The sequence below is a fragment of the Camellia sinensis genome, chromosome 15 (assembly GCF_055761805.1).
Source record: "Camellia sinensis isolate YWXY chromosome 15, ASM5576180v1, whole genome shotgun sequence".
NCBI classification, from domain to species: Eukaryota; Viridiplantae; Streptophyta; class Magnoliopsida; order Ericales; family Theaceae; genus Camellia; species Camellia sinensis.
Genome location: NC_138975.1, coordinates 9,717,339 through 9,789,427, shown reverse-complemented (window position 1 = coordinate 9,789,427; position 72,089 = coordinate 9,717,339). Strand labels below are relative to the sequence as shown.

Here is a 72,089-nt window from a genome sequence, read left to right as displayed (position 1 = left end):
TCTCTTGAAGGAATATGCATTGGTGAATTCTCTGCAACACAAATAGTATGAATTTTGAGGTGGGGATTCCATTGTAGAGCTTCTTCATTGTGGGGTTTTAGGGTTATAACCAACTCAACTGTTTTAATGTGTTTATTTGATTGCTAAAAATGGTGGTAGTACTTGGAAGTGAAGAAGGAATGTGATGTTTTTCTTTTGAGTCTCATCTTTCTGCTATTCTTTTCTTGACAGTGAATCTTCAACTTCTTTTTCAAATTTTTATTTTTATTTATTTATTTATTTTATTATTATTTTTTTTTATCAATAAAAAATTGAGAGGAAAGGGATGACTTCTAATTGAGAATTCTTCCTGATTTTATAAATCCTTTCATGCCATGTACCAAAATCAATGGCAAAACTCGAACACATGACTCTTAATAAGGTACAAAGATTATGAATAAATTAACCCAAATGATTTGTACAGACCATAAATTAGGGTAAATTACATTTACCTCCTCTGAGGTTTCTAACAAATACAGGGACCTCCCGTGTGATTTGAATAATTACAATAACCTCCTCTGTTTTACCTGACAATGTCAAGATTCCCCCATTCTGTCAAATTGTTCCAAACGGTATTACTTTTTTTATAGTAAATTACCTTATTGTCCTTCCTTTTAAAATATTAAAAAATATTTTTGGATTGGAGGACAGGGTTGAAAGAAACAAACAGTGTTTGGAACAATATTTTTGGATTTATTTTTTTTAAATATTAAAAAATGTTTAAAACAAATTTATTTTGTTATTTTAAATATATAATTTTTATTTAAATATTTTTAAATATTTGATTTTATTTTTTAAAATTTTAATATTTTAAACTCAAAACACAACTTCACACTCAAATCATAACTAAACATATAACTCAAAACTCAATTAAAAAATTATTTTTAAATCTCATAACCAAACACATAATTCGACACTCCACACTACTTTCAAAATTCTACACTCAATTGTAACCAAACGCATAACAAAAAAATTAAAATATTTAAAAATATATTTGTAACGCCCTAAAAAAAAAGACATAAGTCATTCATTCATAAGATCCATAAAACATAGAAGAGGTATTATATTCCATACATCAGAGTGTTCTTCACAAAAGATGTTACATGTTAATCAGCAAAGTAAATGCCCTACGAGCTTACACATTTCCAAGCATAACTTGGTTACAACAAAGGAGAGTCAAAAGCCCTTAGCTTTGAAATGAAAAAATATAACATAAAACAAAACAACTAAAACAGAAGCTTCACCCTGAGACCTCTGAAGCTATTACCTTGGAGGCGGCATGTCATCTGTATCTGAAAATGGTGTCCCAAGTAGGGTGAGCCAAAACCCAGTAGAGATATGTTAAACAGAATATGATAATTAACTAAAACATTAACATCCGATAAATGTTTAACACAAGTAAAGATACATACATCCTCTCTATAACCAATTAATTCATTGACATAGTCCAATATTATCCAAACAGTTTAGAATGAGACTACAACTCATATATCAACACTTCAATAGCAAATATCATTTATCACTTCCATTCACTTGCCATTTTATAGAACTACGTTCGAGGGAACCAGCACCCAAATATATAAAAGATTTCGAAACTTTCACCATGGACACTCCGACCAACTTGATTATCCATGGAGTTCATTCCCTATCTCCTCCTACACAATATACATCTACAATGTATTTAAACACATAGTCATATACAATGACCCAACAGTTCACATATTCAATGTGTTAATTCCACCGTCACATTCAATGACATAATTCAATTGATTAGTTTCAATTTCCCCTAATCATCATGCAGTATCTACAACAATCAAGACTATCCTTCACCGATAGCCCAAAACAATTATTTCTAAACAGATAAATAAATCTATCAACAGATAATTTATTACATTTTCCATCGGTGAGTGATTTATCAATTCAACTACACCATTCAATCACAATTTCCCCCAATTTCAAGATTCTCAACCCAATTTCATGTTTCCACAATTTACTGAATTAATTATACAAAATAATTATTTAAATTCGATTAGGACATTAATCCCCCTTTCTTAATTATTGCACCTAAGGCCCAATTTCACCAATCATATACATATAATCCCTTTTTAAGACCTCACATATATAATGGAGCCCAAAGGTAGAAAACCCCTCTTTCAAACATTTCAAATCTCAAACCCTAACTTTTCAAGATTTCCAATTCACATCATTTATACAAAATAACTAACATTTATATTAAAACTCATAAAGATAAGTAGTTTATCCCTACCTCAAAAGGAGAAGCTCAAAGGAAAAGGAAGGGAAACTTGAAGATGCTCCAAACACGAGCATTGGGTGTTTGCTTCTTCGTTCGAACGAGGGTTTGTGCGCTTGAGCGCAAAAAACCTCACTCAAGCGAGGAAGGAAAAACCTGGACAGCAACCATATGTTTCAACTCACAACCAACCTGTTCCAAACTTACCTAACACTTCCAACAATTCAAATACAAAGAATTAAAGGATGGTAACAAGGTAAAGACAACAACATACAACCACTAGACCTGAGTTTGGAATACAATAAATGAAAGGGAAAAAAACGGGGATCGCTATCATATTTATAAAATAAAATAAAATATTTCAAATAAAAAAATATATTTAAAATAAAAAAATAAAAATTTTAAAATTTTTTAATATTTAAAATATTAAAAAAAATACAACACATAGATGCATGAAATATAATGCATATTAAAATAAATAAATAAATATTTAAAATATAAAATATTTACCCTAAAAAAATAAATTCAAAAAATTTTAAAATTTATAACCAAACATGATTCTAAAAATAATTTTAAAAAATAAAATATATATTTTTTGAATTTTTTTTCTTTTAAAATAGAGTTTTTGAAAAAGTTTGGTTTTGTGTTTTGAAAAGAGCGTTGAATTGAGCTTTAAGTTTGTGTTTGGTTATGAGTTTTGAAAATAATTTTTGAATTGAGTTTTAAATAAAAACATGTTTGGAAAAAAGTATTTTTTGAAAACATGTTTGGTTCTCTTTAAGAATCACAATTCCAATTAGAAATTTTCAAAAAACTTTTCAAAACTCATAGAGTCTTAACCAAATGTACAACTCAAAACTCAATTCAAAAATTATTTTCAAAACTCATAATTAAATACAAACTTAAAAAATACAAACTTATGTTAAATATATTTTTAAATATTAAAAAACTTTAAAAATTTTATTTTTTTATTTTAAATATATAATTTTTATTTTATAAATATATTTTTAAACATTTTAATTTTTTTGTTATGGGTTTGGGTACGATTTGAGTGTAAAGTTTTGAAAATAATGTGGAGTGTCGAGTTATGTGTTTGGTTATGAAGTTGGAAAATAATTTTTGAATTGAATTTTGAGTCATGTGTTTGGTTACGATTTGAGTGTGAAGTTGTGTTTTGAGTTTAAAATATTAAAATTAAAAAAAATAAAATATTGACAAAATAAAATAAAATATTTAAATAAAAATTATATATTTAAAATAAAAAATAATTTTTTAAAAACATTTTTTAATATTTAAAAAAAATAAATCCAAAAATACTGTTACAAACACTGTTTGTTTCTTCCAAACCTGTCCTCCAATCCAAAAATATTTTTAATAATTTAAAAGGAAGGGCAATAAGGTAATTTATTATAAAAAAGTAATACCGTTTGGAATAATTTGACAAAAGGGGGGAATTTTGACATTGTCAAGTAAAATAAGAGAGGTTACTGTAATTATTCAAATCATAAGAGAAGTGCCTGTATTTGTCAGAAACCTTAAAGGAGGTAAATGTAATTTACCCCCATAAATTATTATAATTGATCACAAGTAGACATTGTTTTCATTTCTAGCCATATTTAAGATATTTTTTCCCTAAATTTTTGACTTCCTATCTCAAAACTCACACAATTATTTGATCAATGAAAATTTCAAGATATATTAATCTCAAGAAACAATTCAATGAATATGAATGTTTTGAAATAGAGAATAAATAAAAAACTGTAGATAGCGAATCGGATGCCTCTAGCTTCTTACCCCCCCAAAAAAAAATTATTGATTGGAGTCATTGAAGTAGCTAATGGGTGACTTGTAAGTCCAATGATAGTTGCATGCAAAAGGTTAGCCCATCTACGGAGGCCCCTGATAGACCATTAGAGATGTTCTTTGAATTCATAAGAAGGCCTTCAATCCATACGGAATGATATAAATATCATATTATATTGTTTTTCCCTTGTGGCACATTTTAAAATTTTATTTTTTTAAAAACAATCACATTTTTTATTAACATACAAAGTTCTATACAAATTTAATTTTAATTATAATAACTGATTTTATATAGACTTTATTTGAGAAATATTTATTTTTTATATTGTATTCAGTTTTGTTGTTGTTAGATTTCTTTTATATAATTAATATTTTAATTTAATTATTATAATATTGGAAAAAAAATTTATCTCGATATACAAATAAGACAGAATGTGCTTAATTATGTGTATCGCACTGATCAAATTAATTTTTTTTGTATTGTATATTTTTTTCTATCTTATTAATGTCTTAATATCAATTTATATGTAATTTTTATTTAACATGAAATTATTTATTACAAAATATTTATATTTAATTTAGATTTTATATACCTATATACAATATGTATGAATAATTCGAAAAGAATATTAAAAAAAAAATCAATACTCTACATAATTAATTTATGTATTTTCTTCTTAATCCAATCACAACATATTTATATTTAATCTTTTAAATAAATTTTTTGTAGTTTTATTTTTACATATTTTATTTTCTAAATAAATATAAAAATAAAAATTAAACAAAATAATTAGAATCACTTTTATTTTTATATTACTATTTTTTTCTAATTTAATTATTATTTTTAATGTTAAAATGAGTGTTTATTTTACTATCTTATAATTTAATATATATCATATAAAATCATTATATGATAATTATATTTCTATAGCACAATAGAACTAGAATTATTAAAATAAATAGTTTAAATTAAAATTTTATTTTAAATTAACATTAAAATTTTATTTTGTAACACATATCTTAATATAATACACTATGACTTATAACCAAGCCATAATTTATACATTATAAAAATTTCAGTGGTTTTTATTTTCTTAATAAAAAAAATATTTTGATACAAGTGGAATTCATGATTTTTGGTAATTTTAATTAACACAAATGGAGATTTTTTTCTATAACTTTGAAAGAAATTATTTTTATGAACCTTTTATATAATAATGACAAAAATTTTCATCAACCATTAAAAAATCTGTTCGTATAAAACTTTCAATTATTAAAATTTTTTACAAATAAAATAATGAAACTCAAAATCAACTTTTCATTTTAAAAACTATTACCTACTAGTTAAAAAATATTATTGAAAACTCAAATACCTCCATGAAGGTTTATAGCCCTATCATTATTAAAAATAATATTTTTCTCATACTTAGATGGCATATTATAAAAGTTCATTTTTTTTTCGTAAAAGAACCACATTAGCATGTATTTTTTTAATTACATATAAAGTTCTACACAAACTTAATTTAAATTAGAGTAATGCTAGGGATTCCAAATATTTTACCAATACTAGCATTTACTAACTTTACTTATTTTATATGAACTCTATTTGATAAATATTTCTTTTTCCTATATTTTTCATCGTAAATTGAGATAATCTATAAATCCAATACCAATATTGCATTTCACTTCTTCTTTTTTTTTAATTCTTTCAAGGGTATTAGGATTTTTTTAATGCTAAATTGCCTCTTTTTTTGCCCTTATTTTTTTGTACATTATTCTATACCTAATACTAATTTTTTTTATTATTTTAGAGTATTGCTATTAGCACCTGCCTATATTCTTTGGTCCCCCCAATTTCTAATTTTTTTTTTTTTACAATTATACCCTGAAATAAAATTACATTAAAAGACATCATTTAATGGAACACCTATACACCAAATAAGAACTAACACTCTACAATATTATACACCCACCCCCATCTCCACCTCTGCCTCCAACTATATGTATTTCATCTTTCTAAACCCTAAACATGTTACTCTTCATAATCAACTAACATAAACCCTAAACTTGTTAGTCTTCATAACCATCTTAAACTCTTAATGTATCCTCTTCATCACCATCATAAACCCTCTTGAACCAGAAAGCTCTTTTCAAGTCTAACGTATTACTCTTTATTAGCTACTTTACCTTGTAGAGCAATGGAGGACGATAACGGCAATTCTGATGAGGCTGGCATTTCATTGGTAAGTTTATTTGTCTTGCATTAACATTCTTGGTCGTTTTCAATCGTTGTTGTTTTGTTCGAGCTATTCAGTACTGGTTTGCTGACTATTAAGATTATGTTCAGTAATATAGTACTGAACACAAAAATTTAGTTCAATATATGAATTCTAAACAGTAATATAGATAGTTGGTACTGGTGTGTCAAACGGTTCGATTTTTGTATTTTCAACACTAGATTGTGTATTTTGTGAGGGTTTGAAAGGAATTTCAGACGATTTTTCTGCAATGGTAGACATGAATTTCTGACGAGTTTTTCGACGTTATTTTTTGGATACCGTCAAGTCTATTCCTCTTTTCGTTGAGAGTTGAAAGGAATTTCAATGATGGACCTTTGACGGAATGTTTTTTACTGGGGCAATAGTGTTTATTGATGTAATGACCGTCGACATTCTTTTAAATAGAAGATGAATGGTCATCGAAAAGAGAACGAGGGAAAGTGTGCAAAATTAGGTCGGTGTGCCCTTGGGTGTGATAATATTATGAATAGGGGTAAATTTGGTATTAAGTGGAGTGTTTAAAAAAATCTTATTCAAATTTAGGGTTTAGGATGGAGGATGGGGGATCAAAGAAATGGAAGGTCCAAAAAATTTAGACATGTGCAAATAACAACCCTCTTATTTTATATTATGGATTTGTCGTTTAAATTTTGTAGTGATTCTATATATGAAATTATATTTCATTTCTTATATTATTTTATATAATTACAACTCTCATGAGGAAAAACCTGCACAATAATAATATTCTCGAGCAACCACTAAAGTTTGGATTTACTGCTTAAGTTACTTTTTCAATTGTTAAATAGTAAGTTTTTTTTTTATGTTTCAACATCATATTACAAATGATTAATTACTTTACACACTGAAATGTATTTATTGTGTGGATGTTTTCATTATTTTTTCTTTTTGGATTTAGATGTTGTTATGTGATTATTTCTTGGTTAGCCATTATTAAATTTCTTTTATATAGTTGATATTTTAATTTAATTAAGAGTTTTTATTTTATAATCTTATAATTTAGTATATATATATCATATAAAATTATTATATGATAATCCAACTACAACATATTTATATTTAATTTTTTCAATAAATTTTATATAATTTCTATTTCTACATTTTTTTTTCCAAATGAATATAAAAAGAAAATTAAATATTTAAAATTTCTTTTAATTTTATGTTACTAATTCTTCTTCTAATTTAACTATTATTTTTAATATCAAAATGAATATTTATTTTACTATTTTATAATTTAATATATATCATACAAAATTATTATATAATAATTACACTTTTATAATACGATAGAACTAAAATTATCAAAATATATAAATAATTTAACTAAAATTAATAAATATACGTTTTCAAGTAATAATTTTATCAGAATGGTAGAGCCAATATTATCAAGCTAAATAATTAAAATCATACTTTAATTTTAATTTTAAAATTATTCTTTTATAACACACATTGTGTCATTAAATATTTTTTTTATAAAAAATAACACGTGCATTGCACGAGTCAAGTGTTAGTTTAATAAAGTAATATTTTTAGACATGATAAAATAAAGAAAACAAATGTGAAAATACAAAAATTAGCAAATTTGAATACTAAAAAAAAAGAATAAGGTGTCCAAACAAACGGCATCAAATTTGAAAATTCCATGAATAAAAGAAAACTTTCCTAAAACCATAAAAAAACACAAATTTGACAATTAAAACAATGAAATTTGATTTTTTTTTTTAAAAAAACCGACTTATGCCAAGGTGCACATTAAATTTTGCTTATTACACCATTTTAGAAGTAAGTACCAATTTTGAAATGATTTCTAACTTTATATACAAATAATATATAATAAGGAAAATGCTAGTGTCCTGGGCATGTAAATCCAGATTTTTCAGGGTATTAGATTTGTATGGTAGAGATTAAAATGGTGTAGTATGAGATTTAAATATGAATAAATTTGAGTCATAAATTGATATTTTTGAATAAAATTCAACATAAAATTTTTAAGTTTATAGTATTAGTTGTATAATAAAGAGATAAAAAGGCCTAATTATAGAAGGGTGACGCCTGAGGTTAGACCTTAAGGAGCTGATGCCCTAGAGGTCACTCTTAGGTGGTGTTACATAGTAGCAATACCCAATCATATATTAGTAAGGCACGGAGTTGCACATAGGCCGAAATTCAAACTTACACTAGTACAATTTGTCCAAACTTAAAACATTCATCTTACTAACTGTATGTGTTATTGTCCAAATAACTAATCACAAAAAGAATAGATCTCAAAACTTATATTTTAAAATTTTATCAAGTTGCCACAACCCCTACAATTTATATAATAAAGAGAAGTAATCAGAAAAAATGGTCCCCTACACAAAATATATACTAAAAACGAACACCGACTGGCAGTGGCATCTAAAATTGTCCAGACTGCTCTGTAAAGTCACTGCCTGCCTTCCATCATTTTGAAAAACTTTAATATTACGAATCAAACATAATTATTCAGAAATTATTTAAAATTATTATTTTATAATTTAAATTTATTTTATATATAAATCTCATATTATATAAATTTAAATTTTATCACACAATAATTATTTAATTTAATCTCCATCCTAACTTATCATATATCCTATTTCGATAATTCAAATTACTAATTTTGTTAAATTCTTCGTATGTATCATTTATAAAAAAATTAATCAATTCAATATCATAACATTTGCAAAGAAAAACGCAATAAATTAAGTCATTGAATACAATAAATTAAAATATTACAAAAAAAAATTAAAATAAATAATTCAAATTATTAAAATAAAATTCATAAATAACTTATGAATCCAAACATAACCGTTGAGTTTAAATTTTGACAAAAACTCAACCTAACAATGAAATCAATCTATAAAAAAATTGTATTCAACCCACTCATAAAATTAGTGATGGCAATTTGAACCTGACCCGATGGGGACCCAACTCCCCGACCGTGATAAGAATGGTTTTTTTTTTTTTTTTTTTCGAAAAATGTCCCTGACAGGCCGGGGATGCTATTCGAAAATGAATCCCCAACAATTTTAGGGCCGGGGACGATGATAGGTTCCCCAGCCTGTCCTTGTTCCCGTTTTCGCCCCGAACCCCGAACTAAATTACTGTTATACCCCATATATATATATGTGTGTGTGTGTGTGTGTGTGTGTTTCTCTAGAAATTTTTTTGACTCATTTTAGGGTTTAGGTTCACAGAATCACATAATCGCATTCTCTTATTTCTTCTCTTTTCTATAATCTATGTCTGCGTCGTTCGTTCCTCCCTCACCGGCATCTCCCTTTTCCCTCACTGGCTTCTTCTTTCTCCCTCACCGGCTCTCTCTCTCTCTCTCATGGTTACGGCACCTTGCCTCTCTCTCACGGCTATTGTTCTTGTTGATCCTCCATTCTCTCTCTCTTACAGCGGATCGCCTCTCTCTCACAAAGAGAATCTTATCATCACGAGGCCCAGCCCAACGGTATGTGCTTATCTCTCTCTCTTTCTCCGGTCTCACTCTTCTTCATCCCTTTTTGTAGACACCATTTGATTTCTCACTTCCAGATCTACGCACTGAGCACTTTCAGGTACAGTTACTGTGTAATTGTTGTTGTTTTTCTTGGTTTTTACAGTATATATGTTGCGATTTTCTTAATTTTGTTTCGGATTTATGTATCTTGGTTGTTTCTGAGACATAATTGATTTGTTTAGCTATTCTGCTTTCAAATCTATATGTTTTTCTATGTCTCTAGGGGTGAGCATGGTCCGGATTGGACTGGATTGGGGTAAAACCAAGACCAATCCGTTATCTACGGTTCCTGAAAAATTGGAACCAATCCAATCCGTTAAAATCATGGAACCAATCCGAACCCATCCATTTAAATACAGATTGGATCGGTTTAGGACCACGGATTCACATAATTAAATAACATAAATATATATATATATATAACAATTTAATTTCATAAAAATATAAATATAGCGCTATATTAGTTCTACAATAGCAACATGTTTTTCTATAATAGCAACATACTGTTTTAGAATTTAAACAACCATAAGAAAACTGGTTTCACCATAAGTATTTAAACCATTACAAATTAAAACTAAAAACTAACAAACAAAAGTAATAACAGAAGATATTATATGGTTTTAGGTTTGAGTTTAGATTTTATATAGAATAAGAGAAGATATTATGGGGGAGGATGTATAATAAAAATATAGATTATTTGTATACGGTCCGGATCGGTTCTAATCCGGAACCGTGGGGTTCAATCTGGAACCAATCCGTGGACTACGGATTTTTAATTCTTCAATCCGGAACCGAACCGCGGATTCAAAAAACCAATCCAAACCTATCGGATTGGACTGGGCTGGATCGGATTACGGATTTGACGGATTCGTTGCTCAGCCCTATATGTCTCTGTTATAGATGATCTTCTTTGGCTTTTGGATTGTTTCAGATATATCATTGAACTGTTGGGTTTGTCCTGTAATTGATGTGGATATGTGTTAGTTTTTATGTAATGTTCTAATATGGTTCAAATGATTTGGGTTTGGGTTTAAATTTTGGCTATTGAACTTTATACTTTTGTTGTTCCATTTATATGCAAATTTTAATTTCTTATGTATTTATTTGATATTAGATTGCAGATAATGGATTTGTGTTGCCTATTCATGGTAAATTGGCTGTGGAATATGCATTTTCTTGTGAAGATTAGAATCCTTTCATTTACTATGTTTTGTTAACAACTACATAGATTACAGGGACTATCCTAATGATGCCTTTGTTGATTTATTTCATGTTATTTTTATAAAGGTCAAAAATGTCAGATGTTAACACTCAAATACCAATTAACTCTAAAGTACCAATTGAGAGCGAGGCCTCACAACAATGATCGCCAGATACCAACTCACCATCTCTAATCAAAATGTTATTGATTTAGAAGAAGAGTCTAATACTTGTGGAGAAACTATAAGAAAATCAAGTGTCGTGTGAGAACACTTTAAGAAACAACAAGTCAATGGGGTGTGGAAGGCAATATGTAATTATTGTAATAAACATCTTGGAGATGATTCAAAAAATGAAACTAGGCATTTGCATGATCACTATAAGAGTTGTACTAGGAAAAAAGTGACGGACATGATGCAAAAATTTTTAACAAACTACTTTAATAGAGATAGTCCAAAAATGAATTCTTATATTTTTTATCAAGATTTTGCTAGGAAAGAATTGTCACATACCATAATATTGCATGAATATCCCTTCTCTATTGTAGATCATGTTGGTTTTAAACGATATTCAGCGACAGTCCAACCATTGTTTAAAGTACCTTCTCAGAATACGATAAATAGTGATATTTTAAAGATTTATGATTTTGAGAAGGTGAAGACATTGAGTTTGGTGGAGAATAATAAAAATAGGTGGCAATCACAATTGATATGTGTAATACTAGTAATCAAAAGAAATTATTCATGGCTGTCATAGCACATTTTTTTGATAATTCATGGACATTGCAAAGTCGCATTTTGATGTATATATTTGTAAATTTGCAAATCATTTAAAATTTCTATCTTATTTAGTTCAATTTACATGTTATTAATAATTGTTTATGAATATTGTGTTGGTGAAAATACTAGAAAATTTATATTTTATTGATAAATAAGGCAAAGAAAATGATATACAAATAGATCAGGCTAAGGCACGAATATCTTGTTTTCTTTAAGGAGATCAAGCCCACTGCGGTAGGAAGAATCCAAATACCGATGCAGCAGTCACAAAACTATGACTTGTCCCCTCTAGGATACAACTACCTGTAATAACCCCGACCCCTAATTAACGTAATTCGTGCTTAATTTTGCCTAACAATAATTTAGGAAAGATTTGGATCTAATTTGCATGTGTGATTGCATGACTTGGTGTTTCTATCTGTTCGACGTAGAAATATCTGTTCTCGTTTGAACCTTGATCTGCAAAATTGAAAGTCTTATCGGCGTTCGAATCAGAAATTGACTTGATTTATGTGCTAGTTAGGATTTATGGAATTTTATGGTAGGTTTAATTAAAAATTGATTTGGTATGATTAAATTGGATTAAATAACATTAAATTACACTAGTTTGAAGTATTACACTTATGCCACTTAGCGACTTATTGGAGACCAACTTCATTACACTTAGAAACATCTCTCCTTGACCATTTTTCTTGTCCAAACCGTGGGATAGAGAGAGAGTGAGAGAAACTTGAATTCATCTAGAGATTGGGCTTGGAACATAGAAGAATTGAAGAGGCTTGGCAAATTTGAGCTCCTAGACTTGGAATTCAAGACTTAAGGTAGGAGATTTCCCCTTTCAATTGTGAATTTCAGATTAATTGTTTCATGGTTCATGGTTAATTAGTGTCTAAAGTCAAGAATTGGTTTAAACGTTGAATTTAGTAGTAATTCATGCATGCATGCATAAATTTCCATGTTTTGAGTTTGAATTCTAAGATTTCTTCCATGCATGTATTAATTTCACTCACATTGTGGCCATTTATCTTGTTGTCCATCAAATAATCAAGTTTGATCATGTTTTGGAGGGTTTGGTTTCAAGGAGATTCTTGCATGTCACATTCAAGTTTTGTTCTTAAGATTTTATTTGAAATTGTGTTCAATTGACTCACCCTTGGGCTTTGATTTTACAAATTGATTTTTGAAACACCTTATACTATGAGTTTACAAGAGTTTTCCAGAAAATTAGCCCAAGAGGATCGAAATTGATGCTTTAAAAGTTGGTTTTAAGCTTGGGGATTCAATCTGGAAATTCCAGATTTTGGACCCACGCTCGAGCGTAGGACTTTACGCTCGGCGTACACTCTGAGTACATGAATTCCGCTCGAGCGTGGAAGGCAATGCTCGAGCGTGAAATACGTGTATCCAGTACTTTTCACATGTTTACAGTCCGCTCGAGCAAGGAAATGTACGCTCGAGCGAGGACTTGTGTCTTACGCTCAGGCATGGATCGAGCGCCCATTGAGCGTGATTTTTGTGCATCCAGTACTTTTACTGTAGTTTACAGTCTGCTCGAGCGAAGGAAGTCACGCTTGAGCGGAGATCCTTTTTCTGCATGTCTGCTCAAGCGTAGAAAGCCACGTTCGAGTGAGACCCCTATTTTCTGAAAATTTTGAAAAGTGTTTTAAAGTGCATCTTTGCATCCTCATTCTATCCTAGGCATTCCTAGGCCATGTTTAAGACTCTATAGTGAGGTAAGAGATTAGAAACACACTAAGAGCCAATGAAATAAGTTTTGTACAATTAGAACGTGTGTTTCAAGTGTGCATCTGTTTTGTGTTGTGTAGGTCACGTGCCACGTACCGTTTGACCAAGTTTACTCCGTCTGTCTGACTCAAGACCCATTGTGAGTAATAACTTTGTAAAGTTATGTTTAACCTAAGTATTTTCTGACTGGTATGGTATAATCTGTTTTCTAAAACGCTATCTTACTAATAATGAATGATTGTCCAATTTTCTGAAAAGTGTTTATGGCACCCTTAGTTCACGTGGCCCTCGCCCGGGGGTAACAATATCACAGCCAATCTGCACGTGGCCCTTGCCTGGGGGTAACAATACCACGGCTACTTGCGCAAGATATGGACCTTTGTGGTCCTTGGTACCAACTATATATGTGGGTCTTTGGACCAATCTGATCTGATAGCTAATGGGTGTACCACGTATGATCTTATGCAAAATCTGAATATGAAAATGTATATGAATCTGTTTCTGTTTTGAAGTCTGATTATGCTCTGATTTAAATGATGGATTTTAACTTGTGCTGGACATCATTCATAAAACCCCTTTACTCTGTTATTATTCACTGGGCTCTCGCTCACAGTTTATATTATGTATGTAGGTGAGCCGGCACATAACCAGGGCCAAAGTTGACGGCCTTCTGTACTGTTTTGTCAGCCAACCTTTGTGCCTCCCGGGGAGGTTCCGAACGAAGTTTAATGCCATAGTTGTTTTGTATTTCATGCTAGTTTTAGTGTTTGCACTGTATAGTCAAATCTTGGGAAGTTCACTTCTGTAATTATTTTGTAAATATTGGTGTCCTTGACTGGCATGTTTATGTATATAAATAAGTTTTAAAATCTTCTGTCCCATGTACGTTATCACAGCTCATTGGACCTTGTCTGCAGCCCCTTATTATTTGCTAATCTGTTCTGAGGCCTTTGGTAATCCATGGATTACTGGCCGGTTACGGTGTTAAACCTATAGGGGCAGGTTTGGGTCGTGACAGAATGGTATCAGAGCACGTGTTCTACCGCACATACAGGTCCGTATGAGCTTAGGATGTCCTAGTAAGCATTAAGGGCATTTCATCTGCATGTGTGAGTGTGTAGTAATGCAACTGAATATGAAAAATGAATGTACATTTGAATCAAATATATTGAAGGAAACAAATAAGATTATGCTTGTGTTTATTATCATTTGATGTCTGTATAGTAAGATGGACAATGTAAGGGGAAGTGGTGAAAGTGAATCTTCGGAGGCCGCATGGGCCGAATGGAACAGATGTTAACAGCGTTGACTGAAGCCTGGACACAACAACAGAGACAACAACCTTTGCCTCATCCGCTTCCACCGGCTCAAGCCGAGGCAGATAACAATGACATCATCAATCTGATACAGAAATTCATGAAAATGAAACCGCCAATGTTCTATGGTGGAATTGAACCTTTGAAAGCAAAGGCGTGGCTACTTGAAATGGAGTTGTATGAAGTGTTCCCTTATACCGAAACTCAGAAAGTCCTCCTAGCCACCTATACTCTGAAAGATGAAGCTCACAGGTGGTGGTTATTGATCCGAAATGGCAATGAGAATATGACATGGGCACAGTTTAATGCTATCTTTTATGACAAGTACTTTCCCCAATGTTTTAGGGATCGGAAAGTGTCGGAATTCCAAGAACTTAAACAGGGAAGAATGGCTGTAGCAGAGTATGAAGCTAAATTCACCGAACTGGCACGGTTTGCTCCACATATGGTGGATACTGATTACAAGAAAGCACGGAAGTTTAAGGGAGGGCTGGACCTGGAAATATTTGACTGAGTGGGTGTCCTAAAATTACCTACTTATGTGGAGGTACTTGACACGGCATTGATGGAAAAAGCAACAATAGCAGCTAAGAAACAAACTACAACACCAACAACAGAATGGAGAGGAAAGAGGACTGGATTCAGTTTCAAGAAAGGCCGGTCATTTTCGAAAAGGCAATATACAGGATCCTCCGGCAGCTTTAGCCAAAGTAGCGGATCTACTCCAAAATGCCCCGATTGCAGAAAGAAGCACAGGGGTGCCTGTTATCGAGCATCAGGGGCGTGTTTTCGCTGTGGCAAGACTGGCCACATGGTGAGGGATTGCCCGACGAGATTCAATGAGGTTAACCGTCCTATAACAAGTTCCACCGGGTCTGTTTCCGCAGCAAGACCAAATGCAAGGACCGATGTTAGAGGGAATGCAAACAATGAAACATTAAGGCAAAGGAGAGTGTTCGCCTTAGTGCCTGGTGACGTACCCAACACCTATACTGTGGTGTCAGGTACACTCTCTGTATGTTCTCAAAATGCATGTGTACTGATAGATTCTGGTTCTACACATTCCTTTGTATCGCATGCTTTCTCTCAAAAATTGACTAGACCACTAGAACAAATGACGTATGTGTTATCTGTATCCACACCGTCTGGGGATTCTATGATTTGTACTCATGTTTATCCGGCGTGTGATATTATGATTGGTGATATGGTGTTATATGTGGATTTATTACCCTTAGATATTAGTTATTTTGATTGTATTTTGGGGATGGACTGGTTGACTAAATACTGTGCTACCATTGACTGTGCAAATAAAAATGTTGTGTTTAGACCACCGAAAATGCCTGAATTTACTTTTATTGGGAATGGGATAGTTCCTCCCCCGTATTTGATTTCGGCTATGAAAGCTGTAAAACTCCTTAGGAAAGGATGTAGCGGTTACCTGTGTTGTATATTGACTGCACCATCTGACAGTACTACTGTAGAAACAATCCCTGTTGTTTGTGACTTTCCTGATGTGTTTCCGACTGACTTACATGAGGACTTAGTTGATAGGGAGATTGAATTCACTATCGAAGTGTTTCCGGGGACACAACCTATTTCCAAGACTCCCTATAGAATGTCTACCTCTGAATTGAAAGAATTGAAAACCCAACTGCAGGAACTGTTAGATAAGAAATTTATCCGTCCGAGTACTTCACCTTGGGGTGCTCCAGTTTTGTTTGTCAAAAAGAAGGATGGATCTTTGAGATTGTGTATAGACTACCGGAAACTGAATAAAGTGACTATCAAGAACAAATATCCTTTGCCCCGAATAGATGACTTGTTTGACCAACTTCAGGGTGCCCAAGTGTTTTCTAAAATTGACCTTAGGTTCGGGTATCATCAATTAAAGGTTAGAGCTGAGGACGTAAAGAAAACTGCATTCCGAACCAGATATGGACATTATGAATTTTTAGTAATGCCGTTTGGGATGACCAATGCACCTGCAGTTTTCATAGATCTTATGAATATGGTGTTTAAATCATATTTGGATGATTTCATTATTGTATTTATTAATGACATTTTGATTTATTCTAAAGATGGGGAAGAACATGAGAACCATCTGAGAAATACTTTGCAGATTTTGAGAGAAAAAAAATTGTATGCTAAATTGTCCATGTGTGAATTATGGCTTGACAGTGTGGCATTTTTGGGACATGTAATCAACAAGGATGGAGTTTCTGTCGATCCTCAGAAAATTGAAGCCGTTGTGGATTGGCCTAGACCGACAAATGTGACAGAAGTCCGAAGTTTTCTGGGACTTGCAGGTTACTACAGGAGGTTTGTGAAAGACTTTTCTAAGCTTGCCCTGTCATTGACTCAATTAACTTAGAAAAATGTGCCATTTGACTGGGGTGAAAAAAGAGAGGCAGCTTTTCAAGAGTTGAAAACCAGGTTAGTGACTGCACCAATCTTAACTTTGCCTAATTGTACTGATGGATTTCAAGTGTACAGTGATGCTTCCTATAAAGGCTTGGGGTGTATACTAATGCAAAACGGAAGGGTGATTGCCTATGTTTCTAGACAACTTCGACCTCATGAAAAGAATTACCCAATACATGACCTTGAATTAGCGGCTGTGGTGTTTGCTCTGAAAATATGGCGCCACTATTTGTATGGGGTAACTTGTGAGGTGTATACAGACCATAAAAGTTTGAAATATTTCTTCACCCAAAAGGAATTGAACATGAGACAGAGGCGATGGTTAGAACTAATCAAGGATTATGACTTGCAAATCTTATATCATCCAGGAAAACCTAATACCGTAGCAGATGCCTTGAGCCGAAAATCTAGCACGAATTTGTCATGTTTGCTATTCAACCGAAAGGAATTGTTGACGAACCTAGAATAAGATGGGCTGTTATCTGCTATTTCTGCTCAACCTGCTATTCTTGATGAGATCAAACAAAAACAATGTGAAGATGAATACTTGAAAAAGATCATAGAGGAATTTGATTCGAAGCCAAGGCTAAGATTTGTGTTTGAGAATGGTGTGCTGAAATTTCAAAACCGTCTTTGTGTGCCCGATTGTTGTGATTTGAGGAAACATGTTATGACCGAAGCTCACAGTAGTAAATTCGCTATGCATCCGGGGAACACGAAGATGTATCATAATTTGAAACAGAATTTTTGGTGGCCTGGAATGAAAAAGAGTATTGCAGACTTTATGGCTAGATGTCTACATTGCCAACAGGTTAACGCTGAGCATCAACGACCCGCTGGATTGCTACAACCACTCTTAATACCGAAATGGAAATGGGAGCACATTACCATAGACTTTATTGTGGGATTGCCTCGTTCTTCTCGAGGTATGGACTCTATCTGGGTTATAGTTGACCATTTAACTAAGTCTGTCCATTTTCTGCCTGTCAAAACTATTTATAATGCTGATAAATTGGCCAATATCTATATAACTGAAATTGTGAGATTGCATAGAGTGCCAGTATCTATTGTGTCTGACAGGGACTCAAAGTTTGTATCGAAATTTTGGCAGAATTTGCAACAGGCTTTGGGGACTAAATTGAGACTGAGCAGCGCCAATCACCCACAGACAGATGGCCAAACTGAACGAACGAACCAAACTCTGGAGGATATGCTCAGAATGTGTGTGTTAGACTTCTATGGGAATTGGGAGACCTACTTACCATTAGCTGAATTTGTGTACAACAACAGTTACCATTCAAGCATTGAAATGGCTCCTTACGAAGCTTTGTACGGAAGAAAGTGTCATTTTCCGATATGTTGGGCTAAAGTAGGTGATAGACCTTTGTTAGGACCGAAACTTGTGCAAGAAACAACCGAGAAAGTAAAACTGATCCAGCAACGCCTGAAAACTGCACAAAGTCGGCAGAAAAACTATGCCGATGTCCGAAGAAGAGATAGGGAATATGAAGTTGGGGACCATGTGTTCATAAAGGTGACCCTGATGAAGGGTCAAACTTGGTTTGGTGTTAAGGGAAAATTGGCGCCAAGATATGTTGGACCTTATGAAGTCCTTGAAAAGATCAATCCGGTATCGTATCGGGTAGCCTTACCTTCAGTAATGGAACATATGCATAACGTCTTTCATGTATCGATGCTTCGAGAATATTTGAGGGATCCACTCCATGTCATTGAGCTAACACACGTACTTTTGAAAGATGATTACACCTATGAAGAAAGGCCTATCCAGATTATGAATAGGAGGATCAAGAGATTGAGGAATAAAGAAATACCGTTGGTAAAGGTTGATTGGCAAAACCACGGAGGAACCTATGCAACCTGGGAAACCGAGGAAGACATGATGAAGAGATATCCGGACTTTTTTCCATTAGACCCAATGTTGTCTCAGAATGAAGGTAATTCGAGTTTGGAGGACCAAACTCTTTTTAAGGGGGGAAGACTGTAATAACCCCGACCCCTGATTAACGTAATTAGTGCTTAATTATGCCTAACAATAATTTTGGAAGGATTTGGATCTAATTTGCATGTGTGATTACATGACTTGGTGTTTCTATCTGTTCGACGTAGAAATATCTGTTCTTGTTTGAACCTTGATCTGCAAAATTGAAAGCCTTATCAGCATTCGAATCAGAAATTGACTTGATTTATGTGCTAGTTAGGATTTATGGAATTTTATGGTAGGTTTAATTAAAAATTGATTTGGTATAATTAAATTGGATTAAATAACATTAAATTACACTAGTTTGAAGTATTACACTTATGCCACTTAGTGACTTATTGGAGACCAACTTCATTACACTTAGAAACATCTCTCCTTGACCATTTTTCTTGTCCAAACCATGGGATAGAGAGAGAATGAGAGAAACTTGAATTCATCTAGAGATTGGGCTTGGAACATAGGAGAATTGAAGAGGCTTGGCAAATTTGAGCTCCTAGACTTGGAATTCAAGACTTAAGGTAGGAGATTTCCCCTTTTAATTGTGAATTTTAGATTAATTCTTTCATGGTTCATGGCTAATTAGTGTCTAAAGTCAAGAATTGGTTTAAATGTTAAACTGAGTAGTAATTCATGCATGCATGCATAAATTTCCATGTTTTGAGTTTGAATTCTAAGATTTCTTCCATGCATGTATTAATTTCACTCACATTGTGGCCATTTATCTTGTTGTCCATCAAATTATCAAGTTTGATCATGTTTTGAAGGGTTTGGTTTCAAGGAGATTCTTGCATGTTACATTCAAGTTTTGTTCTTGAGATTTTATTTGAAATTGTGTTCAATTGACTCACTCTTGGGCTTTGATTTTACAAATTGATCTTTGAAACACCTTATACTATGAGTTTACAAGAGTTTTCCAAAAAATTAGCCCAAGAGGATCGAAATTGATGCTTCAAAAGTTGGTTTTGAGCTTAGAGGTTCAATCTGGAAATTCCAGATTTTGGACCCACGCTCGAGCGTAGGACTTTGCGCTCGAGTGTACACTCTGAATACATGAATTCCGCTCGAGCGTGGAAGGCAACGCTTGAGCGTGAAATGCGTGTATCCAGTACTTTTCACATGTTTATAGTCCGCTTGAGCGAGGACTTGTGTCTTACGCTCGAGCGTGGATCGAGCACCCATCGAGCGTGATTTTTGTGCATCCAGTACTTTTACTGTATTTTACAGTCCGCTTGAGTGAAAGAAGTCACGCTCGAGCGGAGATCCTTTGTCTACATGTCTGCTCGAGCGTGGAAAGCCACGCTTGAGCGAGACTCCTATTTTCTAAAAATTTTGAAAAATGTTTTAAAGTGCATCTTTGCATCCTCATTCCATCCTAGGCATTCCTAGACCATGTTTAAGACTCTATAGTGAGGGTAAGAGATTAGAAACACACTAAGAGCCAATGAAATAAGTTTTGTACAATTAGAACGTGTGTTTCAAGTGTGCATCTGTTATGTGTTGTGTAGGTCACATGCCACATACCATTTGACCAAGTTTACTCCGTCTGTCTCACTCAAGGCCCACTGTGAGTAATAACTTTGTAAAGTTATGTTTAACCTAAGTATTTTCTGACTGGTATGGTATAATCTGTTTTCTGAAATGCTATCTTACTAAAAATGAATGAATGTCCAATTTTCTAAAAAGTGTTTGTGGCACCCTTAGTTCACGTGGCCCTCGCCTGGGGGTAACAATACCGTGGCCAATCTGCACGTGGCCCTTGCCGAGGGGTAACAATACCATGGCTACTTGCGCGCAAGATATGGACCGTTGTGGTCATTAGTACCAACTATATATGTGGGTCTCTGGACCAATCTGATCTGATAGCTAATGGGTGTACCACATATGATCTTATGCAAAATCTGAATATGAAAATGTATATGAATCTGTTTCTATTTTGAAGTCTGATTATGCTCTGATTTGAATGATGGATTCTAACTCGTGCTGGACATCATTCATAAAACCCCTTTACTCTGTTATTATTCACTGGGCTCTCGCTCATAGTTTATATTATGTATGTAGGTGAGCCGGCACATAACCAGGGCCAGAGTTGACGGCCTTCTGTACTGTTTTGTCGGCCAACCTTTGTGCCTCTCGGGAAGGTTCCGATCGAAATTTAATGCCGTGGTTGTTTCGTATTTCATGCTAGTCTTAGTGTTTGCACTGTATAGTCAGATTTTGGGAAGTTCACTTCTGTAATTATTTTGTAAATATTGGTGTCCTTGACTGGCATGCTTATGTATATAAATAAGTTTTAAAATCTTCTGTCACATGTACGTTATCACAGCTCATTGGACCTTGTCTATTTTGTATTATTACTTCTGCAGCCCCTTATTATTTGCTAATCTGTTCTAAGGCCTTTGGTAATCCACGGATTACTGGCCAGTTACGGTGCTAAACCTACAGGGGCGGGTTTGGGTCGTGACACTACCTGATCACTTGTCGTATGGTTGAGGCCAACTCTGCACAAGATGGTGAACCCAAAGCTCCACCAAGAAAAAATACCCTTCTTTGGCTAGTAATCTCTCAAAGATAGAAAAATAATTGGTGTAGAAAAGAGTAGATGAAAGGAACAATTTATAGGCCACTAGGACCTTACAAATTAAACCAAAAAAAATAATGATCATTAACTCACCACCAACCCCATGACCTTCCAATTAATCTCCATTCATGAATAAAATAAAAGGTCACCAAAAACAAATGAATCTCCATTTACCAAACAAAATGAGATTCATGAACAAGACAAAATAAGATCCATGAATAAGACAAAATGTCATATTAAAAAAATAAAAATAAATAAATAAATAAATAAATAGATGATATTAAAATGGTCCAACAATCCTCCGCTCATTTTAATATCAACAAGGACAAGAGAGATTACCAAACAAAGATAGACTAGTATATATCATGAAGGTGTGTTCTTCATTGAATCTTCATTAGTGAAATAACAACTTCTACTCTAGAGTCAGTAGTAGTTTCAGACTTGAACTATGACTACTTAAGGGAAATAAAATATTACTGCTCACACATAATAATTTAGGTGTTGACATGAGCTTTTAATAGCCAACACATTACGGCCTTGTGCTAATCTCAGTTTTTATGAGCATATTTGAGAATAAGTCTTGTTCTCATAAAAAGCGGCCCTATTTTCATGCTCACATAAGTGAAATCTGTCAAAGATGTTCGTGTAATTTACACACCCCACTCAACAAGAGCTACATAATTTCATTAAGAGTATAAAAACTCAACCCTCCAACATTATAGGACAAATGCACTTACATTATAGGGATGGATAATAAAGTATTAAGGAGTGTATTTTTACAACCACTATATGATTCGTTCTTCCTATTGAACCTAGTTACAAGATCTCTAGTCCCTAGGTTGGGTATCCTCATACATGGTTTATGATTTATAGGCTTCAAACCCATCCCCCTTGATGTATTCCAGGCCCTATCTCTCGCCAAGTCCTTGGTTAACGGATCCGCAAGATTATCACAAGATTTTACATAATTCACAGTTAGGATGCCATTACTCAAATAGGACATCACATTACTGTGTTTCCTTCGAATAGGTCAGGATTTACCATTATAGAAATGGTTGTTCACTCTACCAATAGCAGCAGTGCTATCACAACAAATTAACACAGGAGGAATTAGTTTTTCCCAAAAAGGGATTTTATGTAACAAATCTCTCAACCAATTCACTTTTTCACATACTGAAGCTAACGCTATAAGCTCAGCTTCTATTGTAGAATTAGCAATTATAGTCTATTTTTTAGACTTTCAACATATAGCACCACCACCCAAGGTAAAAATAAAACTCGGTGGTAGAGAGAGAATCACCTGACAAAGTGTTTCCATCGGCATCACTATATTCCTCAAGTACCACAGGATACTTGTTATAAAACAAGCTATAATTTTTGATACGAGATAAATATCTCATAATTCTTCCCATAGCTAGCCAATGATCTCAACTTGGCTTGCTAATAAACCTGCTAAATACTCCAACAGCATATGCAATGTCAAGTCTAGTACAGTCAGTAGCAAATCTCAAACTACCAATCATGCTAACATATTCCTTTTGATTAATCACTTCTTTTTCATTTGTTACAACAGATAAATGTATGCTTGCATCAAAAGGAGTAGCAACATGTTTATAGTCTAGAAAATTATATTTCTTTAAAATTTTCTCAACAAAAAGCGACTGATCAAGAAAAATGCCATCATTAGTCTTGGTAATTTTAATTCCCAAAATAAAATTGACTTCACCAAGATCTTTCATATCAAAATGGCTATTAAGTATATTTTTAGACTCATTTATAATATGCAAATTAGAGCAAAAAATAAGTAGATTATCCACATATAGGCTAATAATCACATGTGCATTCTCATAAGTTTTATAATATATGCACTTATCACATTCATTAGTCTTATAGCCATTCTCAAACATGCAGGAATTAAATTTCTCATGCCACGGTTCAGGAGCCTGTTTTAAACTATAAAAGGATTTAGTTAGCTTACACACCTTACTTTCTTGGCCAGGCTCCACAAAGCTCTCGGGTTGATCTATGTAAATCTCCTTATCTAGATCTCCATTTGAAAATGCTGTTTTCACATCCATTTAATAAATTTTTAAATCATGAATTGCAGCCACTGCTATCAACAGTCTAATGGATAGAACTCTAGTAACCGGAGAAAATGTATCAAAGAAATCAAGATCAACTTGTTGCTTAAAACCTTTAGTGACAAGCCTCGCTTTATATTTATCTATAGTTCCATCCGGTTTAAATTTTTTACGAAGGACCTATTTACATCCAATAGTTTTACAACCTGGAGGTAAATCCATTAGTTTCCATATTTTATTTGAAAGTAGTGAATCTATCGCATCATTTACAGCCTCTCTCAAGAAATTAGCATTAGGTGATGATAAAGCTTCTGGCACTGTAAGAGGAATTTTTTCCACATTGTAAAGATAATAGTTAGGGCCAAAATCTATTTTAACTCTAGCTCGTTTACTCTTTCTTGGTTGGATTTGAGAATTTTTTTGTTCCTGAAAAACTTGAAATGGAGTAGATTATTTGACAAAAGGTCATGAATAAAATATTTTCAGAAATTATTTGACCCCCACTATTTCTAGATTTGAAAGGAAATTTATTTCCCTGAAAAATAGTATCACCTGATTCAAAAATAATATTATTTTTCATATCAAAAAACCTATAGGCTATACTATGCAACACATACCCAAGAAAAACACAAGTGGTTGCTCGTTCATCCAATTTAGGTCATTCAGGATCTGCAAGTCTCATAAAAACTAAACAACCTCAAAACCTCAAATAACCTAGATTTGGTTTTTGCCCTCGCCACAACTCATAAAGTACAATTTTACTCTTTTTGTGTGGCACTCTATTTATCACATGGCAAGCTGTCAAAATGGCCTCACCCTAAAGATTTAAGGGAGCACCTGAATCAATAAGTATAGCATTCGTCAAGTCAATTAACGTTCTATTTTTTCTTTCAGTTACGCCATTAGATAAAGGTGAATATAGTGGAGTAGTATCATGAATGATTCCTATTGACTGAACAAAAGAGTTGAATCTAAGAGATTCATTCTCCCGGCCTTCTAATTCTCTTAATCTTTTTACCGAATTGATTTTTCACTTCAAGAAGCAATTCTTTAAATTTCTCAAAAGCACCACTTTTTAAAAAATAAATAAATATACGTTTGTGTATTTTGAAAAATCATCAATAAAAGTGATAAAATATCGGTTACCACCACGAGTTAAAATTCCTTCAAACTCACACAAATCAATATGAAATAATTCTAGCAATTCGGTATTTTTTTTAACACTTTTATGAGGCCTCTTGGTAATTTTTGCTTTACTGCAAACTTTACATTTCTCAAAATTTTTTGTCACTTTAGGAATTAATTCTAAACATGCCAAAAATTAATAGAAAACAAAGTGTAAGTGCTGTCATAATAATAATCATAAAATTAATCAGTAAGGAAATTTAAGAGATAAAATTGACATTTATACTTATCTGTATTGTAGGAAGCCACTTTTACTTCATGTGCCTCGTAGTTTTCATCATTCATCTCCTCAGTTGGGATTTTGTTTGGGTTCTTCTCAATAAGCATATAAGCAACTTTCAAAAGGCTGAAATAAAAAAGAAATTTTCTTTTTCACCTCTTAAAATGAACTCCCTTGAATTTGAAAGGCTTGTTGAGATCTCTAATCCCGTTATTGATTTTTTCTAGTACTTGTCCCATTGTTGATCTCCTTAAAATTGTTGGGGAAAATGCTGGAAAATTTATATTTTATTGATAAATAATGTAAATAAAATGAGATACAAATAGATCAGGTTGAGGCACGGATATCTCGTTTTCTTTAAGGAGATTAAGTCTACTGCGGTAGGAGGAACCCAAATACCGATGCAACAGTCACAAAACTATGACTTGTCCCCTCTAGGATACAACAGCCCGACCACTTGTCGTGTGGTTCAAGCCAACTCTGCACAAGATGGTGAATCCAAAGTTTCACTAAGAAAAAACACCATTTTTTGACTAGTAATCTCTCAAATATAGAAAAATAGTTGGTGTAGAAAATAGTAAATGGGAGGAACAATTTATAGGCCACTAGGACTTACAAATTACACTAAAAAAAATAATGATTATTAACTCACCACCAACCCCATGACCTTCCAATTAATCTCCATCAGGAGCAAAACAAAAGGTCACCAAAAACAAATGAATCTCTATTCACCAAACCAAATGAGATTCATGAACAAAACAAAATAAGATCCATAATACAAAAGGTCATATTAAAAAAAATAAAAATAAATAAATAAACGATATTAAAATGGTCCAACATATTGTATTTTAGGTTTATTTATTTTTCATGTCCACACACAAAAAAAGTTCTTTGTGATTACTTTGCTTGAATGTATGATGGATTGAAATATTGATAGAAAAATCTCTATTGTTACTATTGATAATTGCTCCACAAATGATGCCATGATTACTATGTTAATGGATAAGTTGAGTAATATATTGCTTTTGTTGGGTGGTGCTTCGTTTCATACGTATTGTTGTGCACATATTTTGAATTTGATTGTCAAAGATGGACTGGATGTCATACGACTGGATGTAGAAAAAATTCGTGAGAATATGGTTTATTGGACAGCAACACCTAAAAGACAAGGGAAATTTGAAGAAACAGACAATCAAATGCACAATCTACACACTAAGAAATTAGGACTTGATTGTACAATTAGGTGGAATTCAACATACTTGATGCTTCAAACTGCCTTATTGTATAAGATTGTCTTTTTTCAGTTGAAAAATAGAGAGCCCCAATATAAGACCATGCTAAGTGAGGAAGAATGGGAGTTTACTAGAGAGATCAGTGGGAGGTTTAAGATATTTTTTTTCTATCATAGAGTTATTTTCTAGCACTAAGTATCCCACAACCAATGTTTGTTTCCTAGCGTTATGTGAGATTAGGATGGCACTGTCTCAGTAGCTCTCTTGTGAAATTGAAGTGGTTAGAATAATGGCATCAAAAATGATTAAAAAATTTGATAAATATTTGTTAGTGATACATGGTGTTATTAGAGTTGTTGTGTTGTACTTGATCTTACGTACAAGATGAGTGTATTGGAGATTTATTTTTAAAAAACTTTATGGAGACAAAGTTGAAGAGAAAATTGATAGGGTTCGTCAGATTTGTTATGATTTGTTGCAAGAGTATCAGAACCAAGTTGGTATGGAGACCGATATTGTTGGTGAATCTTCTATCCATATAGAAATTTTTGTAGAGACTCTTTCAGAGTATGATTTGTTTATTAGTAGAAGGAGAAGTAAAAAAAATGAAGAATGTAAGATCAGAGTTGGACCATTATTTAGAAGATGATGTTTGCCAAGAATTTCAAGTTTTGATGTTTTGAATTGGTGGAAAGCCAATAGAACAAAGTATCCGACCTTACAAGCAATAGTTAGAGATATTTTAGCTATTCCTGTATCTACCGTTGCTTCTGAGTCAGCATTTAGCACTAGTAGAAGGTTGGTGAGCCCACATTGTAATAGACTTCATCCAAACACATTAGAAATATTAATGTGTGCACAAAGTTAGTTGTGGGTTCTAGAGATGAAAGGTACTGAAGTAAATTTACATATTATTATTTCAATTTTATATTACTATGGAATAATTTCAATACTTGATTTATATTCTTTACATTTTAGAAAATTCAATATTGGAATCGATGGACTACGCGACTATATATGATGATGATGAGATTGACTTGGATGAGTCGTGTCGTACTTTTGTGTTAGGTGCCATCTTTTTTGTTTTAATTGTTAACATTTTTTGCATCTTATTATTAGTATTGATTTTTTTTTTCTTTTGTTATTTAACAAGAATTTAAGTTGAAGGAGACGATGAAAGTTGTGGTTATATCATTTTTTTAGGAAAACAATGTTGTTTTATTGATGTTATATGTTTTATTTGAACAACTATTGTTCCATGTTGTAATAGACTAATGGTACTATTTTATTTTTATTTTTTTGTTGGACATTTGAGATAGTATGTTGTATGGATTATTTTGAGAGGATGGACCCATGAAATATCTTTGAGAGATGCCTATTGATTTTAGAAGTCAATAAACAATGTTCCAGGAGAGTCTGCCCATAGATCGTCTATTATCAACTTTGATACGAATTGTTAAAGAATTAGAGAGCTCACAAGGGCACAGCAATACTGACCCAATCTATTAAGAAGAAATTATAAAGTCCACAAAAGTCATATCACGGTCGAACATACATTATATGGAACTCATATCCACTTAAAAGCTTAAGCTTATAAGTGGAGAGTTCATCTAATGTATATTAAGCTAATATATTTTATCATTTATCCAATGTGAGATTCTACCTTCATATGTACTCTAACAATTCGGTGACTTTGAAATAATATCTCACACCATTTATCACTTCACATTTTTAAAATTATTTTGCAAAAACTCAAAAAAATATATACATATATATATACATTTTTTGTTATTATTTTTAAATTAATTTTTAAATTTGTTATAAAAAGAAGTGTAAAAAAATAAAAAATTAACATGATTCAAATAAGTTAATAAGATAAACAATTTATTTATAATATTGTCAAATGGGCCCTTAATTAATAAAAATATAAAATTAAAACACGACACAAACTTGTCTTAAAATTTTATCATTCAACAGTACTAAAAACACAAAAAATAAACCTAAATTAATCACAAATATCCCACAAATGATGAATCCTACGAGTGAACCTCATGCCTCGTTCGTGAAACATCTCTCATTGTGAGCTATTTTGGAAAGTTGGCTTTTAGCCTCCGTTTGAGAAGTGGATTGGCTTTTTAATTTTTTGATTTTTTTAACTATTTTAGCCTCGGCTAAAAAGTTTGATTTGGGAAGGGCTTTTTAACTTTTTAGTTTTTTTGATTTTTTTTGTGAGAGAAGAATGTAATAATTATGGGTTAGATGTGATATTTTGCTTTTTGTGGCTAAAATAGTCTATTTTGTCTTTTGTGACTAAAATTGCCAAAAAAAGCCCCATTTAGCTCTTGCCAATAACTTTTTTTTGATTTGTAATAAAAGTTAAAAGTTAATTTTTTTATATTTTTTTTTACTTGGGAAGTTAGTTTTTAATTACTAGTAAAATTACAATTTTACCTCTCATGTATACAATAGGCGCTGCATGAGTGAAGTTGTAAATATTTTAAATTAATATGGGTAATTTGGTCATTTTTTTGTGATTTGACATCATAAATAAATATTAATCAAAAACATTAAAAATAACTTTTTATCAGCTTTTCAAATCATTTATCTAAAAAAATCAAAAGTTTAATTAAAAGTAAAAAAAATTACTTTTTACCATTTTCTTAAAATAAACCTCTATATATGTATTCAAACTTTCACCAAAACCACCAAATAATTTTTTCTGTTGGACTATTCTACCCTTTTTGTCGGGCTTGATCATTGTGCAGAGATAGAGAGAGAGAGAGAGAGAGAGAGAGAGTGAGTGGGCTCATATAACAAGGCCAGTGTAATCTCCAAGAATATATGGGACCCACATATGCCTCAAATCATTCCAAGACTCTCCCAACAACGCACCCACCCACCAAATGAGTAATTATTTAGTGTTTGATATTTTAAAGGAATGTTATAATTGATGGAAGATAAAAAATTTATATAATTTTGTATTGCAAAATTATAAATTATTAAAAGACATAATAAAAAAATATATGATATATTATAAATATATTGTTTGAGAGTTTGTTTGAAGTACGGATTATTTTTATAATTTGAAAAATTACAAATATCTCTTTGTTAGCATTTTTATTTAACAAATTATCTAAAAAAATAAAATTTATAATTATTTTTCTATATAATAATAAAATTATCTAAATTATTAATTGAAACATATTTCTAATATCATTAAAAATTGTTAATTGACTTAATGATTTATTAGTAAAAATGACGATTTATTATAAAATTAGAAGCCTCAAGGGATGAATGTAATTTCTAAAACTACAACAGAAGGTTCGTATTTTAATCAAAACTTAAAAAGTATGTATTTATAATTTATCCAAAAATATAATATACAATAATTAATAAAAAAAATATAAACACGTACAGGGTTGTTTGGAGTGTCCTAAATAAGTGTACTTTTTAAATTTTTGGACTAAAAAGTTAAGGAAAAAAATATAATTATTTGGGATAATTTTTTAATTTTTTATGAAAAATATATATTAAAAAATTATATAAATTAATGTATGGGAATGGGCACTACGATGAAGAAATAGGTGGACAGCGTGCGCAGAGGGTATTTGGGATATGATTCTCTGCTTTTTGGGTATTAAGATCAAGTTTGGGAAGACTAAATAAGTGTATTTTTTGACTTTTTTTGTATTATGTGTAGAAAAAGTAGAGAGAAGATGTTGATTGATGTGACCCAAAAAAGATAAAAAGATGAAATAAGTGCACTTTTATTGGTTAGCCAAACTTAGGTGTTATTCCGCCCGTGAGGGCCCACCATGGATCCTATTTTGCTAATCAAAATCGTTAATATGTAGAACTCGTCAAGTACTATATGCTTGTAAAAAATCAATTTGATCGGATATCGATAGTTATCTGATCGAATTAGTTTTTTTTAACCGTTAACTATAACACCATCTATTTTATAAATTTTAATTAATTTGATCATATATTTATCGATATCCTATCAACGTGATTTTTTACAGGCATACATTACTCGACGAGCTCTATATATTGAACGGCTCATATTATTAAAAAATGACCTATGATGAACCCCTACAAGTCGAACATCACCGTGTTATTTGTGCACCTGAAACCGTGCAATTTTCCCCCAAAAGTCGCCTTCCCTGTTGGACCGCAGAACTGTCCGAAATGTAATTATGTATTAACTTAATTTTTAATATTTTTTTTTAGTAAAATAATGATAACTTTTTAATTTTTAGAATAACTTTTTAATTTTTTTTTTTTTTTTTTTTTTGTAAAACATTCCAAACTTGGCCGTAATATTTAAAAAATACTTAAGCTCCATTTGGGAAGAGCTATTTGGGGTTTGTTTGGCTATTTTAGCCATAAAAGACAAAATAAATTATTTTAACCACAAAAAATAAAATATCACATCTAATTCATAATTATTACATTCTTCTCTAAAAAAATATTAAAAAATTTAAAAATTCTTTCCAAATTAAATTTTTTAATCCAAATTAAAATAAATAAATAAGTCAAAAAATTAATTCACCTTGCAAACGGAGGCTTAATAATTTTTTCCCACCAAACCCTCTCACTGACTTCCGGCAAGTAGGTGGCCTATTTTGATTGATTCTAATAAATAATAAAGAAATAAAGCTCTTCTCTGCCTTCACATGACCACCAACCTTATAATGGGACATTTTCCGTGCATGAGCTGCACCACCCACTCCCTTCAACTGTCCAACCAAAATTGACCATTGCGTTGCTCACATCTTTCACCCTATAAAAGCATCACTCAGTAAATTTTAAGTTAAATTAGAACTAAAAATTTATTTTTATATTTATCTAATATTTTTGTTAAGTACACATTTTATCCAACTCTCTATTTTATAAATTATTTATTTTTTTCCTATTTAAATAATTTTAAAAAACCAACAGACAACAAAGTAATGAAGTGGGTGTTTGGGGGAAGTTACTATTTTAGTAAGTTAAAATTTTTGTGTTTGAAAAGATAATTAGATTTTTTTTGTAGTTAGATATAATTTTTATGAAACAAAAAATAAAATAATTATGAATTTGATGTGACATTTTATTTTATTAATTATTTTAATTTATTTTATCTTTTTGTAAATTTTAATTAAAAAATAGCTCAAACCCAACTTGCCAAACAACTCAAAAGAAAGAACATGAATAACCGACTTGATAGATGATCGACTACTTGATGAAAATTACTCAATTTTGACAAACAAAAGTGATATTTTCTCTGAAGTAAATAATAAAATATTTTATAACATGTTGACCGGACATTATTACATCAAGCGACGTATTATAATAATATCAAAATTTATTTTGCTATAACTAACATAATACAAGAGTGTTTGAAACTTATTTGTCTAATATAACCCTCAAAAACTAATATAAGAAGCCTGATGCTCCAATACTTACAAATTGAAGGTAAATTTCTCACTATAATACCTAAAGTGAAAAAAAAAATACAAAAACACAAAGATTTCATGCAATTATCAAATTCTGTCACAGTTAAATAACAATTTAAGAAATTTAAAAATTAAAATTTTTCACTAGTTAATTAAAAAAAATCAAGACGTGTTTGAAAGCTTGGATTGGGAACTTTTTTTATTTATTAATTAAAATAGTGAATAAAAATAAAAAATAATAACTAAAAAAACTAATAAAACAAAATATTACATCCTACACATCAACCAATTATTTTTCTTTCACAATTATTTATTCAATTATAAAAAAAATTCAATTATTTATTCAATTATTTTTCTTTCACAATTATTTATTCAATTATTTTTTTATAAAAAAAAAAATTATTTCCGTTGCACCTAAAAAAAAATTATAAAAAAAATTCACAAAGCATTTCCACCATAATTTTTTCCCATCTCATATGGCCATGTTTGACAAAAAAAAAAATAAATAAATAACTTTTTGGACTAAAATTCACAAAAAACAAAATAAATTAAAATAAACAATAAAATAAAATCTCACATCAAATTCATAATCATTTTATTTTTTCTCTCACAAATATCAAAAAATTGTTAAAAAAAAAAAAAAAAAAAAATCAACCATCTTTTCAAATACAAATATTTTAACCTATTAAAACAACCAAAAATTAAAATACCCTACTAAAATAACTAACTTTTCAAATGACGAATAATCAAAAGGGTCATGCTACATCCCCTAAAAAACATCCCCCTAATCCCCCTAATTTCCATATTAAGTAAAGAAAAAAAAAAAAAAAAGGAAACAGTTGCCAGAAATGGAAATTAGGGGGATTAGGGGTGAGGATTTTAGGGCTACAAATCATTTCCCTAATCAAAAAGCAAAAAAATCAACTAAAATAAGTTCCCAAATGAGGCTGAGTTTTCTCACTTCAGTCAACAAATTCAAGCTTGGAAGGTGATATGCTACTTGGAAGACATTTCAGAGGCATGCTCTAGACCATTATTTGCCAAATGAAAATAAAGCAGGTACAAAAGCCTACTAGAAGCAAACATTTTGAGCAACCAAATGCCCTCCCAAAAAGTTTACAAATCAAACAAAATAACAATAAGAGTAATAAAAACATTCAAATATACCACTAAGAATCAAGTAAGAAGAACCATGAACCCACAATCATAGGAACAAACAACAAAGTCGGTATTGTCAAAGTTAATTTTCATCACATGCCATCATCCTTACAGACATCAAAATACAAATCCTAATAGAAATTCTTGAAATAAAAATAAACCTAAGCACCTATTTACTTGCTCCACATTACCAAAAGCCAAATTGATAACACACCCTCCATATATGGCTTGAGCATAGTTTACTGTCTGTCACCACTTCAACAATAAACACACCTGAAAACAAAAACACAAAAACAAAAAGCCTACAATAAAGCTAGATATCCTTTCATAGAGAAAATGAATGAACCAACAGGAATGCGGACTAGGATTCTTTGTAATAATCACTCTTGCAATAATCTTGCGAATTGTGGTTTAAAATCCCAAAACACAATCAATTGTGGTTTCAGTGAATGGTTTAAATCCCAAAACACAAACATGTAATCTTGATTATCGCAAGATTATTGCGAAGAATCCTATTCCAAGAAATGCATGTGATGAAATATACAAGAATCTATTAGAGCAAGGAAAATTACTGACTTGTAGCCTTATTTACAGAAAACCAGCAAGCGGGAAGGTTGCTCAGAAAACTCCCTCCACCATGGAAGGAAGATCATCAAAGGTCCAAAGATCCACCGGGTTTCCACCATCCTGAGTTGCATCTCCACCAAGGAATGTATCCACTGAAGCATCCCAGTTGCCCTCAAGATACGGGATCTGAAGGAATTTCATTTGGGACTCGAAAGCAGAAAGCTCTTCAGACAAATTCTTCACATTATTTTCTTCAATAGGTGCCACATCTACAGGGCTAGACTTCAGTTTCTTTGAAGGATTAGCATCTTCTACAAACTGAGCTTCATCACCTTCTATAGTTGCTGAAAGAAGAGATGATATTTCTGGTGTCTTTGCATTATATTCTCCCCACCCAAAGTCAGAACAACCAAGCGAGTTACTTCCCTGATCTGAATTAAAATAAAGGGTAGTAGTACCCTCTGACGGGGTAAATGAACTGAGCCCACCATCTCCAGAGGCAGGGTAGGCATCGGTAAGCGCATATGGCTTAGTTTGTGGTTTCTCTTCCACAAAATTCATGTAGTAATCATCATCTAGGTTGTTTATGAAATTGAAATTGTTGTTCAGGCTAGGCTGATCAGAGATTGGGCTTTCCTTGGCAAGTACTTTATGAGTATTTGCCTTGATTATATGCCTTGGGGCATTAGATGGAGCTTCATCAGGGAAATTTACCTTAGCTTTCTTGCCACGAATCTTCCTTGCCTCGGCATCATAGGCTCTTGCAGCTTCTTCAGCAGTGTTGAAAGTTCCAAGCCAAACCCGGACCCCTTTCCTTGGGTCACGGATCTCAGCAGCCCATTTACCCCATGGGCGCTGCCGAATTCCTCGGTACTGATTCTTCCTCTTTCTCTTACCAGCTTTGTCAGCCTGCTTATTTAGATCCACAGATTTTGCAGATCTAGGACCTTCAGTAACAAGAAAGAAAGAAATAAATATTTTCAAACCTATGATTTAAACATCAAATGACTAGCATAATATATATAAAAGCAATAATCATTAATAACGATACGATTTGTAGAAAGACCTATGATTTAAACATCAAATGACTAAACCGTAATATATATAATCATTAATAACAATACGATCTGAAGAAAGACAATGAATAATGATATGATCTGAGGAAAGACGATGATCTAAAGGCAACAAATAAACTTTCTTATTTCCATCCCCCAAGCCAACTCTTCTTTTTTTAAGACAGGAAACAAATAAATGACAGGGAATAAAAACTTCAACATCACTACTATTTCTTCAAACAACATGATATGCAATATTAAGTTTAAAAAATAAAAAAAAAAATGAATTTAGCAACTATACTACAAACATGGAAGGCCATTTGATCTAATAATGGACACAAAAAACCTGATTTGCTGCTAATCTAACAACTACCAACTGAATTTCGCTGATAAAAAAACAAACCCAATTACCCTAGTTTCAAGTTGGGCGAGCATAGATTATTAGAAGATCTGCTAATAAATAAAATAAACAATTCTGTACAAACAAAATCAAATTTCCAAAATATAATCTAAATTTTATACAACAACTATTACTTGGAGACAACTTTGAAGTCATCAGCAGGAAAAAATAAATAAATATTGCAGGGTAGTTTTAATTTGATTTATTTCGAGTCAAGATTTTAAAGAAATTTCTTCTCAAGTTCGTTAAGACATGATAAACCTTTTTCAGGGGAAAACCCATCAAGATTAAGTAGCCTTATGGCTGTCTCTGTATCAATGAGAAATTAAAATTAAATTTACATCAAAGACATAAGAAGACCTTTTTTTCCCCTACATATTATCCTCACATGACAATTTATTTGCTACAAAAAATAATTCCAATAAATTTACCCAGAGAGTATTTTCCTAGAAAATATAAGCAAATTCTATGCCAAGCTCAAAAGCGATCGAAATAAACAGGAAAGGCATCAGAAATTACAGCAATAAGAAAAAATATCACTAAGAAACAAAATCGAGCTGGATCCCTAAAATTAACAAACAAATTTTCAATTTTGAACCGATTAAAATAAGAAATGGGATAGAAATTGGTTGTTACCATCAGAAAACCCTGACTTGGAAGCAGAAAAGGCGAGGGGCTTGACGCCATCGTTCTCACCATCAGAGTAATCGTTGAAACCCTGAAAATCGGCCTCGAAATCATCGCCGAGATCGATGACCTCGGATCGCGAGAGTTTGGAGTAGTGACTGCTAGGCTTCTTCTTCACATCGGTGCGCCAGAGGAAATCGGCGGTTAGCCGGCCACTACGCGACGGCGCAATGAGATCGGAGATGATGGCACCGCCACACATCTTCTTTCTTTTCCGAGAAAATCTTTTCTTTCTGGAAGGAAAATGTTGGAGATTTGAGTAAAAGCGAAATCGATTTTAACAAAAGGAAAATCAACAGAGCGTATTTTCTTGGAATATTTTTTCTCCTGAGAAAATGTTTTTGATAGAGAAGGAAAAATAAAGTTGGAGGTTTTAGAAGCAAGCAAATATTTATATACGCTAGAAGTTTTGAGCAAGTGGTGAAATCGGCACGAAAGAGGCAGGTTTTAAGGGGATAATACGCCCCCATATTTCGGATTTGTTTGGTTTGTGTTTTTAGAGTAATTTTTGAGGTAAAAAGTATGAATATTTGTTTAGTTTGTCTTTTTTAGAAATGGTCTTAAAAAATTATTTTGAGAAGAGAGTTTTAAAAAAAGTAATTGATTTGATATGTATGAGAGAGAGTGATTTTGGAAAGAAATAAACCAAACAAAATTTTAAGATTTTTTTTAAAAAAATTTATTTGGTTTAATTACTCTTAAAAATTTATTTGTAGAGAATTTTTTTCCAAAAACAAACCAAACATCTTGTCTCCATATTTCTCTTTTATTTCAGTTTAGATTCATTTTTATGATTCAAATAATTTATTAGGTTTTATATAAAAAATTAAATTTATCGAATGATTATAAATATAAAAATAATTCATGTTTTGTTTTGTAAAATAAATGGTTTAAAGTCATAATTTTATTTGTTTTCATTTTATAAAATAAAATATGATTTATTCTTATATATATAGATGTCCGATAAAATAATTTTTTTTCATAGATAACTTTTATTATGAAACTTATAAAATAGACAGTTTGAATTATCGATGTAAATCTAAATTTAAACCAACAAGAAAAGTATGAATGAATATGAAGAAATGCAAGTATGAAAAAAATCTTATCCCAATTTTAAGGAGTCTGGATCTTTTGCCATACTTTCCTGCCGTGGTCGAAAACGACGTCGTTTTCGACCATTTTTTTTTTAATTCTTTTTTTTTTTCTTCAGCCTTTGTTGTTTATATGTTGCTTCAGCCTTTGTTGTCTGGTGTTGAACCCTAGTGAGACGAATAGAGAATAGAGACGACTACAGCGAGGAGATGAGAGACAACGGTGAGGCGTGGGGAAGCGGCAGCCGACGACGACGAGGTCCAGATCTCTTCATTCTCATTTTCTCCCTTCGTCCCTTCGTGTTTTTTTACTTTTTTTTAATATGATTTTGTTGCCAATAGATGCTTCTGATTTATGTTGAGTTTGATGGATTTGTTGTTGAAACAGATTTGGTGTTATTTCTGTTCAATTTTTTTCCAATTTTTTTTTGTGTTAATTTGTTGATTTGGTCTTATTCCGAATTTATTCCCAATTTTTTAACATAAACTACGTATATGAACATGAACTATGTATATGAACTAGTTCAATTTTTTCCCAATTTTTGAACTACTTAATATGTTCAACATTTGTTTTATTCCCAATTTATTGGAATAATGACATTAATCTGGGCCTAAAGGGGGTTCCATAGTATGAAGAAACATTTGTCCAATTTTCCTTAATCTGGGTTCCACAGAATGATTGTGTTAATCTGGCCTTCCTTAATCTGGGTTCCACATTACTATTAAAAATGAATTTTTTTTTTCCTTTTATTTGACACTTTTGACACAGAATGATTCAGATTTTTTTCCTTTTATATGGCAACAGAATGATTGAGGAATTCAATTTTTGACACTTTTGGACTAAATTTCGATGGTTGAGTCCTGAATTTGGTTTGTTTGAGTTCTCAAAATGAATGGGAGTCCTGAACTTTGAGGACTGAAAATGAATGGTTGAGTCCTGAATTTGAAAATGAATGGGAGTCCTGAATTTGAAAATGAATGGGACTACCCTGTTTGATTTGAATTGATTGATCTAAATTTGGACAGTCCTGTTTGATCTGAATTTGGACTGCCCTGTTTGATCTGAATTGTTTGAACAACAGTGTGCTATTTTACAATGCATACGAACAGCAGTGTGCTATAAACAACAGTGTGTTCATGAATAATGACAATGCATATAAACAACAGTGTGCTATTTTACTGGTTTGAACATGAACTATATATATGAACTAGGAATGAACATGAACATGAAAATGACAATGTTTATTAGACAAATGGTTATTATATCATTGATTAGTGTTTTATTTTATATCTTTATTTGAATGTTGTCTTAAGTTGTAATGGACTGATTGTATCATAAAATGCTCTTACTAGGATCATGTCAACGGGTTCAAACATTGATGCTGGATATTTGCAAAATAGAAGATGCAATTGTGGAAAAAAAGCTGCAGTGTTCATATCGGAATCAGAGAAAAATCCAGGGAGGCTGTATTTCAAGTGTGCAGATAGGATGTGCGAGTACTTTGGGTGGGGAGCGGCTTCGACTGGGAATGCATCAAATATCCAAAGGAAAGTAAAGCTAGTCATATGAAGAATGAAGATGAGAGAGGCTATGATTATGATGTTGACAAACTCAATGAAATTATCAATAGATTGGAACGAGTTGAAGCAAACCAAGAAGCGATGAAACTGTCTATGTTCACAACCATAGTGTTGATTGGTTTTACCATGCTAATATCACTAATGAAGTGAATGTAACCTTTTAGTTAGTTTTTTAGTTTTTTGTTTTTTTGTTTTTTTGGTGGATGTATTTGGGTTTTGAATGTTGTAAACCTTAAATTATGAATGTTGATATTTAAAGCTTAATGGAATTACCTATGTTTGACGAATGTGATGCGTTTCTTTTTTGTTTCTGTCAATGACATTACTTGAAATTACCTATGCTTGACGATTTCATTATTTTATAATGTTGTGGACAGATTTCATTATTTTATATTATTATTGTTGGTCAGGTCATACTTGTTCTTCACCTGTGAAATCTGTCCAAGAGAAATGAAATCTGCCCACAACATAATCTGTCCAAATCTGTCTTCATTTTATATTTGTTCATTCATTATATTATAAAAGAAATGAAATCTGTTGCACAGGTATTGAATTTGTCCACAACATAACACAACCAAAGCTGTCCAAAACACAACCAAATCTGTCCAACACAAATGAAATCTATCCAAAATTCAAGTCTGTGCAGAAAACTGCCCAAAATAAAAAAAAAAAAATCTGTCCAAATTATTCCACATCTGTCCACAACATTATAAACCTGTGCAACACAAAATAACAGAACCAAATATGTCCAACATTCATGAGACCAAATATGTCCAAAATAAAAGAAATCTGTCTAGATTATTTCCATATCTATCCACAATATTATAAACCTGTGCAACACAAAATTACACAACCAAATCTGCCTAACATTCATGAGACCAAATCTGTTCAAAATAAAAGAAATCTGTCCAGATTGATTATTTCCATATCTGTCCACAACATTATAAACCTGTGCAACACAAAATAACACAACCAAATCTGTCTAACATTCATGAGACCAAATCTGTCTAAAATAAAAGAAATCTGTCCATAGGATGTCCATATCATTCCAAATCTGTCCAACATACATAAGACCAAATATGTCTAATATACATAACACCAAATCTATCTAACATACATAACACCAAATCTGTCCAACATACATAACACCAAATCTGTCCAAAATAAAAGAAAACTGTCCAAATTTGTCCAGATCATTATAAATCTGTCCAACACAAAATACATCTGTCCAAAACAAATGAAGATAAAATAAACTTCTCAAGGATGTCCATGTACATGACTGTCAGCAGGACTATGTGACACTTACGAGAGTTGGATTGTAAAGTTTTCAACACTTGTACCTTGAAGCAACTCCTGAAAAGATCTGTGAGTGGGATACACAGAAGGCATTGACTGAGGCGTGTTATGTCCCTGCAATATACCAAACCATCTATTCAACTTTGATTACAATGTATACTACATTTTAAATGTAAACTATGTCACAAATTATAATTCACATCATATGTACCATACGTAAGAAGAGGACCACTTGTACCACCCATAAGAACTTGAGGTCAAGGTTGAGATGGAGAAATGTACATATCATGATGATGACCCTAAATACAACCAATATAAAGTATGTAACCAAAAAATTTTAAAAACAAAATAAACATTATTGAACATTAATATTACCTTATTATAATTAATACCCATGACGAAATGAGGTTGTGATTGAGAAAAATTGACACCAAGAGCATGGTCCTAAATACAACCAATATAAAGTATGTAAACAAAATATTCTACTAAAAAACATGGTCATTATTTAACATTTTACCTGATTAGAATTACTACTCATGATGAAATGAGATTGTGATTGTGATTGTGATTGACCTTGGCAAGTATAAATAGCAACACCCGACTGCATTGCCAGGCAAACCAATTAAAGATTAAAAAAATTTAATGCCAAGTAACCCAATGAAAGGATATAAACCTAACCATATAATGAACGGACTTAATGAAAGGAATTCATAAAACTAACCATACAAAGACCACATTACTATTACATATTACCTGAATAGAATTACCACCCATGATGAAATGACGTTGTGATTCACCTTGGGAAGTGTAAACAGTACAACCCGACTACATTGCCAAGCAAACCAATTAAAGATAACAACAATTAACAATATAATGAACGAACTTAATGAAAGGAAGTCATAAAACTAACCATAAAATACCACATTACTATTAAATATTACCTGAATAGAATTATTACCCATGTCGAAATGAGGATGAGATTCACATTGGGGAGTATAATCAGCGGCACCCTACATACAACGAAAAACCAAATAAAATCAATGTTTTAGTTTAAAAGAAAACTGTATTTTAATCATATGCAATTTTTGATGTCCAAACCTGAATAGATTGCATCCTTTTCTTCTTTGCAATAGATTTTTCCCTCCCGCCTTTGATCCTCCTTCTTCCCTCACTACTTGACTCTCTTTTCTTCAGTTCCTTAGCTTGGATTGGACAATCTACTTCATCACTCTGTGGGCATGCGTTGCTTGACGAATTTCTAAAATCAGTTACCTCCACTTCACCACAAATGTGGAGACTTAATTTTTCTCTTACCATTACACTCAATTCTTCACCTTTTGAAACTAACAACTGATAAGTTTCTTCACTTTCTACGGCTCTACTCGCTATTGCTCTAAACATGGTCATTAAAGACCGATATCGGTCACTTTGATGTAATTTCACATCAGCCTTCACTTCATACCCATGTCTATCTTTCACTCGTTCAGCCATTGCTTTTTTAGTTCATCGTTTGAGTATATATTATAGAGGAAGTTCCATTACATTGAATATATCTCTAAGCACCTTGACACAATGTCGACATAGTATGCCCTTCACTTCAAACTTTTTGCAACTACAACTCAAGGTACCCCCTCTATCCATTGTCATAACATTATCTTTTTTTCCATCAACCATTGTTCTTATTGTGAATATGGTGCTCTCACCATCATTAATAGTGCCTATAATGGATGCTTCAATGGACTACACATACTCATTTTGGAATTCCTCAAAAATTGTTTTCGTGTAAATCTCTACCACTTGCTTTAACATCAAAGTTGGAATTGAAACCCTCGGCAATTTTTGAAACAAATTATACTCGGCTTCCAATTCCTTGTACCTCTTCTCATAAAGCACCCTCTCAAAATGCATGAAGAACTCCATCAAGTTATGGTCACAATTCAGATAATCCTTCAAAAATGCATTAAATGATTCACTAAGTTGAGTAGTACTCATTCCCGCTGCCCAAGAATTCATAATATATGGCCATCCTCATTTCTCATTCACGCGAAAAGTCTGCTCCAACCAATGATTGTCGAATGCATCATACTTATCAAGCATTTGGTCCCACTGTATACGGAAATCTTCTTCATCATCAATGTCATGCATAAATTTTGAAAACACAACCTTGACCCCTACATCATCGAAAACAGAACTTACATGCTTGATAGCATTTTGCATCAAATGCCACGTACAAAGACGATGGTTTGTATCGGGCATGACAATTGGAATGGCCTTAGCCATCGCAGCATCTTGATCCATGAAAATAGTTTTCGGAGCTTTGTTTGACATTGGCTCCAAAAAAATTTGAAACAACCATGTAAAAGATTCAGTAGTCTCATCATACATCAACGCTGCACCGAATATAACTGTTTCTCGATGATGATTAAATCCAACAAATGATCCAAAAGGTCTATGCTCGTTATTTAGTTTGTAAGTAATGCCAAATGTCACTACATCACGAAACTGAGCATAGTCCATGATCATTTGAGCATTAGCCCAAAATATATTACTTATCTGCTCATCACAATCTAATTGGACTGCAAAAAAAAAAGATGGATTTTCCACAACTTTCTTATGAAAGTAATGCAACACACTACCCGCTTCCCCATATTCCAAATCTTTTTGTCTCTTCGATCTTAGGTAATTTTTTTGGTCCAATTTGGTGAAACCAAGTGATGCTCTTCCACTAGATTCCCTACCAAATAGTTCATAAGCCGATCTAAGAGGAATTCCAGATTGTGAAGCTAATTCTACTTCAATTGTTTGGGTGGTAGATATTTTGCTTTGGGATGGCAACATATGAATGCAATCTTGAGGCACAAGATCATGATTATGATGTTCAACAAAATCACAAGCAATATATTTTCCTGAAATTCTATCTAACTTGATACTAAATCGGGCACCACAACCACATCTTACCTCTTGTCTTAGATTTTTGACAAGTGGATCTCGTTTGTCAATACCCCGACTTCTCTCTTTGTAACATACAAATGTATGTGATGTTATCTCCTTCGTATGTTTGTTCTTGTTTGCATAGGCCTTCCTAATACTAAAGCTCACCTTTCCCCCATACGTATTGTAAAAGTCATATGCAGCTTGTTCAGAGTCAAATGACATTCCCACTTTCGGCTTCCAACCACAATCATCAACAATATTACTTTCTTCCATTACCTACAATTCATATATATAAACCATATAATGAAGGCAAATTTTATGAAATGAAAACTAAATGTATGAATGTTAAAAGAGATCAATGTGATTAACTATATATATAGAACATAAAATTTCATATGAAAAAATCTGACTTATATATATAGAACATAAACTTTACCTACTTCAGTGACTGAACCCATTTCATATGAAAAAATTTGAATTAATTGATTTCAAAAATCTGAATTTGAATTAACAGAAAAAAATCTGAATCAAATATATTAAAATCAAATTTGAATTAAAATCTGAATCGAATTTGAATTAATCTGAATCAAATATATTAAAATCCAAATTTGAATTAACAGATTACACCTAGACAACAGATTAAAATCTGAAATGGGTTAATTTGAATTAACAGATTGCACCTAGGCAACAGATTAAAATCTGAAATGGGTTAATTTGAATTAACAGATTACACCTAGGCAATAGAGTTAATCAATTCAGATCAAACAGGGCAGTCCCATTCATTTTCAACCATTCATTTTCAGAACTCAAAGACACCAAATTCAGGACTCCCATTCATTTTCAGAACTCAAACAGACCAAATTTAGGACTCAACCATTTATTTTCAGAACTCAAGACTCAACCATTCATTTTCAGTCCTCAAAGTTCAGGACTCTCATTCCCATTCATTTTCAGTCCTCAAAGTTCAGGACTCTCATTCATTTTCAGAACTCAAACAGACCAAATTCAGGACTCAACAGAGTAAATATGAAATGGGTTAATTTCAATTAACAGATTACACCTAGGCAACAGATTAAAATCTGAAATGGGTTAATTTGAATTAACAGGATCTTCTAAAACAAATCTATACATATATATCATATATATATATATATATAACAGCAAGATAACAACCATCTATGAATCAATCTGAAATGGGTTAAAATCTGAAACAAATCTATACATATATACATATAATATATATATATATATAACAGCAAGATGATGAAATAGACCTCACTGTCACCGCAATGTCGCATTCCTGCCATCGTATCGCCGCCAGACTCACCGTCGCCCACGATCCTTTGCTCATCATCGCGCTGCTCCTCCATCTCCGCCATCTCTTTCGTCTCTCACTTCCTCTCTTAGTTCGCGTTAGTTCTCTTGCAGTTCCTCACTCCGACTTTTCAGTCGCCTCTCACAATGCCTCTCTCTCTCTGCTAGGGTTCAGTCGCCTCAGGTAGATGGTGCAAAGCGAAGAAGACGATACAGAGAAAGAGAAAAGAGGGGAAACAAGGAAATAAATTTTTTGAATTAAAAAAAAAAATGGTCGAAAACGACGTCATTTTCGACCACGGCAGGGACCACGGCCGAAAAGTATGGCAGAAGATCCGGACTCAATTTGCAGTACATTTATCTCGTAGTGCGACTTGTTAAAAATTTGTATCTATTACTAAACTCAATATTTATATATATTATAAAAATTAAATTTAATTCGTATTCGACTCCATAAAAATTTATTTGAAATTGATTTGTTACGTAAACACATTATATAGCTTGTTAAAATTTTCAAATTAAATTTAAATTACTTAATACTCATCTCAACTTGACTGATTTGCCAACATATTCAACTGGAGATTTATTTGTTTACTAAGTTCTAAAATTAAGTTCGAACTCAACTTGAAAATTAATTTAGTTGGAGCTCAAAAGCACAACTCATTAATATTAGTTACGTTTATACTCAACTCAAAGTTCAATACTGAAACAACGATTAATGGTTAAGTTCAATATTCAAGATCATAAACTCAGTAAATATTACTTACAATATGTATATATAACACGTTTATAAGTCAAACTTTTAATAAATCAAGTTTATCTCGTTTGTTAAATAAATTTGAATATAAACTAAGATAAGATAAGTTGTTACCAAATTAAACCGAATCATGTTCACGAATAACTCAATCCATTTACTACATACATAGTAAATACTTCATAATAATATTATAAAACTAATAAATGCATTAACGTTATTTTGTTGCAATTTAGAGGAAGTGGGGATGCTACTGCGCAGCCCGCGCAACAACGTCTGTTGTGCAGTGATTCGGATCCATTTTGATAATTCGAACCGTTCATATTTTAGAATAAGTCAAGTAGAACATACCTGCAAAAAATTAAGTTAATCGGATATCATTTACCTATTCATCCACTCACATTTGTATTTATTTTAATCAAGTTAAAATACATTTATATTTATTTTTGTAGATACAAATATAAGTGGATGAATGTGTAAACGATATCCGATTAACTTGATTTTTTGTACACATATTCTACTTGACGTATTCTAAAATGTAAACGGTTCAGATTATCAAAATAAGTCCCGAAATGGACCCAAATTGCCGCACATCAGACACTGATGCGTGGACTACGCAGTAGCGTCCCCACTTCCCAATTTTTTAGAAGTCAGTTTATATAAAATACAACATACTATTTGTTATATATTTTTTACTTTTGTAATAACTAAATAAGTCACGTTATTTAGTAATTTTGTTAGTTCTTTTATTTACATAATTTTTTTAGTTTATTTTTGGTTTTGTTAAAAAAAAATTAATTTGAATAAAAAATTTACTCTTTTTGACCATGATAAAAACAAGTCAAATTTTGTCAAAAAAATCTCAAAAGGTTGGTTTTTTTTTTATTTAATGTATTTTTTCAATTTTTTTTTGTTTTTATTTAATGTATTTTTTATTTAATTTTTAGGGTCTTGTAATCTAAACGGATCTAAAAAAAAATTTAAAAAAAAAGAAGAAGAAGAAGAAGAAAAAAAAGACTAAAATTCTTTTAAAAATTGATTAAAAACGAAAATAAGTTTAAAAAGTAAGCTTGCATTTATCGGAAGCAAATGAATGACTTTTTGAATTTTGAAGACTTGTCTCATAAAGAAGAAGGAAAAACTAGTTATGCGCATATTAAATAAAAGAAAAAATATTTTTAACTTGTTAAGTTACAATATTTAAATAAATTAGTTTATATAAGTAATATTAATAATACATGCATTAAATCTATGTGAGTGATTTTTCGATCAGTATTCAGCTGAAAAACACTGGCAGAATAGATGACACTCAGCTAACCTGTAACAGAAAAAAAAGATTCCGGCGGTGGTTCGTCCACCCAGGGCACTTCGACGATCAAGTCAATATATCTCTCAAAGATAATCAATAGTGCTAAATTCACTGTTCAGAACATAAATTGCGTACCTTAAACCCATAGGGATGCCTCTTTTATAGCAAACTCAATCCTAGTCCCAATAGAAGCCTAACTCTAATGGACTTAGGATTACTGAATTCTTCTCCCATTCTAGGACTCTTGTGCCTTAACCTCGGCGTCATGACCAGGACACGTGGAACATCGGCTGACACGTCGGCGTCACCTTAACCACGTATTGATACTCAGAAAATATATCCCCACAAAATCTATTTTATATACTAACACTTTTTAATTATATATATTCTATCAAAATATAAAACGATATTCACTTTCTATTTTTAGTGTGTTACACTCATTAGTCTTTCAAATTGTAAAAAATTAAAAATACAATGTGAATATAATTTTCCAAAATATAAAAATGCTCAAGTTACATTAAAATGCTACATAGCTGCCAGGTTACGCTCGTTCAAATACTTCATATCTTGAAATTTAATTTGTTGCTATCAATCTACATTGTATAGATATGTTCTTTTTGCGCAAAATACCAAGATAAATTTATTGTAATCTTTGCTTTTAGGAAATGACTTCGCTCTAATTTGCGCATGGATTGGAGAAAACAGTTTCACAAATTGAGGCACATCTACTACTTTTATAAATCGAAATCTAAATTTTATCCACTCACAACTCGTTAAATATTAGTTTGAATTTTTTTGCTTAATATCGGGTTTGTGATTTTAGGCGAACAAGATCTAAATTATTAATTTATAGAAAGTGTTTACGTGACAAACATCAACTACCAAAATTGGATATCTAATTTGCGGTCCGAGTGCCAAACTAGAGAAGAGCACGGCCTTTGTTTCTAATGGGTACTAATGAATGTGAATTGGATCTCTAATTACATTTTACAAATATCATGATAATTTTGTTAAACTGAATAGTCCATATCTAACTATGTCAAGTACAATTAAACATAGTACTATTGCTTGTATAGGAAAGTCCATACCTAATGTGTGAAATTATTTGTGTAAAAAAGTTTATTAGACTTGAAAAATCATAAGTTATATCTATGTCAAGTACAATTAACCATAGTACTATTAATTGTATAGGAAGTCCATACCTAATGTGTGAAATTATTTGTGTAAAAAAGTTTATTAGATTTGAAAAATCATAGGTTATATCTCAACCACCTTATGGTTGAAGTCAACATGGAAAAATTTGAAAACCTAAACATATTCATTTAGAATTTTTTGGGTAAATATTTATGTGGTGAAGATTAAATTTGTAAAGCGTAAATCCTTGCATAGAATAAATCTAAATTATAAGATCATAATTCTAAATAATTTTTGAATAGTTAAATTTAAATTTGTAATATTATTAGGCCAACATTAGTGCTTAATTTGTCTACGATGGATTGAGAAGACTTTGGATTTTGATTGGAAGAATCAAGCTAACTTCTACCTTCTTGTTATTGTCTTTTCATTTCATTGTGTGTCCATAGTCCCTTTATCCTAATTGGATAAGCAAGGCTACGAATATGACAAAAAATGTAATAAATGACTGGGATTAAACTAAGGTATAATGGTGGGTCTTCATTCAAAACAAATTTTAGCCTACGATCCATTATACGATTCTATAATTTATTGTTAGCATTATTGTAATTGGATGCACACAATTACTTACAAAATGACATAGGTTAGCCCCAACTCTAAGGTTCCGTTGGATTAGAAAAAAAAATTGACAGCAAGTAAAAGTGAAAGAAAAAAAATAGAAAAGAATTTTTTTTTTTTTTTTTTGCAAGTATTTGATTAAGATAAAAATATTGTAAGTTTGGCGATACCAAAATAATCCATCTTTTTATATTTTTTCATCACATCACCTCTCTACTTTTCTGTACATCTTTTCGTAAAAAGACAAAAAAAATGTACTTATTTAGGTCATCTCAAATCTAAGTTTGGCATTGGCTTTTTTAATTGACTTTTTTGAGTTTGGATTTTTTTAGTTTGGGACTAAAAAGTTCGTTTGGTTTAACTTTTTTGGTTTTTTTATTTTTGTGAAAAAAAAATGAAATGATTATGGTTTGAATGTAAAATTTTGTCTTATTAGTTTATTTAGAGTATTTTTTCTTTTATGCTTTTTTATCCCAACTAAGTTAGCCAAACGAAAGCTTAAAAGTTTAGTTTTGTATTTTTTTTTTTTTTGTAAGAAATTAAAAATTATTTATGATGCTAATATGGATTGTTACAATTCTTCTACTTTTTACCATTTTTTAAAAGTTTGTTAAAAGCTACTCGTTGACATTTTTTGAATTTTTTTTTATAAAAAAAGTTTAAAAAAAGTAAAAATGTGAAGTGTCCCAAAATAGGCTTTCTAACTTGGCCCTAAATAAACTAGTCGTCGTATGGCAATAGGTTTTTTTAGTTGATTTTTTAATTTTTTTTGGCAATTTTAGCTTTGGACTAAAAATTTGTTTGGTTTAATTTTTTTGACTTTTGCGAGAAAAAAAGTAAAATAGTTATGATTTGAATGTGACATTTTATTTTGTTGACTTATTTAGCCTATTTTGTCTTTTGTGCTTTTTTGGCTATTTGAATGTGACATTTTTTGGCTATTTTAAGCTTCGTTTGGCATGTGGATTTTTAGCTATATTAGATACAAAAAGATAAAATAAGTTAAAAAATCAATAAAATAAACTGTTTTCAAAACATAATCATTTTACTTTTTCTCTTATAAAACTTAAAAAAGCCAAAAAAAATTAACCCGAACGAATTTTTTAGCTAGAGTTTAATAGTCAAAAAAAACTAAAAAACTAACTAAAAAAGTCACATACCAAATGGCAGGATAGCTGTGAGATAACCTTTTAGCCAGATGCTAAACGAATTTTTATAAGAGAAAAAATAAAATGATTATGATTTTGATGTAATATTTTATTTTTATTGACTTTATAATTTATTTTATCTTTTTGTGATGCCTCGTTTGGTAACAGACTTTTTTAGTAATTTTTTACTTTTTAGGTAAAATATGATGTAAAAAAAATTAATATGATTGGAATGACTTTTTAGTTTTTTACGAAAAGATGTGAAAAAAGTAGAGAGAAAATAAAATTTTTAACTTTTTGATATAGGTTGATTTTTTTGATATTTTTTGTGATTTTTTAACTTTTAAACTAAAAAGTGATGTTACAAAACAAGACCTAAATTAATCCCAAACCTTAATGCCAAACGAAACCTAACAAAAATTTAAAAAAAAAATTCCCCCTTCATTTTCTACTTATTTCATCTCAAACAAACTGTGGCTGACTGACTCGATTAGTTCACCTTTTTACATTTCCGGCCTATTTTGGGAAGTGGGTTATAATTCATTTTCTAAATTATAACTCACTTCTTCTTTCACAAAAAAACTGTTTATAAGTTGTTTATAAGTAACTTTTTACCAAAAAACTGATTATAACCATCTTCCCAATATTTGAGAAGTTAGGTTTGGGGTCAATTATTTTTTAAAGTAAAAATTGATCATTTTTCTTATGTTATGATATTCTTTGTTCAGTTAGTTGTTGAGCATAATTGTTGGATTTTGATATTTTTGAATTATGATTGTCTGTTTTTCTAATGACAGGATATTTGAGTCATTTTACACATAACTCGATTAATTTTGAAAATTTATGCAAAGTGCTCATTCACATGAATCGGGCAAATGTTAGACAGAACCCACAAATGTAACTCTAAAGAGAGGATTGCTTCTAACGAGAGTTGAACCTAAAATCTAAAAAAAATACACTCCTAAATCTCAAATTACACTCACTAGACCAACCCCTTAGAATTTAACTATAATTGTCCTTAATACAATTACGTGAGTTTATTGGCATTTTCTTGGCACAATACCATTGTTTTAAGAACAATTGGTATTAATAAAAATAATTGTATATTTTTCATTGTTTTATATATATAAAAAAATTATGATTATTTTAGTTTTGTTAACAAGTGTATTTAATACACTTATTTTCATTAAAAAATATACAATTAAAATTAAATTTGTAAACAAAGTTAACAAAATCATAAACTTTAGTGATCACTAAAATATTTTGAGTTAATTAAGAACATTATCTAAGCTTTTTTAAACCAATAAGTCATATTTAGTAACATTAAGAATATTTTTAGTTTTCCTTAATTTTTAAAACTAAGAATATTATCTATTTTGCATAATAATATTCCTAGATAATTGTTTCACTAACTAATAAAAAAAAAAAAAACATAGCATGAGATCACTATCTAATAAAACCGAGAACATTATTAGTTTTTTTTTAGTTTTAAAACTGAGAACATTATCCGTTTTTTCATTTTTTTAGTTTTTCACATCAATGTTCCATCATCATACTCCTTTATTGACGCAAAATTTTTAGTTTTGTACAAAAAAATAATTTACTTTTTCAATTTTTTCAAATATATATATATATATATATATGTTTTGCACATAATTTTTTTAGTTTTTTTAATTTGAAATTTAATGTTTGAAAGTTTTGAAAATCAATACAAATGTCAAACTATTATATCCCTTTATAGATAATTATAAATGATGAACAATCATTATTTAAAGGGTAATTCGAATTATTAAAGATTTAATTAGACTTAAAAATTTTAAAAATCTTAATTCAAATTTAATAAAATATAAATTTATAAATTAAGGCTTGTGTAAATGTCTTAAATTTTTTAAGCCACATGTTCAAATAAGTAATTATTGATTAGGGAATCAATTACAGTCCAAACAAAATCTAGAGTTTATGCCTTTTACCTCCTTATGTGGTAACTTTGATTTGACATTATAAACATCTATTTTCTTCGCAATTGGGAGTGGAACAATCTGGATTTGGATTCGAGAATATTTTTCTACACTTGGATTTAAGATGGAAAATACACATATCTAAATTTATAGTTGAATATATATTTTTGTTTTATATATGTGATTATTCTAAGGTGGGACTTATACGAAACATTTAAGTCTTAAATTAAGCTGGGTTGAATTGGAAAACAAGAATTTTTTCTTATATTTTCTATCTTAGAGTTGATCCCAACTTGATCGTGTCGTAAAATGTCTACATATAAAAATTATTTAATATTTTCGAAATGTCACATAATCATGTGCTTATCTAATAACAAGAGAACATGTTATTAGTTTTTTTTAAAAAAAAAAAAATTAAAACAAAATAAATAATTGAATACGTATTATCAAATAGATATTTCGTTACACTAGTGTTCTTAATCTTGCCAATGAGTGTCAATCACTGTGAAAATTATCTAGCGAGCTCAAAACACCATAGGACACCCAACCCAATATTAGGAACATGTCACCATTTTTCAAAATAAATAAATTTAGAATGAACATTAAATACATATAATTAGATAGATATACGGTAATACTCTCGTTCCCAACCCACCTCAGAAGATACTTTGATTGATATATCAAGAGATTTGTATTTCCAATCTACTAGAGAATTTGTGCACTGGTAGGCCTTTTAAGAGTGAACTTGGAAAAAGATCAATAGGCTTGCTCATCCACATGTGATATTTGATGATCCTCCAATTTTATTTTAATTTTTCTTGTAGGGACTTCAATTTACCTAACTTTTGAGACAACAACGCACTCACCTAATTTGACTTTGACACGTGGTTGTTGAAATGACCTAAGAGAATGGTTTTCTTTAATTCGAGTCCAAATTGAAAAGCTCTATTCAACATTTTTTTAAATAATTTGAAAGTTTAAATTTATTTGTTACCCGACTCGATATTTAGTCAAACATTTTGAATACACTGAAATTTGAGTTGTGTGTGACTTTAAATCTAAATATTTGATTTATATAAAAAATTAAAAATTGTGACACTGAGATTAAAATTTACAATTCAAACTTCCTATCTAGAAACAAACGGATCTCTTGTTTTCTTTTTCTTTCTAACTTATTGGTATAAAAAAAAATAAATAAATTAGTTTATTGGTTAAATAAACTTTCCAAAAAAATTAATGGTAAAAAATTTATTTGTTTGGCGCCATTTTAAGATTTTTAAATTTTCTAATATTTTTTAGAGTGACTATAGTTGATTTTTGAATGAGAAATAAATTTGGCAAATAAATTAAAACTTATTTAACAAAATGAGCGTTTTTAATCATTCTGACTAGCTTATAAGACCACCTCTATCGAGCTAGTTATTTTTATTTTTAAATAAAAATAACTAGTAAATTATTAAATTTTAACTTTATCACTTAACAAATGTGGTTAGTGATTTGGACTAGTCAAATATTAAAAAATATTACTTTCAATATTTTATAATTAGTTATGTTGAGTTTATAAAAAATAAATTAAAATTAATAAAAATAACAAAATGAGTGGATGTTCCCCCTTTTTTTTTTTTTTTTTTAACAGAAAAAAATGATGCTTTGAGATGTCATCAAGACCCACCATCAAGACATCAATGGAGTTCAAACGCACGTCACAGACGAGCTCAGGTTTCGATCGAAGTATAGGACGAGGTCTCCATAGAGAGTCGTTTGCAAAGCAGCAAATTCGCCCTCCCAATATTTGAACCTAAGTCATGCCATGAAGAAAGATGCCTTCTCCATCAAGCCACCACCACTAATGGTGAGCAGATGTCCCTTAGGTTCACATTTTTTAATTGAACTATCAATTGAGCCAATTGAGCTTACTATGGGTCCCCTACGTCCCAACTTCAAAAGCTAATCTGGTCATATAATTAGGGGTGAGCATGGTTTGGATTGGGTTAAAACTAAGACCAATTCGTTATTTACGGTTCCTGAAAAATTGAAACTAATCCAATCCGTTTAAATTATGGAATCAATTCGAACCAATCCATTTAAATACGGATTGGATCGGTTTAAGACCACGGATTCACATAATTAAATAACATATATATATATATATATATATAACACTTTAATTTTATAAAAATATAAACATAGCGCTATATTAGTTTCACGATAGCAATTTGTTTTTCTATAATAGCGATATACTGTTCTAGAATTTAAACAATCATACGAAAACTGGTTTCACCACAAGTCTTTAAACCATTACAAATTAAAACTAAAAACTAACAAACAAAAGTAATAAAAGAAAATATTATACGGTTTTAAGTTTGAATTTAGATTTTATATAGAATAAGAGAAGATACTATGGGGGAGGATGTATAATAAAACTATAGACTATTTGTATACGGTCCGGATTTCCAATCCGGAACCGTAGGGTCCAATCCGAAACCGTGGGGTTCAATCCGGAACCAATCAGTAGACTACGAATTTTTAATTATTCAATCCGGAATCGAATCACGGATTCAAAAAACCTATTCAAACCTATCAAATTGAACTGAACTGAATTGTATAACGAATTTCACAGATTCCTTACTCAACCCTACATATAATAATTCTACCAATGGTATAAACTCATATTTCACACCTACACATATATTTATAATGATGGGCCTCATTTTATTGTGCGTGTAATCAACAAAAAAATTAACACTTATCGTATCAGGTCATTACGAGTTAAATTGAGACATTTTTAAAAGTTTCAAACATTTTCCTAATAACTCTGTGTCTAGATCATTCATTAAAAAATTATGTTGATTTGACTAAAATACATTTGTCTTAAAAAAAAATATTTTCAAAATTATTCTTGCTATTCATCTTTTTGAATAAAATACAAAATAAAAATATTAATGCAATTATTAGATCAATATGAATTTTTTTAAAAAATAATATACATGTATAATGTGAGGCCCCGTTTGCTTGGGGTTATGAGGAGGGGATTGGGTTTGATAATGAAGAGGAGATTGAGAATGGAGTGTTTGTTTTGAGAGATAGGGAAGGGACTAGTAATCCCTTAGTATTAGTAATGAGGAGGAATGGGGATTGGTAAGGAGGAGGTAGAGATGGTATTTAGAAAAATAGTGAGAGGATTAGAAATTTTTTTATTTTTTATATATTGGGAATTTTTTTTAAATATAATGTTTATTTTTTTATTTGTTTTATTATTTTATATAAAAATAATTTAACAATTCCTCACTATTAATCCTCTCACTATCAATCATTTCACTATTAATTCCCTCACTATCAATCCCCTCACTATCAATCCCCTCCATTCTATCTCCCAAAACAAACAGGGCCTTATTTCTCAACCACACTTAAGGCCTTGTTTGGAGTACCTTAAAAAAGCTAAAAAGTTAAAAAATCACTATTTTATTTAAGTCACATCATTTTATTTAAATCACATAACTTCTCTACCATATCACTTCAAATCCAACTCATACCCAACTCATATTTCACAAAAAGTTAAAAAATACACTTATTTTGGATTATTTCAAACCATTCCTAAATTTCTACTATTAAAAAATAAATAAATAAATAAAATCTCGCCCTTAGAGCATCTCCAACAATATCCTCTTCTCTAGAGGATGAAAATAATATTTTTTATTCAAAAAGTAAGGCCAAGTTTGGGAAGACTAAAAAAGTGCACTTTTTGTCTTTTTAGACTAAAAAATTGAGGTTGAAAATATGAATGTTTGGGTTAACTTTTTGACTTTTTATTGAAAAATGTGTAATAAAAAATTGTAAAAATTGATTTGTAGGGAAAAAATTGAATTGGGAGTTGTGCAGCCGTAATTGTTGACTTTTGGTGAATAGTGTTAACTTTTTAGCTTTTTGAGTAACTTTTTGACTTTTTGGCTTTTTTGGATCTTCCCAAACTTGGCCTAAATATAGAGGAGGTCACTATTCATTCAAACTCCAACCACAAACCTTCATTTCCTTCATTTAAACTCTAATTAAAAAGTAATTTTTGTTCATTAATAAATATTTAATTTTAAAATTTTTGTAAAGCATATTTAATATTATACTCATTTTAAAGGTATGATTTTATACTTTTTATTGATGTCATTTTTATAAAAATTAAATTTACACATTAAAAGTTATTTCGAATATAATTAAGAAATATAGAGTGAATAGTATTTTAGAGTCTCTTCCATTTTTTTCATCCTCCCTCTATATTTGGAGGATCAATTCATCCATGAGGAGAATATAGAGGATGGATTGAAATTATTTTTGAAAGAGAATCCTTCATATTTGAAGATATGAAAGATGAGTTGGAGATGCTCTTAGACCGCGTCCCAAACAGGGCAGAGAGGGATGAGATTGTGAATGATTGGGCACAGAGCGAGATATTTGGTGATATGACGCACCAATATGAATCATAATCGTACTTACAACCATAAATTAGCTCATATTTTTCATATTTTATATTTTTTTGTCAGGGTATTTTTCTTGAAAAAATAATGAAACACTTATAATATTTTTCATGTTTTTATAATATTTTTATTTTTGTAGGAAATTAGTGTTTGGAAATTCAGAATATAATTTTAAATGCTTTCTAAAAATTGAGTGTTTTCAAAATAATTTTCGAAAATTGTTTGTCAAATCATTTTTTTCATATCAATTTTGTGGTATTAATTTCAAAAACAGAAAATAAACACTTTTTTGTCTAAGGCCTTATTTGGAAACTCTCCTTTTTAGTAAAAAAGTTATTAAATTAGTCAACAAGTCAACAATCTATATCAAAAAGTCAAAGATTCTATTTTTTGCACCTCTTTTCGTAAAAAGTCAAAAAATTATTCCAAACATACTAGGTTGTTTGGGGTGTCATAAATAAGTGCATTTTTTATTTTTTATGAAATATGGGTTGGGTTTGAAGTGATGTGATAGAGAGGTGATGTGACTTAAATAAAATGATGTGACTTAAATAAGATAGTGATTTTTTGACTTTTTAAATTTTTTTGAGGATGCCAAACTTGGCCTAAATTAGCCTGTTCCCAAACGAGGCTTAAGTTTGCAGAAATAAAAAATTTAAAAAAAGTTTTTTTGCCGACACACACATACATAAAAGTAATTAATAAAACCTGTCAACAATTTTCGTATCAACCACAAAATATATAATTGTGCGGAGAATTAGCGTAATAAAATGTCTCAAATACTGTAGCTTGGTTACACATTTTGTAACTTAATTATGAGATTTTTTATTATGTTAATTTGTGACAAAATTACATATTTTATAATTGTTGTTACGAAATTTAGTAAGTTAATTACACATTTAGTGGTGGATATAATATACACCCCTAAAATCATAGCATTTCTCAACTTGGATATTTCATTTAATGAGTTTTGAAACTTGTTGAATTTGAAATAGTAACCTAAAAATAAATAGTTATTAAAGAAATCTAATTTAATTAATAAGTTAAAAAAATTATTAAATTCAAGCCTCATTTGGGAACAAGTTTTTTTAGTAATTTTTTGGCTTTTGACTAAAATATGATGTAAAAAAAATAATATATTTGGAATGACTTTTGGGTTTTGATTTTTTACAAAAATATATACAAAAAGTAGAGAGCAAAATGGAATTTTTGACTTTTTGATATAAGTTGTTGACTTTTTTATTTTTTTTAATGACTTTTTAACTTTTATATTAAAAAGTGATGTTGCCAAACGAAATACACATTAAGTTTAAGATAAATTAATATAACATTAAATACACATTATCAAGTGGAATGCTGGCTAGCATTAGCATTTGTTTTAAAATCAGCCATAAAATTATTTATAAAATGAAAAATGCTTCATATCACTAATTTAGAATCACTAATGCACCACTAATTATGTGGCATCATGTGGACCCCACCATTGATGTGATAGTTTGGCTTTTTTTTTTCTTTACATTGCCACCTCATTAGTGATGTTTTTAAAGCTTCAAATTTAGTGCTCTAAATCAACACTCCTATAAAAAAATATTATGGTCTCTTTTGGAAGTGCAAAAAGCGTCAGCTTATTAATTTTTTAATTTATTTGGGTTATATCATTTGTTTTTGCACCTTTTTTTTAACACTTTCCAAATATATATATTTTTTGAAACAGATATAAAAATATGTTATTATAGTTTAATTTGAATCAATATCCTTGCATAAAAAAAATTAAGAACAAAAATGGCGTCTTATGGTAAATTTACATACTGTCTCAACTTAGAAAAACTTTATTCTTACATAAAATTTACATATAAAATTTGGCAAAAATAATGCAACAATACTATTATTATAAATAAATTAATCTTTAATAATGTTTTGTTTTGAAGTGAAAGATATATAATGAACTACATTATTATATATGATTTTTTTTTTTTTTATATTTGTGTACCATTACTCACCAACTTATTATTGATTAGTTAAAATTATGCTACTTACTATTTTTTATTATAATTACCCGTACTATGTATGGGATGTGAAAAAATTAATAAAATATTGTTATATGAAATAATATAAATAGTTAAATTTTTGTATGTAAATTATGAAAATAAAAAAATATTGAAACTTGCAATTTAAGTTTTATAATTTGTCACAATTTCAATAATGTAACTCTCAATCTCATTGCTAAAATTATAAATTTGGAAGAGTTGAACCCAAACAACTCGAATCAAGTCTGTAAATTTTTAAAAATTGTGCAACATAATTTTTAATTCGGTAAGAACCAATGTAAAATTTAAAAATTCGAATAAATTTAAATAGATTTGGACAGAGATGGGGGTGCTCGCAGTTCAATTTTGGACTGCTCGGTTTGAGGTTTGGACCCGCCCGCATATGTGCGGTTTGAGAAAAATTGAACCCGCAACTGTCCGCAGTGCGGGTTGCAGTTTGTATGGATAAGGTTCACGAATGTGCGCTTGGACTTTTTAAAAAAAATATATATATTTTTGGGCATTTTTTTCCCGTTTTATAAATATTTATTTCCCCCCATTTTTAAAATGCTCAACATTAATAATTAACGAATTAAAACTCATAAAATTAAAAACACAACAAAATCAATTCACAATACAAGCAAATCATTCAAAATCTTAAACTTTTAAATAAAATCATAAATTAACACAAGTAGATCTTTCAAAATCTTAAACTAAATCATCAAAATCATTCACTACCCAACAATACAATTAAAGTAAAATTGTTCAAAATCTTAAACTTACCTAAAAGTAATTCTTTATTAACTTTTACATTCATCCAAAATGTAATAATAAAGTAATAATAAATTATTGTTAAATTTCATCCAAATCAAACCTATTAAATAAAAGAAAAACGTTTATAAACTCGCAAACTCTATCATTAAAAAAAAAATAATAAGAGTCTAAGCGTGGGCGAGTTCTTGCGGGTCTCAACCCATAATAATGTCATATTTCAAACCGCATCCGTTCATATTGTGTCTACAAAACTGCTTATTTGTATGCGGATCAGTTCGGGTTGGACTGATTGTACGGTTTGGATAACCCTGTGCCTAGCCCTAGACAAAAACACCAAATAACTTGAGCAATCAAAACAAAATTATATATAAATATATAAAATTATTTGCTAATTTATTTTTTAATAATAAATAAGATTAATTAAAAATTTAAGAACAAAAGCACACCTTTTAGAAATGGATCATCGAATAAGTTGATATTAAAAAAATCATATTTTATAATGGCATAGAATAATTTAAATATGATTTTTTAAAATTATTTTTAATTCAAAAATTGTAATAAAATATTTAAATATAATAAAATTAAATTTCTACGAAATAAAAGTATATGTATAAAAAAAGGTAAGAAGAAAATTTAGAATGGTATTATCATTTGATCTAAAAATAATTATAGATGACCAATAAATTATCGCCTATAACCCTCATTTTTTTAAATAAAAAAAATATTTCACAAACCATCACTTTTATTAGAAAAATAACATTTATTAGAAAAATGAATTTTTTATTTTAGTTTGTTTAATTAACTACTGAGATTAAAAAATAAATTAACAAGATCCGCCATATTTTGTAAGTACTAAAAAAATCTAGATGAACAATAAGAAAAATGTTTGAGACCCACAAAAAAAACACTTACAATTGTATTCACAATGATGTATCGTATGTGTTAACTCTTAATTGTCATACACTCAATGATAGGAGGCCCAAGTCCCTTGTCACATCACTGTCGGCGATAGTGTGGGTCTGTAGTATTACTGTAACAATAAATTATTACATGTAACTCGCTGTTTCTTTTTTTATTATATATAAAAAATAAGTTTCACAAACTGTCATTTTTAACAAAAAAAAATTTGTTTATTTCTATTTGATTTTAGCAAAAGTCACTTCTTAACCATTTAAGCCAAAAAAAAATTTATTTTTTATTTGTTTAATTGACAATTGAGATAATATATATATATATATATATATATATATATATATATATATATATATATATATATTTGGTTTGGATTTTCAGGATTCATTTTTCAGATTTTTTTTTGTATTTTTTTTTAAATTTTTACATAATTGTTTTTAATATTCTAAGCAAATTTTTAAAAAAAATTTAGATACAACTAACATAAAAAGTATAATATTTGTGAAAAAAAAATCTTTAGAAAATTCACTAGATATCAAAAAAAAAAAACGAGAATTCAATTCTTTTTTCGTATTCTTGTGTATTTATTAGTTTTGTATAAATATTTTACTTTTTAAATACATCTAAGTAAGGTGGATCTAAAAAAAAAAAATAATGCTTAAAATTTTAAAAATATTCACTAAAAATAAAATAAAAAAACATACGAAAAATACAAAAATCAATTTTAGATAATTAAATCCAAAAAATTAAAACCAAACACACTGAATAGAATCTATTATGTTTGGCAAATGTTAAAAAAATCATTCATTTTCTTAATATTTTTTTTATTATTATGTTAAAAGGAAAATTTGTATTAAAAAACTTTATTGTTTAAGTCCTTGTAGTTTAGAAGAGCATAATTTTTTTTTTATAAAATTTAAAATCAAAACTAACAAAAAATAAAAATATAAACTTTTAATAGTGATTAATAATTTGAATACGTATATTTAATAACATAGTATGTTTAGAATAATAATATTATGATACATGTGAATATTGATCTTATTCTAATTGTAGTAACACAATTTTTAAAAATAAATTAAATTTAAAATTTTATTTTATAACTTAATAAAGAGATATTTACATACAAGTCATAATTTATGAACTTATACTCTATTAAGAGCATCCCCATGAGAACCCTTGTATCACCTCCTTACTAAATAAGGGGTTTTGTTGTAAAAAAACACCCCCATCAAATCCCTTAACCCACCCCCAAATAAAAGTGTTTCTACAGTTGCTTAGCGATTGTTCACCCCTAAAAATATAAAATTATTTTTTGTTCAACCTTGGGCATCTCCATCCCCAAAAATATAAAATAATTAAAAAAATAATATTTTATTAAAATAAAGAAAGAATAGGAAATTTGTTGGGAGAAATAGATAAAAAAATGATTCATAAAATATGAAATTTTTAATAATATTATAGGATAAATTCTTATTTTATTTCGTTTTAAAGGCACAAAAGATGCCCTCCCAGATGTCTCCCGACATCCATCCGATCAAAATCTCAGTCATCCGATCGATTGATCACCGAGTCTGTTTTCTTTCGCTAAAGAGAAACTATCTTCCATGTGCTCTTGCTTTTGTTATTATTATTTTATTATTGAAAAAATATTTAAATTTAAAAGTAATGAAAAATATTATTTTAATAGAACAGAAAAAGAATAGGGGGTTTGTTAGAAGAAGTAAATGAAAAAGTGATTCCTAAAAATAAGAAATAAATTTTTTAATAATATTTTAGGGTAAAATTTAGGTAAACTGGTGGGATGCTCTAAGTCATAACTAAGATTTTTTTAACCTTTAAGTCTCATTAAATTTTTCATAGTCTGAATTATTCTTCAAACAATAATTATTCATCATTTATGATTATTTATAAAGGAACATGATTATTTGACGTTTATTTTGATTTTCAAAACTTTAAAATATCAACTTTCAAATTGAAAAAATAAAAAATAAAAATTTTGTGCCCAATTTTTTTTTTTTTTCAAAATATTGAATTATTATTTTTTTTGCAAGACTGAAAATTTTGTGTCTATAAAGGAGAATGATGATGGAACATTAATGTGTAAAATTAAAAAAAAATGATAACATTCGCAGTTTTAAAACTGAAAGAAAAACGGATATTATTTTCAATTTTGTTAGATAGTTGAATCAAACCAATAAATAGAAAGATAAAAACGTTTAATCTCATGCATTTTTTCCATCAGTTAGTGAAACAATTATTTGAAACATTATTATGCAAAATTTATAATGTTCTTAATTTTAAAAATTGAAAAAAATTGATAATATTTTCAATTTTACTAAAAAGGACTTATTGGTTCAAAAAAACTTTGACAGGACATGAGCTACTATAACATTTATGAATAAGACTTTTAGGTAATTAATTCTTTAATAAAAGATGCATAAATTAAGGAATGAATATTGATCTTATTCTGGTAACATAATTTAAAGAAGAATCTAATTTTAAAATTTTATTTTAAGAATATAAAATTAATTTATAAACTAATCATATCGTAACATATATTAACAAAAATTAAACTAAAAAATAAAAATAAAAATTACAACTTTAAGCTTTAATAGGATGACAATTTTTTTAATTATAATAGTATATAGATTTTGTATGAGATTTTAAAACTCTCATAATATCTCTTCTTAAAAGTTTTTTTTTTTAAATATATAAATAATCCTAACATCACTCTTATTGTTCCTAGATACAAAAATTTTGAGTTAATTACGATAATTTTAAATTTGTATTTTAAACTTACAAATTATGGGGCAGATCATTATAATTTTAAATTAATATTTTTCCAATTTTAAATTTAAATTAATAGATTACTTTGACCTTCAAATTTAAATTTTAAAATGAATTAATATACTTTTTTTTTATTATTATTTTTAAATTTGATATACTTTCCATTTGAAAGTCATATATTAAGGGATATTAATTTTTATTTATTTATTTATTTATTTATTTATTTATTTTTGCTTAAATAAAAGTTGCCAATAAAAGATTTTTTTAATTTTTAGAAATTAAAAAATTAAAAAATTTAGATTGAGAAATTAGAACTCCCATAAGACTTGTGGATTAGAAATAGTAACGCAGGTATAAAGGGTCCAGGGGTCACTTGCTCCTCCTGGGTTTTGGAATTTTTATTTGTATTTACGATAAGTCATATTATTATTTATGAAAATTTCAATATAATAGTAACGTCTATCATTATTCACATGCAAACATAATTAATATGGAATTTATTGAATTGTTAGTTACATTTGATATGTGTGGTTTATTTATCATGTATTTTTTTATTATTCGTAGGTGATATCATATGTGAATTATGGCGTGATATTACTATTATATTAAATTTTTACTTAAATTTTGTATAAAAAATTAGTTTATCATTATATAATTTATTTTAAAAATTATATTCATGATTTTTTTAATATTATCCATGACACACTAATTACAAATAACATTAGTTTTTTTTTTAATATTTATTGAAGTCAATCGTAAAAATTTGTGTGAAAATATTTGTGTTAAAAATTTGGGCAAACTACATATACCCCTCGAGATTTGCCTAAATTACAGATACCCCTGAGGTTTGAGAAATTACGAATTCCCCCTGAATGCTATATTTGCATAAGAAATTTTGGGGTAATTTGTTATGAAATATAAACCTCAGGGGGCAAATTGTTATGAAAATACAAATCTCAGGGGGCGGGATGTAATTTCTGAAACCTCAGAAGGGTATCTGTAATTTAGCTAAACCTCGAGGGAGGTATATGTAATTTGCCCTAAAAATTTTCAATGTTGTAATTGATAAGTGCCCATTTTGATTTAATTTATTGACTTTGCCACTGGTTATAAATCTTACTTTTCTTATATAATATATAGATGACACAAATTAATAAATATCAAATAATAAAGGGAGAATTATAATATAATGGCATAGGGAAAAAATGGAGAAATTATATACAGATTGAAGTTGAAAAAAAAATTACTAAGACATAAAGACATATAAACCTTTCATTTGCACCCTACAATAAACACACTTAGGTAGTGTTTGTTTTGAGGGATTGAGCCATGGGATTGGACTAATAGTCCCTCCGGACTAATAATCCATTGTTTAGTTCAAAATTTTTGCTCTGGACTAATAGTCCCTTTGGACTATTATGTCCCATGGGGGGAAAGGGACACAAATGGAGAGATAAGGGGATATGGAGATTAGGTGGTGAAATAACCATTTTGACCATCTATTATTTAATTATATATTATATTTAGTAAAATTAAATAAAATTTAAATATCTCAATTTAAAAATAAAATAATTTTATTTAATTTTTATTGATGTTTTATTGATTTAATTTTTTATAAATATTTTATTGATGTTTTATTTTAAAATTTTGTTTATATTTTATTTAATTTTATTATTTAAATTTTAATAGATGTTTTATTTAATTTCATTATTTAATTATTATTATTTTTGTAAATAAATTTATTTAAAATTTTAATTAAAAAATAACATATATTTTTATTTATATTTTATTATTTTTTTAAAAATAAATTTATTTAATTATGCAAAAAATAAAATAAAATAAATTTTTATTTAATCTAGCCAAAAATAATTAAAATATTAAAGATATATTTAATATTGTTATTACTTAGTAAATAATTGAAAAGGATAAAATAGTCATTTGAATATTTATCCTTCTCTATAATATCCCAAACAAACATACGATTAAATAGATTAGTCTAAGAGCATCTCCAACGGTAGTAGGCATTTTACCTATCTAAATATTACTATAAAGTATATATTTTATTTTGCCTATCAACTGCTTTATGTTTTTACTCCAACCATACTCTTTATTTTAGCTATTAATCCAAATACTATTAATTTTATAGAATGCCACGTCAACAACAAAGATGGAGGGAAATGATCTTAATGATTGAATACATTTTGCCTAGCGTTGAAGGCTAGCTACATGTAGCTAGTGAATATGAGTTGAGCCAAAATGCCTAATCATATGCCTAATGCGTTGGAATTGAAAAAAGTGAATCACACTAGGCATTTTAACTAACAAGTATTATATGCCTAGTGCATTGGAGATGCTCTAATCAAGACATCTAATCTCATGACTAAATAAACATAGTATACAAATTCAGTCCAACTAAATAGTCCGAGGACAATGTATCCCAAGACTAACAGTTTGATGGATTCCAATCCCCCTCTATCCAGTCTGTCCAAACAAACACACCCTTGGTCCTGGGATATATTGTCCCTGGACTATTTGGTTGGACTGAATTTATATTTCATGTTTGTTTAGTCATGAGATTAGATGTTAAGAAAAGACTATTTGGCTGGATAAGATATGAATCTTATGTTTGTTTGGGATATTATAGAGAAGAATAAACGTTCAAATGACTATTTTATCATTTTCAATTATTTACTAAGTTATAGCAATATTAAACATATTTTTTATATTTTAATTAATTTTAACTAGATTAAATAAAAATTTATTTAATTTAATTTTTACACAATCAAATAAATTTATTTTTAAAAATTAAATAAATAAAATATCAATAAAAATATATGTTATTTTTTAATTAAAATTTTAAATAAATTTATTTTTAAAAATAATAATAATTAAATAATGAAATTAAATAAAACACCTATTAAAATTTAAATAATGAAATTAAATGAAATATAAACAAAATTTTAAAATAAAACATCAATAAAATATCTATAAAAAAATATTTTAAAAAATTAAATAAATAAAACATCAATAAAAATTAAATAAAATTATTTTATTTGTAAATTGAGACATTTAAATTTTATTAAATTTTACTAAATATAATACATAATTAAATTATAGAGGGTTAAAATAATCATTTTACCACATAATCTTATATCCCTCTTATCCCTTCATTTGTGTCTCTCCCATAAGACACAATAGTCTAATAAATTTAAAATTATTAATCCAATATAAAAATTTTAACTAAACAATGTACTATTAGTCCGAATAATCCAATTCCTTAAAATAATCTGTCAAAACAATCACCATCTTATACCCTTCATATGTTTATAATTTTTTCCTCAACTTTTACTACGTGTAATTCTCACCTGCATGTATTCTACTCTTTTATATTTGTGTAGTTAAAAAAAAAAAAAAAAAAAAGAGTAACCCCCCACGGGCCAACAATCAGTAATCATTCATATTTATACGGGATGAGTCCGTACACATCAACGACAGTCAAAAGATTCGTCGGCAGTAAAAGCTGAATTAATTTTAGATACGCCATGTGTGGATGGCTTGGTAAAACCGAGTAAATAACCTAAGGTGAGTGGCAACTTGGTAAGGGCTTGGGGTTTAAGCCTCTAGGTCCTGGGTTCAACTCTTATCTGGGTTAATTTTTTGGACGTAGCACAGTTGGTCAGGAGGTTGATCTCAAAGATGTCTTATCAGCTACTTGGTGTGGGTTTAATTCTCTCCCATTGTGCGAGTCCTGACGTAAGCGGAGCTTGCCTTGGGAGGTCGGGACAAGCTTCCAAGTTATAGTCTCTTACTCGAAACGGACAACAGGATACTCTGGTGATCTCCTCAAGGGGCTGCCTTGGACCTGCGAGAGAGTGGTACGATTTTCCTGTAACAAAAAAAAAAAAAAAAAACCGAGTAAATTTATGTAATGCTATATTTTATTAAATAAAAATAAATAATATTATATTTAATTTATTAAAATGAGAGGAAATAAAATAAAATGATAGTAATTCTTTAAATTTTTTTATGATTAAATTATTATCTTAAAATGGTATAAGACGGTTCCATTTTAATGTATTTGTTATTTTTTTTTAGGTTAATCAAACATAACAATAAATGTTTGAATAAAATTATCACTTTATTTTATTTCATTATAATAAACTAAATGCTACATAAAAGTAATGATATGTAAACCACAGGAATAATATATAATTTATATATATAAAGATTTAGTTCAATGACTTATAAATTGATTTTTTTATTTATTATGAAAAAATTTAAACAAAATAAATAAGCAATAAGATAAAAATAAATTAATAAATAATTCATTTATAATAATATTTTTTTATAAAATAATTAATTAAATAAAAAAGCAAGTGCATGCACCAGAATCTGTCGTCATTGCGGAATAAAATGAAAGCGTGTGAGACAGCAGCAGAAGATGACAAAAAAACTCCTCTAAATAAAAAATGGTAGAGAGAGAATGTGGGTTCCACAATAATGTGCTTTGGAGCTATCAACACGTGAAAGCGAAATAAAATTTGGGGCTTCTCAAGCCCAGAGGAAGCCTTCTCACCGCTAGATCAATTCATCAATCTTTTCAACATTGCTGCGTAATTTGAATTTCAACTTGTTTAAATGGTTCAAAATTCATCTGTCGGTCGTCTTATCAGTTATTCACTCGGTCGTTTAACAAAAAAATTGATAGTTATGATCTTATTTTAAAAAGGTAGTTATAATTAATTTTTTGTGAGAGGAAATAGTGAATTATAATCTTAAAAGTAGATTATAACCTACTTTTTAAAAAACTCCAAAATGAGAATCGTGGTAGATAAATGTTTTACTCTGTTTGGGAACTTGGTTTGGGGCTAAAATAGCCACAAAAAATAAAATAGGCTATTTTAGCCACAAAAACAAAACATCAAATCCAACCCATAATCATTACAATCCTCTCTCACAAAAAAAGTCAAAAAAGTCAAAAAGCCAAAAAGTCCTTCCCAAACCAGGCTAAAATAGCCCAGGCTAAAATAGCCAAAAAGTCAAAAAGCCAAAAAGTCAACCCACTTCCCAAACGGAGGCTCAATCATTTCATTCAGTAAATCCTTTTTCGAGACTCAAGATATTTTTCCAATCCTTTTAGCTTTTTCTATGCCTTCTATCAAAAAATTTTAAACACTAAAAATAAAAATTTATTTGTCAAAAATAAAAAAACGACTGTATTTGGTATATTTCTAATTTTTTGATTTTTTCTGATAAATTTTAGGAATGGTTAAAAGTAAGGATATGGGAAAAAAATCATTAAATGAGTTAATATTTATTAAAATGAAGGTTTTATTTTTAAAAAAAATCGTAAATTTTGAAATTTGTTGTAGCCACTAAAAACTTAAAACGTAGAATATCACATGTTAGTCGTTAAATTTGCTTTGAATTTTTTTAAAAAATAATAGTGAGTAAGAAATATAACAGTAAAGTGACGAATGTACAATCTAATATATGATTCACTTGTACATCTTACATTGTAATAATGTTTCTTATTTTCCATCTTTTTTGGTATTCTCTTAGTTTTTTATTTTCTTTTATTGTTACGATTATTTTCATTGTTATTATTATTTTTAATTAGTACTTGGATAGGACTTGACAAGAGACAAAATAACAACATATTTTTTTTTAAAAAAAAATACAAGATAGAGACAAAATTTTGGTGCTTATTTTAAAACTTCAATTAAGTCACTACTCAACAAATTTAAGAAGCGGTGTATATATTTGCTTCTTTTTTTTTCAATAATAAATAAAATAGTAAATCAATAGAGCATTTTTTTTTTTAATTTTTTAAATTAATCTAATCTCAGCCGATGTTAAATATGAAGGAATTGTCGATATGAGAATTTTATTTTATGGTCATTGTATCGTTTTTGGTCCCAAGCTGGTGATGGGAATCTTGCGCTCATGGCGGACACGCTTCACCGTGGGTGTTTAGAAAGTTGTTGTTTTAGTAATTTTTAATTTTTTTTTTATAAAATAATGTGCAGAAAAGTAGAGAGTATAATGTGAGAAAGACTTTTTGACTTTCTGACTAAAAGTGAAGGTTGCCAAACGAGACTTAGTAGACTAAAATTTTTGTGTTTGAGAAGATGATAAGATTTTTTTTATAATTAGATATTATATTTATGAAAGAAAAAGTGAAATAACCAAAAAATAGTCCAAACCCATCTTGTCTTGTTGTAGTTTCTTTGTGTCCACATAATTTGTTAAATTTTAAAATAATTTTTATATGTATATGTAAATTAAAATATTACAAAACTTAATATATTTTATATTTATCTTAATTAATGTAACAGGTAACAATAAAATTTTATAATTTAAAATAATACCTAATTCAATTTGATATGTATCTCATTAATTAATAAAAAAAATTATGAAAAATATTGATTTATATAATATTACTAATTTAAAATTACAAGCCGACAGCTCCAAAGACTCTAATATGTTGAGTGGAGCCAGTTTTTCAAAAGAATTAGGCTTGTCTTTTGTTGGTTTGACCGTCCTATTGCTCTCAATGAACATACATTGGATCTGTAACAATTATTCAAATTATTTATCTGGTGAGAATTTTTATTTTCAAAATAATGAATGGTTTGTTTTAAAAATTAGATTTGTCTTTAATTTTTGTAGTATGTGATATGATCATATAATTACAATTGTTTAATTAATTTAATTTTTTTACATAAATGACCTTATCGAATAATACTATAAGATGAACCCTTTGAATAATCAAAATTAATGAGCCTATGAAAGACCAACAAGGTGTTTCAGTTTCAGAGACAATTCAAATCCTCCTCAAATTTCTTTATTCTTCTGTATAATCGTAACTGTTATATTATATGAAAAATCTTGAAATATAATTAAATTGTGAGTATTTTAAAATAGGAAAATAAAATCCAGGATTGAAGCTCTTGTGCCTAATAATTTGTGCTATGATCACTTGATTGTTTGGCACAATCTTAATTTGTTTTTGTTTTATATTTTTGATTTTCTCTAAAAATTGTTTAAAATGACTAAATTGAGCCCTTTTTTTTGTTTTTTAATGAAAGATATGCTTGTCAAATTAACTCAGTAAAAATCAGGGTATTTGACTTGATGATTGTATAGCATCTTTTGTAGTGTGAGGTTTCGGATTCAACTCTTATAAGAAGAAGTTTGATTCCTTTTGTGGTGGTTGATTTATTTTTCTCTCATTATGGGAGTTATATGTTATTAGTAGTAATTGTTTGGCTTGGTAAATTGGTTAGATTTTGTTGACTTTTTAACTATTGTGGGCTAGTAATTTATTTGATAGTATAAATATTTATCATAAAATAATTACTTTCATATATATTGACAAAAATAATAATAATAATAACTTAGTAAAATTAACTTAAGTAATAATTAACCTTTTGTCCACAGTAGTCAAATGTGAAATTAGTCAGAATAGCATCAAGGCTATATACATGGGTTTTGTGGCTATTCAAAGTGGGCTTACTATTGTTGGTCCCATTAGAGCATATTCAATTCTGAGCCAAAATTTTCATCAAATTTGTATAAAAAAATGACTTTTTTCTCAATTTGATATCGAGTGTTTCAACGGTTGATTTTCATCAAATTTTTATCAAATCTGTGCCGGAATAACCGGTTGGTCGACCGGTTAAGCCAATTTTTTTTTTTGATTTTTTTGATTTTTTTTGAACTGTTTAAACCTTTTAGTGGTCGATCGGTTGGTCGATCGGCCGGTCAACCGGTAAGGCAAATTTTTTTTTTTTCAACTGTTTGAACTTTTTTTGGAACTGTTTGAACCTTTTGGTGGTCGACCGGTTGGTCAACCAGCTGGTCGACCGGTTAGTCTCCCTCAATAGTCATGCACAGTGTTTTGGTGAAATGCGGAGCCTGTCCTCCTTTTGGTGAAACGTTTGGTGAATTCTCGATTTGATACCAATTTGGTAAAATCGTTGAAACTCCAAACTGTGCTTTTTTCACCAAATTTCAAATTTGATGCTAGGTTTGGTGAAGTGTTGGAGATGATCTTATGGCTAACAACGGATTCTTTTAATAATCTGAATGATTTAAGTTACAAGATCCCTAAAATGATCATCAATTAGATTAATCAAATATCAAAGTGTCACATATTATTTATTTTTAAAATTGCATTTATTATCTATTTTTTTGCATTATTTTCTAATTTAATTATGTAGCTATCAATATTTAATTAATTTAATTTTCTGTAAAAATAATATTCTTAATACACCTTATAAAATGAATGAGCCTCCGTTTGGAAAGTGGGTTGATTTTTTAGATTTTTAATTTTTTTGGCTATTTTAGCCCGGGCTAAAATGCTTGGTTTGGGAAAGATTTTTTGACTTTTTGGCTTTTTTGATTTTTTTTGTGAGAGAAGAGTGTAATGATTATGGGTTGGATGTGATGTTTTGTTTTTTGTGGCTAAAATAACCTATTTTATATTTTGTGACTCAAAAAGCCAAAAAAAACTTGGAATAGCTCTTCCCAAACGGACCCTCAGATTTAAAGATAAACTATCTATAGGTCTTAATAGTTGAACTTAATTCCCATAAAATCTTATTGAAAATAAGTCATAGTAAATTATATCTAAATTTTTTTTTTGTGACTTTTTTTTTCTTCTATATGTTGCTAAAAATTAACAATTAATGACTTTTTTTGTCACGATTTTTATAAATTTCTAAAACTTACAATTAGGGACATTTTTCTATGATAAATTTTTAAACTGTTACTAAAAATTAAAAATTAGTGACACTTTTTGTGAACAATTAGTGACTTTTTTTGTCACGATTTTTATAAATTTCTAAAACTTACAATTAGGGACATTTTTCTGTGATAAATTTTTAAACTGTTACTAAAAATTAAAAATTAGTGACACTTTTTGTGACGATTTTTTAAAACTGTCGCTAAAACTTATAATTAGTAACATTTTTTATAACATTTTAAAATTATTGTTAAAAATTAACAATTAATAACTTTTTTTTAATAATATTTAATAAAAAATACCATTAATTCTCAATAAACTTATTAAATAACAAATTCATCTATTAAAACGTATAAATTCTCCTTTAAATTATCAAAATAAGTCAGAGGCGCATCCAAAAAAATTATAAAAAAAAACACAGCATAGAGAAAAGTTCATTTAAATGCACTGGAGCAAACCCGTTTTTTTTTTTGGGTTGTGAACCATTATGCATATCAAATTGTTATTTTTTATTTTTTTTTGTGGGAACAATGCATATCAAAATGATTAAGTACAACAAATTTTGAGTTTTTTTTTTTTTATAATAATAATTATTATTAAAGAGAAGGGTACTAGGGTAAATCTCGTGCTATAATACTTTATTCCTGCCACTAGTTTATAAATAATTACATTATTAGCGTATGTCAATGTTAATTATTTATTTTAGTATTAATATAATCTTCTTCTTCTTGTTTATCGTGGACAAGATGAATCAACTTGACAACTTGTTCTCTTATAATACAATAATATAATTATGATTATTGTTGTTTTGTTTTATTATATATTTATGTGGGGACATATTTTTTGGATAGCAACACGTGACCAAGATGGCATCGAAGTGCCAGCCAAGGCGCCATGTGTCCTTGATTTGACGTCGAGGTAATCTCGGTTAGGCTGAAGTTATCTGCGGAGATACCGAAATTCAAGATGAGCGGATAAGTTATAAGAGTCCTAGAATGAGGGAGGACTTCAGCCTGTATAAGGATAAAACTCTTAGGGAGTTTATCTTTATCTATTTGAGAGTCCTGAATAGGCATTGAGTTAGAGTCCATTGAAGGTAAGCTTCTAGAGGGATCAGGTCAATGATGGTTATAAAAGTAAGGCACCCTCGTGGGTCTAAGGTACGCTTTTTGTATTCTATCTTATGAGTTAAGCACAATTGATTATCTTTGACAGATATTATTTACTGACTTGATCGTCGGAGTGCTCTCGGG

At 29.7% G+C, this 72,089-nt stretch overlaps 4 protein-coding genes and 2 long non-coding RNA genes across 6 annotated transcripts in view; 3 read left to right on the top strand and 3 right to left on the bottom strand.

Annotated features, from left to right (window-relative positions):
• LOC114267466 (NDR1/HIN1-like protein 26) overlaps positions 1-72 on the bottom strand; it is a 5,836-nt gene extending 5,764 nt beyond the window's left edge. The window contains exon 1 of the mRNA XM_028208504.2: positions 1-72. This exon is cut by the window's left edge and continues 483 nt beyond it. Coding sequence (XP_028064305.1) covers positions 1-72 — 72 coding nt within the window.
• Positions 73-15,078: 15,006 nt separating this feature from the next.
• Positions 15,079-15,474, top strand: LOC145812786 (uncharacterized). Its single transcript, XM_082908007.1, has one exon. It carries the CDS (start codon positions 15,079-15,081, stop codon positions 15,472-15,474), a length of 396 nt encoding a protein of 131 aa, XP_082764133.1.
• Positions 15,475-32,642: 17,168 nt separating this feature from the next.
• LOC114267431 (uncharacterized) lies at positions 32,643-36,344 on the top strand. Its single transcript, XR_003630940.2, has 2 exons — positions 32,643-32,868; positions 33,027-36,344. It is a non-coding gene; the product is annotated as an uncharacterized LOC114267431 (long non-coding RNA).
• Positions 33,346-36,451, bottom strand: LOC114267430 (ethylene-responsive transcription factor RAP2-12). The gene is made up of 3 exons (XM_028208462.2): positions 35,931-36,451; positions 33,849-34,786; positions 33,346-33,545 (listed from the first exon to the last, which is right to left on the bottom strand). The coding sequence occupies exons 1-2, from the start codon at positions 36,181-36,183 to the stop codon at positions 33,891-33,893; spliced, it is 1,149 nt and encodes a 382-aa protein (XP_028064263.1). The 5' UTR covers positions 36,184-36,451; the 3' UTR covers positions 33,346-33,545; positions 33,849-33,890.
• Positions 36,452-37,218: 767 nt separating this feature from the next.
• Positions 37,219-38,940, top strand: LOC145813622 (uncharacterized). The gene is made up of 2 exons (XR_014356811.1): positions 37,219-37,331; positions 38,426-38,940. It is a non-coding gene; the product is annotated as an uncharacterized LOC145813622 (long non-coding RNA).
• A 3,037-nt stretch (positions 38,941-41,977) lies between these two features.
• LOC114267465 (protein FAR1-RELATED SEQUENCE 5-like) lies at positions 41,978-44,262 on the bottom strand. Its single transcript, XM_028208503.2, has 2 exons — positions 44,158-44,262; positions 41,978-43,159 (listed from the first exon to the last, which is right to left on the bottom strand). Exons 1-2 carry the CDS (start codon positions 44,260-44,262, stop codon positions 41,978-41,980), a joined length of 1,287 nt encoding a protein of 428 aa, XP_028064304.2.
• Between the last annotated feature and the right edge of the window lie 27,827 nt (positions 44,263-72,089).

What these genes read in the sequence shown, in the direction of transcription:
- LOC145812786 (XM_082908007.1), top strand. Translation starts at nt 15,079, where the DNA reads ATGTTCTATGGTGGAATTGAACCTTTGAAAGCAAAGGCGTGGCTACTT.
- LOC114267430 (XM_028208462.2), bottom strand. Translation starts at nt 36,183, where the DNA reads ATGTGTGGCGGTGCCATCATCTCCGATCTCATTGCGCCGTCGCGTAGT. An exon ending in CAAGTCAGGGTTTTCTGATG is followed by an intron (nt 34,787 to 35,930) that starts GTAACAACCAAT and finishes TTGTTACTGAAG; the next exon opens with GTCCTAGATCTGCAAAATCT.
- LOC114267465 (XM_028208503.2), bottom strand. Translation starts at nt 44,262, where the DNA reads ATGGCGGAGATGGAGGAGCAGCGCGATGATGAGCAAAGGATCGTGGGC. An exon ending in GACATTGCGGTGACAGTGAG is followed by an intron (nt 43,160 to 44,157) that starts GTCTATTTCATC and finishes TATGAATTGTAG; the next exon opens with GTAATGGAAGAAAGTAATAT.